Genomic DNA, 72,089 nt, shown 5'->3' on the forward strand with positions numbered 1-72,089 from the left:
TGGCCCAGAAGTTAACTGACAGCATGCCAGGGTGGATTGTAGAGGTCTTGAAAAAGAAGAGTCAACACTGCAAATATTGACTCTTTGCATCAACTTCATGTAATTGTCAATAAAAGCCTTTGACACTTATGAAATGCTTGTAATTATACTTCAGTATTCCATAGTAACATCTGACAAAAATATCCAAAGACACTGAAGCAGAAAACTTTGTGGAAATTAATATTTGTGTCATTCTCAAAACTTTTGGCCACGACTGTAGAGATGAAACAGCCCCACTCACCAGCATGAACTTGAGGCAAAATGGAAGAATCTACTGTATAATTCACTATACATATACACATGTTCATAGTGTCAATATCCTCTCAGAGTGAAATGATGGTGGCGATGAACTACTCTGTGGATTAAGAGGGATAAGTTCCTGTTTATAAATACACTATGGCCCAGTCCTCCTCTGGAGCCTTGTCCTCTGTCTCAACCCTGACTGTTCCCCCGTAGAGGCCCCACTTTACCTCTGTCTGCCCCGGCCATCCGTCAGGCCCGACCCAGACTTTGTCGTTGTAATGGAGAACCAGATGAGCTCAGCGAGGTCACCTGGTGCTCACACTCACTCCTGTTTTTTGGGGGGGGGGGTTGTGTGTGTGTGGAGGGGGTTGTGTGTGTGTGTGTGTGTGTGTGTGTGTGTGTGTGTGTGTGTGTGTGTGTGTGTGTGTGTGTGTGTGTGTGTGTGTGTGTGTGTGTGTGTGTGTGTGTGTGTGTTTGTGTGTGGGGGGAGGGGAGGTTGTCCTGCAGGAAGGGGGGGTCCTGGCTCAGTTCAAGAGTGTGCGTTTGTGTTTTTGTGGGAGTGTCTTTGCTTCTAATGCATGCTGGGAACATATGGACGTTTAATTAGTAGTTTAATTAATAGTCAAATATTGTGTAACACTTGATTTGCAAGGACCTGAAAGCTAGAACTTATAGGTATGAAATCATGTTCACCAGGTCAGTAAAACCTTATAGCGGCCTAACGTCTGAATATCTAAATGTGCTTTTTAAAACAACAGTCCTTCCCTGTAGTATTCATTTGTCTTTTCGTCATGGTGCCTTAGACAATATGCCTAAACAAATCTCACTTCTGTAGCTCTCTGCCTCTCAGTGGTTGCCCAATGACTTGACTGCTTGTGACAGTTGTAGCCAAACAGAGGGGCCGGCTAATCAAAATCATGTGTGCGTTTTGAGGTCCCATTGTGACCTCTGACCTTTAATTTCTCATTAATTTGTGCTGACATACAATATCTCATTTGTCAATGCTTTACCCTATTCAGACTGTTCCGCATGTGCGATTAATTACGTTACACGTTGGTTGCTCATTTAAACCTATGTTCAACCTTTATAAGACTCGGTTATTAGGCTACCAATGTATTTTATTTTCTGTTACATTAACATTAGCATTATATACTATCCAGTGGAGGCTGCTGAGGGGAGGACGGCTCATAATAATGGCTGGAATGGAGTAAATGGAATGGTATCAAACACATGGAAACCACATCATTGATGTTTTTGATACCATTCCATTCACTCCATTCCAGCCATTATTATGAGCCGTCCTCCCCTCAACAGCCTCCACTGATACTATCACAAGTGTTACTACTGAAGGTAAACATTACCCCAGAAAGGGCAGACTATAGGTTTACTTTTATTATCAACAGAGACGTAAAACATTTAAAAGCTTAGAATTGAATTACATACATAGACCTGATAATACCTGAAGTTAATTCGAAACGAAAACGATAGTAAAGATTTAGGGCTAGATATTGTAGTTTTATAGATATTGTAGTTTTATAGATATTGTAGTTTTATAGGCTAATCATGAGCTGCTGAGGACAATTAAATGGGTGGTAAATGTGTCTGAAGGAAGTAGGGTTCCGATGTGCCGGCTACAGTGTGAGAGCCTGTCACATAGACTGGACAACAGTGGAAACTAAGTTGTCAGGTGAATAACCTGGGACGACATCTGTCACTTTGATTGTCAAAGCAGCGTCCAGTGTTGCTAGATCACTGTCCAGCGTGCCTGTGTGACTTCTCCTCTCTCTCACCCTAATCTGAGTGAAGACGCTCATGTCCAAAGATCCTAGACGCAGAAAGACAGGGCTTGAGGGAGAGGCTGGACAGGATGAAAGGAATTCTAGAATATCATCTTAAAATGGAAAGGATTCTGATGTCAACAGACATATACTCTAAATGCAATATAAACATAAACACTTATGACATCAGAGACACTACGCTGTTGTTAGGTAGCAAATCAATGTGTTCTCATCAGAAAATGTGACATTAATAAAATACCAATATTATTCACTTCTGTCCTTTTTCCCAATCCAGTGGAAAACTTAACAGCATGTACTGAATAGCGAAATTAACAGGACATTCAAGTAACCATTGTGATCACTATTCAGTCCCTGTAGTACCATTCTCTCAAATAAAATGGCTGTTGAGAGATTACAGTAGTGTTACAAGCTGTCTTTCCTCTGAAGGGAAAGTGTTTCATTGGAGATATGAGGTCACCATTCACTACAGAATGATATAATAGTATCTCCCTGCTTAGCGCCATGACACATCAAGGTCGATACCAGAGAGAATGTTTAGAAGAGATGACACATCAATCATCCCCATTCACCATCCTATAATAATCCAAGCCAAACTGTCCTATTTCTGTCTTGCTGGCCCCTCTCTCAACTTTGACCCCTGACCTCTGGCATGTATTGCTATAAAACAGATGAGAGTCCTCCTGCTGCCCCACCTGATTTTCCTTATCCCAAATATCCCAAATTGAAACCCCAATCGTTCCCAGACAGGGAATTGAACCGGGGGATGAACATCTATCCATGTTGCAGGGAGTCTCAAAGAAAACCTTCAGAGATTCCGAGAGAGGAGATATACACATATGAGATTGTGTTTGACAAGGTTGATTCAGGGGTCTGTAGCTATTACTCGGGTTGCCTTAACTGGGATCAGCGGGTCGGTGAAATGATCCAGGGGGTGCGGAGTAATTATATGCATCTAACAAAAGGAGGTTTACTACTGGTGTTAGCCAAGTATGATTAGCGCGTGAATGTTGTCATTACTGCTCAAATCAATACGTCAATCAATAAACCATTAATAAATACTGTCATCTATTGAAATATCCTGCCATAAAAATGTGACCTATTTTTAGGGTATTTTAGGTGGATGACAGTGTCTCCAACTTAGAAGAAAAAACAGAACCATCATATTTTTTTGGTCACAAACCAGTTAATTTTATAACCCCTAACCCTGAGCACTGTTTTCTATAGTTTACATGTCACCGCAGTAAACTTGTTGACCCCCTGTGGATAATACCACATTTCCTGCCAGAGGCTAGATTCTTACAGCATCTTCCAGGCTGTAGGACTACCGGTACAGGGCCTGAGCCTGGAGACCTCCCCAGCCTGTTCTGGGTGATGTCAGTCTGTATCTGGGACATGTGTGCCTGGCCTGCTGCCTTGACAGGATGAAGACATGACTGAACAGATGAGTTAGGTGAGTAGGATACGATTTTGTGAAGCAAAACCACCCGCATCACCCTCCAACCATCCCTCCATTCATTGATTGAGGAGAGAGAGAGGGGGACGTGTGCGTGTGTGTTTGGCAAAAAGGGTAATAGAGGGAGCGAGATCCTCAGATTAGAAATTACATTTGGTGATTTGGAATAAAAACATTTAGAGCCATTTCAGAGGGCACAGTCGCTGTAAGAGCATGGCTATAGCGTGCAGAACATGTTGAACAGAGCGTGCACCTACTGTTCGCTGTTCAATGTTGTTCTGCACGTGCAAACTTGTTGGAGAAAACACAGTGAACAGAGAAACATGGTGTTCATTTTCTGAGCGACTGTTTTCCAGATTTTACCATGCATCTATCTTCTCGTAAATCTTTGTCAATGTATCTATATTGTAGAAATTAACTGGACATCTGGCCTATTAGAATTCATTCATTATTTACTTATTTCGGTTGTAGAGGCGCAGGTACTTTCCATTTAGCGGAACAGAAGAGTTGGCAGTATTCCATGCGCCAGAGAATGGATGTGTTCTGAAAATAAGAGTTCTCTCCCACGTGATGCTGCTTTCTGCGGGAGGAATGACCCATATTTCATGTGGATAGGCGCTTGTTTCCGGCACCCTTCAAAACGCATTTATCTACATCGGCGAAGGCTGCATGCGTTTTAGTATGCTCTTTGCTTTTATGTACAGTACATGTGGAAAATGCATGGGGTATCTAGACCTATGCAGAGGATGTATCACAATGGGTTTAGCTTGTATGCCGACTGTAAATTTATATTTCTCTATTTTTCTGTTGTGGTTTTGAACTCATGATCATCTCCAATTTTAATAATGAATGTCTTGGAATATTCAACAGTCCAAACTTTTTGTTGTTGTAGAAGCAGGTTTGGTTTATAAGAATGTAAATAACACGACTATAAAGAAGGCAATTATTGAACTTGTTTTTTTATTTTTATAATTTAATTAGGCCTATATCAAGTTCATTTACAGCTATAAAATTACGAATTAAATAGCCTAACAAATAAATACATTTCCATATCATGGATTAAACCACTAGTCTAAGGCCATTGGTCTGAAATGGTTGTCGTTTTTATACGTCCATTTAATTGACATATACATTTAAATCAATATACGTTATCCATAATGTTTGACTTACAAGCTGCTCTTTTGACTATCAGATTTCATATTTGACAGAAAAAGTATTGCCATCAACTGATCAATGATGGTGCGACGCACGATGTTCGACGCAGGTTTAATGACACCAAAATAATTTCGAGAAAACAAGTTCCCTGTTTTCTTTTTAGGTATTTTTTTTTTCGCATGCAGTTATCAGAGCTAGAATATTGAAATTAATTTGATTTTAAAACGCAAAAAGCTCTTAAATGCAATCCTACATTTAATCTTAGAAAACCAATGGTATCTTTGATTAGTTATCTAAAATATTCACTGATGTGGAGGAATTTCTATTCGGTGAGAGATAAAAATATAGGCTAAATCTAAAAATAGCAACCGTTTCAAAAGGCATGATTATTACAGATTATGCCTCTAATAAGAGAAATATCTAAAAAACTACTGAAATAATTAGATGCCGATCAAATAACACAATAACAATAATAATAATAAGAAGAAGAAGTTAAAGATAAAATATAATACATATATATGAATAAAAATGAATAGGCCTAACTTGTATGCCTAACTCATAATAGCACATTTACCATTTGCCCATGAGTCTCTGCTCTCTTGCTTATGTAATTCTCCTCATCAATACAGCAGCACACAAGATCGGCACACTGGCTGACATTGATAAATGATCCAAGCAGCCCACAGCATTTTTTCTCAGTCCACCTCACACCCTGCAATACAGACAGCAAACTAGTCAAACGAATATATCCTTGAAAAATACAGCAATATCAACGAGTCTCATAATAAATCCATATATGAACGAATGTTTCTCAATCCACGTTTTGTTTTAGGCTACAAGACCCAGCTTCAAATATTTTTTCCCCTTTTTGCCGGAGGAGTGACATCATACCAATTTATTTGAAAATATATTAAATTATCGTTGCTTCCACGGTTATTTTTGTGGCATATGCCTGTTGTTCTTTTTAAATAGTGTCCTGATAAAACGACAGAGTGGCTTTGGAATTCACAGTAGCCTATCTCAGTATGTTTTGAAGCCCGGTAGGTCATCCATCATTCCTGTCAGCCTCAATCAATAAGAAATGGTCGTCTTATATCGTTCTATATCGACCAAAACTGTAACGTGACCTCGTGTGTGAATACGAATTGTTGTTTGTTAATACGAAAAAAAGATATATTTACAGAGACATGCAATATTTAATAAATGTCACGAAGTAGCTAATATGCAAATTTCGCCCAAACAGCAAACCAAAAAAATGAATTCACTACAAATGTTATCCAATTGAATTAGGTCACAGTACCATATTATAGTATTAACTCAAGCTCTAACTTTTCTTTCTCTCCCCAAAAGTTTTTTTCTTTCACAGGAAAAATGGAATATGTGCTGAAAAAAGACTCTGAGGTCAAGTTTTAAAATTAGTTTTTATTTTGGTCTTTAGTGCAGAAACCCTTTCCTTCTTCCTGTGTGCTATAAAACTATTGTAACATGATCTAAATGGAAGTCGTCCAAGATCCACCTTACCAGTATGACGTCAATCCATCAGCTCTTTAGTCTGATTTCAGGACAACACAGACTAATCCAAATCAAAACAGAATAATACAAAATATATGAAATTAATTCAGTGCATGGGCAATAAAAGCAACTGGGCCACATTCAGAATACAAATAAAAAGAGGGCTTGGTTTTTTGTTGGGAGCTGGATGGAGCTGCCGTCTGCAGTATCGGAGACAAGCTCCAGGCTGCAGACTCTGAGGCAATCTCTCTTTCTCTCTTTCTCTCTGTTCCACAGCACATAGGGGTGGGATTAGTGATAAACTCTCACTCCATAAACTAATGATCACAAAGCTCAAACATGAATGAAACAGTCAAATGAAAAAGCACAAGTCTATACACCACAACAGTTATTAAAACTCTTCATAATCTTTTTAGATATTCCACAGTGGTTGTTTTCAAATGGTGTGTTCATAAGATGAAGTGTGTGTATTTGTTTGAGTGTGTGTGTGTGAGAGAGAGAGGGAATGTGTGTTAGTGTGTGTGTGTGCGGGCTGTGTCAATATATCTCGGGCAAAGACTAAAAAGTTCTTGTCCCTATGGTCCACCATTGTAGAAAAATAAATAAATAATTTAAAAAAGAAAACAAAAAATGTGTCAAAATGTTGTTGAGGTCATTTTAACTGCCGTTGTTCATACAGAAGTCTTTTTTTGTTTTGGAAGATTGTTGTTGTCTGCAAATGTTGTTGTTTTTGTTGTTGTTTATTAGTAGATCCTCGTCTTCCTCCAGGCGTGGGGTTATTAAAGGTCAATGTGGGCGGCGTTTGTGCAGATGTGGGTGTGGTCCTCTATGCGAGTGGGGAGGTGAGGTGGGCGTAGTCAGATGACAGGTACAGGTGTGACTGGGGCGGAGTCACGCGCTCATTGGACCAAGCGGCAGGATTTTCCCTGAGCAAACCATGGAGGCCTGTAACACGAAGAAGTAGCCTGGGTCAGTCTCTTATACAAACATACCCTAACACACTGCAAATACAGAACCAAAATCTTATAAGGTAAAGAAAATGCTACACATGACTGAGTCAGACATAGGTTTTACAGCTTGTACATACATTTGGACATTGCTGGTGCAGTGGTGTAATTCTTAAGGGATCTTTTAATAGACAAATGTTATGGCTCTGACTCCAATATGCATGGAATAAGTGCATTTTACTGCAAAACAACCCCACATGGAACCCTGGGTAAATTTACAGCCATCACAATCAGCATATGGTCTTGCCACAGATTAAATTAAGGGAGGAGAGCAGCCTCCTTCCTGTATTACGGCATTACAGTAACCGGTCAATGATCATTCAATGAGAAATGATTGGATGAAATAGTCTCAAAATGATATTATTTTTCAGCTTGAGTGAATAAGATATCTCTATGTGGACTGTATTCTAAATGTTGGCGCTGCACCCTCGCTGCTATCACCCTCGTGCTCTTTGGACTTGATTAGCAAAATCAGGGAAATGTCGGGAAGGGAAAAGGGGCTGTGTTGGCGGAACTGGCACCCGGTGAAGATTGAGGCGAACGCGGGGCTCTCTATTTACATATAAAGAGCTCAATTAATCAAGGTAAGTGTCATTATAGCGTGGCTCATTGAGCAGTGGAGTGTGGGTGTTAAATAAAAACTGGTGAGCTCCAGTGCCTCCGGCAGGCAATACGTCTTGATTTGTGAACTGTCAGCAGGGCCCAGAGAGCTGATAGGGCTGGAGGGGGACCGAGGGAGTCCAGAACCCCACATTCTTAATCAGATTGAGCCCTGGAGAAGGAGAGGAGGATGGAAAGGAAAGAAAAATTGATAAAAAGGAATGGAGAGAGATCGAGGAAAAATGGAGGAGGGGGTGAGAAGGGGAGCAGATGAGGGAGAGAGGGTGAGCAATGTAGAGAGAGAGATGGAGTGATGGAGAGGAATAGAGGAACAATGGAGGAGGGGGGCTTGTGGGTGAAAAATGTAACAGGGGAGTGAGAATGAGGCTGTGCTTACTTCTCCATCTTCTTCTTCAGGCTTGCCTCGGTTGGACAGGGTTTACATGTAGTGCCACTGACCATCCATCCCCATATTCATTCCCATTCCACCCATTGGTCCTGCAGAATGAGTGACAGAGAGGGGAACTAATTACATGGTGCAATCACAGGTTCATATGACAATATACAATAATAACCCATGAATAGATAAACAGATTTTAGGCTACATTGGTAGAAAGGGACAGATAACAGGGTGAGAATAAAGGTTGCTTATTTACCGCCAGGCCGAATCCCCAGGTGTTGCTGTCCGTCGAGTACAAAGCCTCCCATTGGTTGCCCGTCAGGGCTGTATGCCGTCCCCTGGCCCACTGTGGATGTAACATTAACAAGACATGGGTCAGTATACTGTATACTACTAGATTATAATTATATTTCTATGCGTCAGTCTAGAGATATAATACTAGATTATATTTATATTTATATTGGTCCGTATAGAGATATAATACTAGACTGTAATTCTATTTCTATTGGTCAGTATAGAGATATAATACTAGATTGTAATTCTATTTCTACGGGTAAGTATAGAGTTGTAATACTAGATTGTAATTATATTTCTAAGGGTCAGTATAGAGCTATAATACTAGATTGTAATTATATTTCTATTGGTCAGTATAGAGCTATAATACTACATTGTAATTATATTTTTATTGGTCAGTATAGAGCTATAATACTAGATTGTAATTATATTTCTATTGGTCAGTATAGAGCTATAATACTAGATTGTAATTATATTTCTATTGGTCAGTTTAGAGCTACAATACTGGATTGTAATTATATTTCTATTGGTCAGTATAGAGTTATAATACTAGATTATAATTATATTTCTATTGGTCAGTATAGAGCTATAATACTAGATTATAATTTTATTTCTATTGGTCAGTATAGAGCTACAATACTAGATAATAATTATATTTCTACGGGTCAGTATAGAGCTATAATACTGGATTACAATTATATTTCTATTGGTCAGTATAGAGCTACAATACTGGATTGTAATTATATTTCTATTGGTCAGTATAGAGCTACAATACTAGATTATAATTATATTTCTATTGGTCAGTATAGAGCTACAATACTGGATTGTAATTATATTTCTATTGGTCAGTATAGAGCTACAATACTAGATTATAATTATATTTCTATTGGTCAGTATAGAGCTATAATACTAGATTATAATTATATTTCTATTGGTCAGTATAGAGCTACAATACTAGATTGTAATTATATTTCTATTGGTCAGTATAGAGCTATAATACTAGATTATAATTATATTTCTATTGGTCAGTATAGAGCTATAATACTAGATTATAATTATATTTCTATTGGTCAGTATAGAGCTATAATACTAGATTATAATTATATTTCTATTGGTCAGTATGTGTCGAAGCCAAAAGACAGAAGAGATAAAGCATAAGAATAAAAGTGGCGTTCAAAACATCCTCATCTACATTACAAAATCATACAGTATAGTACAATTTTAAACATGACTGAGAAACAAAGCCATTGTATGTTATTGATTTGAACCAATTGAAATGGTGGTTTACCTGATCTGTTAGACTGGTCAATCATAGGCTGTACTATTCTCCTCCTGGCGTTGATGAACCTGGAGAGGAAGAGAGAAGGGAGAGAGAATTCAAACCAACACATGAAGCTTCTCCTTGGCTTTTGATCTCCTTTACATTCATCTTCCTGTTCTGCTTAAAGGAAAACTCCACCCCAAAAACGATCTATTTGTCTTTGTTTCATTAGTCCCACCTGTCCATCATATGATGCATCATATGGGCCAGATTTCTGTATTTTGAAAGTTACATATCTTGAAAACTTCATTGTTGACACGCAAAACATTTTGGGACTATATCAATAATGGAGTAATGAAACAAATAAAAATATACCGTTTTGGGGTGGAGTTCTTTAAGATAATCATACACAATCAAAACATTCAGCAATCAAACAGAATATGACAATTTTCTGCACCAGTAGTATTCCAATGTCTCGTGTCTTCAGGGATTAGGTTTATAATCGGTCTAATTCTTATTGACATGATCTGGGGTATTAGGAGACAGCCACATAGCTTACCAGATCTATTGATTTGGGTTTAGCCCCTTCAGCCTCAGGCTGTAATAAGGCTAAACGTTTGGCCAATTTCGGTCAGAGACGTACCACTGTATCCAACAGGACCCAACAGGTCCCAGCAGGACTGGACAGATAGGTAAGCAAAGCATTCGCCTGCTTTGATAAGTGTATTGAAGTAGATACATTAATACAACTAATAGAATTCTTAACTCCTCGGGATTAGAGGTGCACGTCAATGTAATTAGGTGTGTTGAGAACCCAATATTGATTCTGGGATGGGGGAGGATTAATCGCGAGAAGCCAAAGTCAAATCATTTATTCCAAACCTGACCCTGTGTAAACTCAAAGTAAAGTGATACCTTTTAGATAACACACCAGAAGTGCAATCTCGAAACCAAATCCCAAACCCCCCTGGATCTGTTCCTCTTTCCTCTGTGATCATTACATTGGACCCCGCCCCCCTTCCCAAAATGGGATAAGCCATCTACAAAGGGGCCAGGTTGCCGGGGCTTAAATATGCTTTAATCCATCATGTCATACATGTAAAATGAGGCTGAGGGATTGTAAGGGGACGAGAGGGGGTGTACATCTCCCTGTTAATGTTTCCCAGACAGTGAAGATAGATTGAGTATGCTTAATAACACTTCCATTTTAGTTCCCATAGAATGTGCACGCTTCACCAAAAACATGGCTGTAGCATAAATTTAGATAGGAGCCTATGAGCCAGTCCTGGGAGGAGGTACGAAGGAAAGAAGGAAAGGAATAAAGGAGAGAATGAAGCACAAGGGTTAGGTTTAGGGTTAGGGTTAGGGTTAGGGTTAGCGTTAGCGTTAGCGTTAGCGTTAGGGTTAGCGTTAGCTTTAGGGTTAGCGTTAGCTTTAGGGTTAGCGTTAGCTTTAGGGTTAGCGTTAGGGTTAGCTTTAGGGTTAGCTTTAGGGTTAGCGTTAGGGTTAGGCTTAGTGTGGGGCCTTGGGTGTTAGCTACTCACCAGTTGTTCACTTGCAGGATGGTGAGGCCTGTATCCTGTGCTAGCTGCTTCTTCTGTTCCTCTGAAGGGTAGGGGTGCTGTGGTACACAGAGGACAGAAAAAACTACATCTTCAGTAAAAAAAAGAAAACACCCAGCTTGCATTAATTTACAAACGATCATGTCTAGACAGAAACACACGTCACATACGACCAGGGGTTAGGGTTAGGGTTAGGGTTAAGGTTAGACAGAAACACACCTCGCATACGACCAGGGGCTTTCCATTCACAACCTAAGGGAAAGTCAAACTCAGGAAATGTAATTATGCCCAGTGATAGACTCACATCCACAGTGACCCTTGGCTAATATACACACAAGTCAATCTCTCTAGTTAGCATAAGCACAACCAAGACTGACCACTGATTGGCCCCTGAACACTTTGGGCTCAAAGCGTGTGGCATTGTTTGACATTATTTGACATGATTTGACAAATGATCAAATGCGATACAAAGGAACACAATGGATACCTTTGTTAGGGCCTGAATAGGGCCCCTGTCCCCCTGTCTCCCTGTCTCCCTGTCTCCCTGTCCCCTGCCTCTCTGCTGGCGGTGTGACAGAGGGAGGAGGGCGGCAGATTGCAGACAGAGTTTACCCATTCACAGGGTACAGGGTGGTGGGCGCTGTCAGGGCTGCAGCCACCTCCTGTGGTCACCGGGTGAGGAATGAGCTCGAATCAACTTCATTTTTAAACAGGTCTTTCAGTCACACACACACAGTCACACACACACACACACACACACACACACACACACACACACACACACACACACACACACACACACACACACACACACACACACACACACACACACACAGCGCCCGCACCCACACACACACACACACACACACACAGACACACACAAACACTCTCTCTCTCTCACACACACACACAGTGCCAACCCCCCCCCCCCCCCCACACACACAAACACTCTCTCTCTCACACACACACACACACAGTGCCAACCCCCCCCCCCCCCCCCCCCCCCCCACACACACACACACATAAAGTCTCACACACACACACACACACACACACACACACACACACACACACACACACACACACACACACACACACACACACACACACACACACACACACATATACACACATACAGTCACACACACACACACACACACGCACACGCACACGCGCTCACACACACACACACACACACACACATAAACCGCAATGGTGGTGACAAAAGCCATTGTTGCCACAAGTGATCGTCATGGTGACCTCCCAGCTTGGTGTCTGACAGTCTAGTGACGGATGGCTCAGTGCTCCTCCCTCAACCCAGCAGAACGTCTCTGTCTTCCTAAATAAAACCTTCTGCTAATGTCTCCAGTACAATCTACAGTGTTGTCACATTGGGTCCTCTCTCCAATGTCCTTATCAGGTCCTCTCTCCAAACCCTTATCAGCTATGTTACTTTACTCAGGTCACCTGTCATTGAGCTGTGGTTAAACAAGACTTATTCCTCTGGGCTCCAATAGAGCCTCAAGGTTGAACAAGACTTATTCCTTTGAGCTCCAATAGGGCCTCAAGGTTGAACAAGACTTATTCTTCTGAGCTCCAATAGGGCCTCAAGGTTGAACAAGACTTATTCCTCTGAGTTCCAATAGGGCCTCAAGGTTGAACAAGACTTATTCCTTTGAGCTCCAATAGGGTCTCAAGGTTGAACAAGACTTATTCCTCTGAGCTCCAACAGGGCCTCATGGTGGAACAAAACTTATTCCTTTGAGTTCCAATAGGGCCTCAAGGTTGATCAAGAGCACCCTTTTATAGCTGTGTTTTTGCTAAATGCAATGTATGTTTGTTGTAACTAATTCAATACATTAGCGTTAAAAAGAGAGCTTCACAAAGATCTGTCTCAATCAGCATGTAGGTGGAGGTCTAAAACCAACAGTTACTATATGACCATGCTAATAGGCCAATAATGAATCCTAGAATGAATCTAAATCTTCCATTGCTGCTTTATCTGTACCTTTGTAGAGGAGGATCTTTAGAGCTCCTCATCAGAACAGGAGCACAACAGCTGAAGGCTAAGACTATCTAGAGAAAGACCCTCTCTCCCCTTCTCAGACCCCAGCCTCAACGGTAAAGTCAGGACAAAACATAATCCGTCTCCATCACCCTCTGTGGCCCGATGAATGGCTGATCGCCTGGGTATTGCAATGGGACCATTCAGAGGACATCGAGGGGCCAAAGTCCCCCTTACACCGTGTTTACGAGCCACACCCTTCCATGACAAACACTTGTGCTTAACCAGTGAGGCTGAAAAGAGACAGGGAACAGAGAGGGGATGATTCAATTAGCCTTCCTTTCCTTCTTATTTTTTATCTGTCCAATCTAAAGGTTCTTACTTCCGGTATAGGAGATGTGTGACAGGTTTTCACCCAGAAAACAAATAAGGAGCTTTGAAAACATCTACGAGTGGAGAGGAGAAAAGTAGAAAACCAGAGGAGAAGGAGGAGTCAGAGACTGCGGCGCTGTCTATTGGGTCTGGAGATAAAAGGTGAAACTCTCCTCTCGGGGGATTGGTTGGAAGTCGTTGGAATGTCAGATAGTCCTTCTGAGCCTGAACAGAGGAGTTGCATTCTGGGAAAGTAGTCTATTCTGTTTTTGTAAAACAAAGTCCAGACGCTCAGTATAGTGGCATCATTCCCAACAAGTGTTGTATAATGGAGAGACTGCAGTTAGACAACATACACCACTTGTCTTTTATAGAGCCCACTGTTCTCTTCAGCCACAATTACTGTTTTTTTACAAATAAAAAATCACAAGGAAAATCATTCGGCGAAGCACTACAATGTCACAGACCAATGCCCCTGTGTTGTGACATGACTGAGTGTTGGATGCAGTAACTTGTATTACTATTACCCCAAGGAGTACTTGGCATACCCACATGGGGAACCGGGGAAGATTCAGAAGATGTCTACAAAACATGGGCCTCATGGTTAAATGCATGATAGTCATGACCAGTTGCACAAGAGGGTGTACTTTGGGCAGAACAAGATGTGTTTGGGGTAACAGTAAGCAAAAAAGGTTGAGAACCATCCCAGTAGTGGAATCTGGTTAGGGCTGGAGCTAGGGCCAGGTCGGGCCTGCTGTCTTACCGTGAGGTGCTGGAAGAGCCACGCTCGCATTATATTGGTGGCCACTTTGGGGAAGATACCTCTCTTCTTCTGTCTCTTCTTGTCCAGGTCATCCTCGTCTCCTGTGCCCGGCGACGCCAGACTGTTGTCGAGGCCATCTCCTAAAACAAGAGAAAAAGTAGCCACAAGGGATATGTTAGGAGATGTCTTTAACGTAGACACATCACCTCCATTGGCCAGAAACACACACTGAAAGGGTAGCAGAGGTCTAGGGCAAAGCAACAGCATAGCAACAGAATATTCCACATCTTCCACATTTGCACGACCTCATCCACATTCTGCTACAGTTTTGGATAATGTAGAGGGGCATACACTGTAGTGACACAGCTCAATAAAAAATTATGAGCTATTCATTCAATCTGAGTAGCACGATTGACATGAAGTACTGACTGTTAGAGCCAGGCTGTAAGTTTCACAGGAAGTACTAACTGTTAGAGCCAGGCTGTAAGTTTCACAGGAAGTACTGACTGTTAGACCCAGGCTGTAAGTTTCACATGAAGTAATGACTGTTAGAGCCAGGCTGTAAGTTTCACATGAAGTAATGACTGTTAGAGCCAGGTTGCAGGCTTGACATGAAGTAAGAGCCGTGGCCAGACACAATGCGCAGGCAGCAGCATTTTTATTTATCCACTGGGGAGCCAGGCCCAGCCAATCAGAATACATTTTTCCCCACAAAAGGGCTTTATTGCAGACAGAAATACTCCTCAGTTTCATCAGCTGTCCTAGTGGCTGATCTCAGACAAGAGAGGAAGCCGGATATGGAGGTCCTTGGCTTGCGTGGTTACACATGGTCTGTGGTTGGCAGGCTGGTTGGACGTACTGCCAAATTCTCTAAAACGACGTTGGAGGCGGCTTATGGTAAAAAAAAATGCAATTCTCTGGCAACAGCTCTGGTGGACATACCAGTAGTCAGCATGCCAATTGCACGCTCCCTCAAAACTTGAGACATGTGTCACATTGTGTTGTGTGACAAAACTGCATATTTTAGAGTGGACTTTTATTGTCCACAGCACAAGGTGCACCTGTGTAATGATCATGCTGTTTAATCAGCGTCTTTATATGCCACACCTGTCAGGTGGATGGATTCTCTTGGCAAAGGAGAAATGCTCACTAAGATGGATGTAAACAAATTTATGCACAACATTTGTGAAAAATAAAATTATTGTGCATATGGAAATTTTCTGGGATCTTTTATTTCAGCTCATGAAACACAGGACCAACACTTTAAATATTTTGTTTATATTTTTGCCCAGTATAGATATTCCACCATTTGATAAAGACAAATGGTTTAGTTGTAAAAAAAAAGGAAAAATGTCACAATAACAAAAATAACAATTGTGACCTCATAGTTAAGGTATGACATCACAATAACATAACAAATCCCCTCACCTGTGAAGTTGAAAGCAGGGCGCTCCTTTTGTCTATGTGTGCTAAGGATGTTTGGGGTGGATGGAGGGGGGTGTTATGGGGCTGGGGGGGGTTGTGGTCATTCCCCCTCAAGCCCCCCAAGTGTTCAGTGACCTACCCTACCCCTACCCCTTCCACCCCCCCCCCCCCCCCCCCCCCCCCCCCCCAGTCTGTCTGTGTTGGATTGTCTGATTCACACTGCAACGCACACACACACACACACAGCCATACAACACATACACACAGCCACACAATACACACACACAGCCACACAACACACACACAGCCACACAACACACACACACAGCCACACACAGCCTCTCTCTCCTACTGGCATTATTGTTTCAATGGGAACCTTCTCACGGATCAAGGCTAGAAGGCTCCCTTTTAAACTGAGATTTCCGCGGCTTCCGCCCCTGCCCTCGCTCCCCATTGCTCTCCATCACAGAACCTTCTTTGCACTCTCTCTCCCTCTCTTTCTCTCTCTCTCTGTCTCTTTCCTTCTCCCTCTCCGCCATTAATTGTGCATCAGCCGAGATGATTTTCTTTTAACAGTGGTGGTTATTTTTCTTGCCCTCGGGGCAGAGATGCCTTGAAAGCCTGCCTGCAGGGGATGTGAATAATGCATCTGAGAGACTCCTCCCCGGAGGCGGGACTGGAACCCTACTTTTCATAAGATTTGCCCTGGCATGTCTTTTTGTTTTTGGGGATGCATCAATCAAAGCGGCTTCTATATATGCGCCCATAATCATGCATAAATATTTCAGCTAATGAATATTGACATTAAAAAGGATGACTTGGACTGAGTGGGGTGGGGGGGGAGGGGTGTGTTGGGTTGGGTTGGGGATGGGGGTGGTGGTGTTCTGACGGATGGTGTAGTCCAAGTCAAGGACAGGGCAGGTTGTTTGGCCACTGTCTCCTTTGCTTATGTGATGCTTTACTTTTTGTGTCCTCTATTCCTTATCCTCTCTGTTCATAGATGTTATAACAAGCTTTTATAACAGGTTTCTTTTCTAAGCTTTTGGTCTTATGACTGACAAAAATGAGGAGGTTTGATGTGGGAAGAGAGGTCTTGGAGGATGGTGCTGAAGAGATCTGTCGTTTCAGAGAGGACAGTTAATATCCTGTCTCACAGGCTAGGACAGACATTTTGTTCAGCAATGCCTTGGGTGGTGAAATAATCAATAAAAAACGATACCTATCAATGACTTAACATTTGGGCTGGTGCGGGTGATCAAAATGACAAAAATTCATGTTGGTCATTTTAAATTAGTTATGTATCTGTTTCTGTACCAAATAACTGAAAACAATGGAAGAGAGAATGAGGGAAAGAATGAAAAATAGGAAGTCACCAGCACGGCCTAATTATATCTAAGGAGCGTCAACCCCTCCTGGCCCCCCTCCTCCTCTCCCCCCAGCCCTCTCTTTTTTCCTGCTCCAGAGAGGGACGGCCGCAGGGCAGATCCTCTGCTACGCTAATCGCTTCTGACTGTTCCCTGGCAACTCAGCCAATCTAAGCAGTGTGACAGTGCACTACTCTCAAAATCGTACCCGTGGAACGCTCCTCCCATGGCCTAGCTCCTCGCCTGCCTGCCTACCCCGCTCCCTCCCTGCTTGCCTGCCCCGCTCCCTTCCTCCTTCCCCCCCTGCGTGCCTGCCCCAGTGTCTGCAGTCATGACACGGGGGGGCTGCTGCCGTGGGGAAGGCGGGAGTACTGCCTCGGGCGCTTTAGGGAAAACAGCACCCTAAGATATGAAGAAGAGAGGCATCCTTGGCTGGCTTCCAACCCCCAACACCCTACTCTACGCCCCTCTCAATCTCTCCATCTTCCTCTCTCAGTCTCTCCCTCTCTCTTCCTCTCTCAGTCTCTCCTTCTCTCTCCCTCTCTCTGTCTCTCTCCCTCTCTCTTCCTCTCTCAGTCTCTCCCTCTCTGTTCCTTTCTCAGTCTCTCCATCTTCCTCTCTCAGTCTCTCCCTCTCTCTTCCTCTCTCAGTCTCTCCCTCTCTCTTCCTCTCTCAGTCTCTCCCTCTCTCTTCCTTTCTCAGTCTCTCCATATTACTCTCTCAGTCTCTCCCTCTCTCCCCCTCTGTCTTCCTCTCTCTGTCTCTCCTTCTCTCTCCCTCTCTCTTCCTCTCTCTTCCTCTCTCAGTCTCTCCTTCTCTCTCCCTCTCTCTTCCTCTCTCTGTCTCTCCTTCTCTCTCCCTCTCTCTGTCTCCCTCTCTCTGTCTCTCCTTCTCTCTCCCTCTCTCTCCCCCTCTCTCCCTCTCTCTCCCCCTCTCTTCCTCTCTCTCCCTCTCCTTCTCTCTCCCTCTCTCTTCCTCTCTCAATCTCTCCATCTTCCTCTCTCAGTCTCTCCCTCTCTCTTCCACTCTCAGTCTCTCCCTCTCTCTCCCTCTCTCTGTCTCTCTCCCTCTCTCTTCCTCTCTCAGTCTCTCCCTCTCTCTTCCTTTCTCAGTCTCTCCATCTTCCTCTCTCAGTCTCTCCCTCTCTCTTCCTCTCTCAGTCTCTCCCTCTCTCTCCCTCTCTCTGTCTCTCTCCCTCTCTCTTCCTCTCTCAGTCTCTCCCTCTCTCTTCCTCTCTCAGTCTCTCCCTCTCTCTTCCTTTCTCAGTCTCTCCATATTCCTCTCTCTGTCTCTCCTTCTCTCTCCCTCTCTCTTCCTCTCTCTTCCTCTCTCAGTCTCTCCTTCTCTCTCCCTCTCTCTTCCTCTCTCTGTCTCTCCTTCTCTCTCCCTCTCTCTGTCTCCCTCTCTCTGTCTCCCTCTCTCTGTCTCTCCTTCTCTCTCCCTCTCTCTCCCCCTCTCTTCCTCTCTCCCTCTCCTTCTCTCTCCCTCTATCTTCCTCTCTCAGTCTCTCCTTCTCTCCCCCTCTACCTTCCTCTCTCTGTCTCTCCTTCTCTCTCTCCCTCTCTCTTCCTCTCTGTCTCTCCTCTCTCTCCCTTTCTCTTCCTCTCTCTCATCAACAACATCAGAGACCAGTGCTCCTACAGTTAGGTATAAACTGGGACAACTAGATGAGGCAAGAGAATCCACATGATGACATGTCCATATCCGACAAAGTGCAGGGTTGGCTATTAGCTAACAGAACTGATTGCTGTATTCTGGCCTGCATCAGTGATGGGAACCCAATGCAGCTTGCCTAATGAGCTCACCTGGACCTGATCCATCACCAATGACACTTCTCAGCCCCTCCTGTTATTACCCATGATGCACACTGGTAAATGGGAGCTGTTGTCTGGAAACTTTCCAAGACACTGGGAATCCTATATTGATGTTGATGAATAGATCTAGAATCGTTCCTCCCAGAGGCCTTTATCCTATTGATTTGGAGTGGTGATTGGTAAGGCCTGGATGAAGATGAACACTTTTAGTTCTTGTGCCTCTCTCCCTTGTTATTTGTGAGAGCATCTTGTCACAGGTTATATGGGGACATTAGCCTGGAGTGTCATTGGTATGTCACCACCAGCAGTTCTGGATTCCATTTTCGGTGGTATCCATCCGGAGGAGACAAAAAGATGCACTGACTGCATCCTGTTTCTTCCCGCTCTGCATTCCCCTCTTTGTAAACGCTAGTGTACAGCGGCTTCACAGCAGCTAGTTCCCCTTGGTTTCCTTTCCTTTTTTTATGATGGACATTCCAAGCCCCGCCCCCAAAAAACATTCCTAGGATAGCTCATCCCTTTTAGAACTGTCCCTGTGTCCCATCTATCTGAGAGTCACTCCGGGGGAGATGGAATCAAAGACATTCCCCTCTGCATATCACACAGCTTACAAGAAAACAACCAAAGACTGCATAAGCCAATGGGTTAGCGGTTAGCCACATGGCTAACATAGCCACTAAGCCATAACAACACCACCAACCAACCAACCACATATCAACTACCTGTGGTTGATACCAACCATACTAACCACAATTCTCCCCCATTAGATAAGACTGTAGGTTAACCCTTTTAAGGCTTTTATCATTGGCCCACACAACCATGACTAATGTCCATTAGGACAATAGGAGCTCCCTCATAGTAGGTACTTTGAAGAGCATCAGTAATCTCCTAGCCAGGCCTGCACTACTGACGTAAAGGCCCCGCTTTGGCCCCCAGGTCCCGTCCTATGTTAAAAGTGTTTGCTTTCCTCACCCCCTTGAATGAGAAAAGGGATGGAAACAAGGGATGAAAACAAGGGATGAAAAAATAGCAGAGTCCCCAGGAGGATTATGAGGAGCAGCAGGTAGGCAGGGAAGCATCAGATCCTGCTACCAGTGACTATGACTGGGACTCTGATCATTCTGGGGCTTTTTCTCCCCTTTGTTCCTCCATACATAAAGTGGCTCTGTCCTTCCCAGCTCCACGGCAGGGGTTATTGTGCTTCCCCAGCCTCTATGCATTCTCTACCCAGGTCAAAAGGGCAGGGAGACATGGACTTTGGGTGTCCCCTCGCTTTTGTTTAAAAAAAATAAACAACTCCAGAGGAACCAAGGAAAAAGCCATTCACACCATCCTCTTCCCCTCTCTTTGCTGACAATACAATTCACATAGTCAGTTTTACTGTGTTAGGGCATACAATGATATTAAACATGACATGGATACTAGGCTAAGTGAAATTCGTTGAACATGTTTTTCAGATAGTTAGGATAACTGAAGAAACTGTGGTAAAATCAGGAGGAATAAACTTAATCTTTGTTTCTGACTGTCCTTTCATCCTCTGAATTGCTCTTGTCTTGCAAAACATCCTGCCATTGTTTAGCTCAATGCCCTGCTATTGATGCCTGATGGGCAGAGGGTGGTAAGTTGCTTTAAAGTCTATTCTATTTTTACTGTGGCCATAGGAGAGAAAAACAAAAACAAGTAATAAAACCCTTATAGCCTCCAATGAGCTCATCACAGGCTAAATGAACAGCCGGCACGCGGACAGAAAGCCAAGTAGGCTATTAAACAGCAATATTAAACAGCAATAATTACCCTCATCATATCAGATTCAACTTTTGAACTTTATCATCTGACCTGGATAAGTGATAAAACTACAAAGTCACCATCAAAACCCAACAAACTAGCTGTTGATACAACAACAACCTCTTATCTCAACATTATCTGAATGATAAGGATGGAGAAACAATAACTGCTTATCATTATGATCTCTGGAGAGGCTAAGTTTCATCTACAGCTCACAAGTAGTGAAAACACCACTGCCTTTGTATGAGGTCAGCACTGAGGTTAACCTTTGATATGGTATTGAGTCTAAAGAGAAGCTGTGGTTCTCTTACCGAGTTCGCTGCTGTTGTCCCCACTCTGGGAGACGTGGCCCCCGCTGGAGGGCCCCGGGGTGCCCACGGAGGGCGTGGAGTGGGCGTCATCCAGGTCTCTCCAGGACGCCGGGTTCTGGGGTCCACAGAGAGGGTCATCAACATATCCCCCGTCCCGACCACACAACAGCAGAGGAGGGAGAGAAAGAGAGAGAGAGGGAGAGCGAGAACGAGAGAGAACGAGAGAGAACGAGAGAGAGAGAGAGAGAGAGAGAGAGAGAGAGAGAGAGAGAGAGAGAGAGAGAGAGAGAGAGAGAGAGAGAGAGAGAGAGAGAGAGAGAGAGAGAGAGAGAGAGAGAGAGAGAGAGAGAGAGAGAGAGAGAGAGAGAGATAGATAGATAGATAGATAGATAGATAGATAGATAGATAGATAGATAGATAGATAGATAGATAGATAGATAGATAGATAGATAGAATGAGAGAGAGAATGAGAGAGAGAATGAGAGAGAGAGATCACATTAGAAAACAGTGGATACAGTATGCCGTAACTTTAAATCAATGTAACTCCCTAACACACACTCAAACATACACACTCAAACACACACAAACCCAGCCAATTTACCACAGCGCACAATATGACCATGTCGTCAATAAGAATATAGAACCTGTCCAAAAGATCCATAATCCAATAATCCAACAATCTAAATTACCATTTTCCCTGAGACTGAGACGGCGGCAAAATAAAATATAAAATAAAACGTTAAAGCTGATATTCAGCTACACTAGCTAATACTGTAGAGCCAAAGCAATCAGCACCAGAGCTCCAGCAACACTTCTTCCTTTCCTCTATTCTCCGGTGTCTTGACTGATTCTGAAGCCCAGTGGTCTCTCCGAACACCTATTTATTGGGCCATATATGCACAGGGACCAGGGTACTTAGACAGTCTAAAGCTGAGGGCCAAACAGCAGAGCAACCTCTTCAGCCTCTTGGCGTCAGCTGTTCGCCGGATGGTGCTCAGATGAAGAGCTCAGCCAACGACAAGAATAATCACTGCAACAATGGCAGCGCAGTGTGAATGAGGCCTCTCATCGAGCTTGACGAGCAGACCCCTTTTCCATCCCAACACACAGTAATTAGAAAGCTGTTTGTGTGGCGTCCCCATTCAAAGTGCCATGTGTTTCCACGTTTATCAAGCTAATGAAGGGGTTCTTTACTCACTCACACCCCAGCTGTTAAGATTACATTAATTACACATACAGTGCGGTCTATCCTTCTTTAAAATGTATCTTCCAAACTGAGATCCATAAAGGCAGAGAAGTTAAGATAATACAAATAGATCATAAATTATGACATCATAACTGATTTCAACTGATCTTCAATCACACATTTTTCAAGCCAGTCATCCCTTAACTCAGATGAGTCTTCTTACTCTGCAAGTTTGGGATATCAACACGAATATTGAGCTGCTCTCTCTTGGATATAGGCTGGGTTGTGGACTCCCTCAAACGTTTCCAAAAAAGAGGCAGAGTTGGTGTGCCACAAAGAGAACCAACATACTGTGTAGTACTCTCCCTCATTGTGAGGTTTAGCTGCCTTCCCTGTAGAAATAGAACTGGTAGAGTGAACAGAGTTCTAAACTCCCGAAGATTTGTCATGAACTTCTCACACGTGAACTAAATCAAATCAAATCACATTTTATTTGATCACATACACGCGTTTAGCAGATGTTATTGCAGGTGTAGCAAAATGCGTGTGTTTCTAGCTCCAACAGTGCAGTAATATCTAACAAGTAATATCGAACAATTTCACAACAATACACATGTCACGTTCCTGACCTGTTTTCTGTTGTTTGGTATGTGTTTATTGGTCAGGGCGTGAGTTTTGGGTGGGCAGTCTATGTTTTCTGTTTCTATGTTGGTTTTGGGTTGCCTGGTATGGCTCTCAAGTAGAGGCAGGTGTTTGACGTTTCCTCTGATTGAGAGTCATATTAAGGTAGGTTGTTCTCACTGTTTGTTTGTGGGTGATTGTCGTCCGTGTCTGTGTCTGCGCACCACACGGGACTGTAGCGTTTGTTCGTTCGTTTGTTATAGTCTGTACCTGTTCCTACGTGCTTCGTGTTATATGTAAGTTCTCGTGGTTTAGGTCAGTCTACATTCGTTTTTGTTATTTTATAATCCTTCCAAGTGTTTGTTTTCGTGTTTCGTCGTTTGTTTTAATAAATCATTATGTCATCATACCTCGCTGCACATTGGTCTTCCGATCCCTCTCTCCTCTCCTCATCCGAGGAGGAGGAAGAGCTAGAAAGCCGTTACAGAATCACCCACCAAACCCAGATCAAGCAGCGGGTTAACGGACAGCAACGACAGCAGCAGTGGGTCAAGGAGGATTGGACATGGGAAGAGATTCTGGACGGAGAAGGACCCTGGGCAGAGCCAGAGGAGTGTCGCCGTCCCAAGGCGGAGCTGGAGGCATCTAAAGCGGAGAGGCGACGATATGAGGAGGCAGCACGGAAGCAAGGCTGGAAGCCCGCAAGTACAACCCAAAAATTTCTTGGGGGGGGGGGCTAAAGGGTAGTGTGGCGAAGTCAGGTAGGAGACCTGCGCCAACTTCCCGGGCTTACCGTGGAGAGCGAGAGTACGGGCAGACACCGTGTTACGCAGTAGAGCGCATGGTGTCTCCTGTACGTGTTCATAGCCCGGTGCGGGTTATTCCACCTCCCCGCACTAGCCGGGCTAGAGTGAGCATTGAGCCAAGTGCCATGAAGCCGGCTCAACATATCTGGCCTCCAGTACGTCTCCTCGGGCCGGTGTACATGGCACCAGCCTTACGCATGGTGTCCCCGGTTCGCCAACACAGCCCAGTGCGGGTTATTCCACCTCCCCGCACTGGACGGGCTACGGGGAGCATGCAACCAGGTAAGGTTGGGCAGGCTCAGTGCTCAAGGGAGCCAGTACGCCTGCACGGTCCGGTATATCCGGCGCCACCTTCCCGCCCCAGCTCAGTACCACCAGTGCCTACACCACGCACCAGGCTTCCAGTGCGTCTCCAGAGCCCTGGTCCTCCTCCACGCACTCTCCCTGTGGTGCGTGTCTCAAGCTCAGTGCCTCCAGTTTCGGCACCACGCACCAGGCCTACTGTGCGCCTCAGCAGGTCAGAGTCGGCTGTCTGCCCAACGCCGCCTGCACTGTTAGTCTGCCCAGCACCGTCTGAGCCATCTGTCTGCCCAGCACCGTCTGAGCCATCTGTCTGCCCAGCGCCGTCTGAGCCATCCGTCTGTCCAGCGCCGTCTGAGCCATCTGTCTGCCCAGCGCCGTCTGAGCCATCCGTCTGCCCAACGCCGTCTGAGCCATCCGTCTGCCCAACGCCGTCTGAGCCATCCGTCTGCCCAGCGCCTTCTGAGCCATCCGTCTGCCCCGAGCCATTAGAGCCGCCCGTCTGGCCCGAGCCATTAGAGCCGTCCGTCAGTCAGGAGCCGCTAGAGCCGTCCGTCAGTCAGGAGCTGCCAGAGCCGCCAGCCAGTCAGGAGCTGCCAGAGCCGCCAGCCAGTCAGGAGCTGCCAGAGCCGCCAGCCAGTCAGGAGCTGCCAGAGCCGCCAGCCAGTCAGGAGCTGCCAGAGCCGCCAGCCAGTCAGGAGCTGCCAGAGCCGCCAGCCAGTCAGGAGCTGCCAGAACCGCCAGACAGTCATGAGCTGCCCTACAGTCATGAGCTGCCCTACAGTCATGAGCTGCCCTACAGTCATGAGCTACCCTACAGTCATGAGCTGCCCTCCAGTCATGAGCTGCCACTCAGTCCGGAGCTGCCACTCAGTCATGAGCTGCCACTCAGTCCGGAGCTGCCACTCAGTCCGGAGCTGCCACTCAGTCCGGAGCTGCCACTCAGTCCGGAGCTGCCACTCAGTCCGGAGCTGCCACCCAGTCCGGAGCTGCCACCCAGTCCGGAGCTGCCATTAGTACAGAGTTGTCCCTCTGTCCTAAGCTACCTCTCTGTCCGGAGCTACCTCTCTGTCCGGAGCTACCTCTCTGTCCGGAGCTACCTCTCTGTCCTGAGCTACCTCTCTGTCCTGAGCTACCTCTCTGTCCTGAGCTACCTCTCTGTCCTGAGCTGTCTCCTCTATGTAGGAGGGGCCTTAGTGAAGGTTCCTGGACCATGGTCGGGGGCGAGGGTCGCCACTCAAAGGACGCTAAGGAGGGGGACAAAGTCAGAAGTGGAGTGGTGTCCTCGTCCACCGCCGGAGCCGCCACCGCGGACAGATGCCCACCCAGACCCTCCCCTTGAGTTGTAGGGGTGCGCCCGGAGTTCGCACCTTGAGGGGGGGGTTCTGTCACGTTCCTGACCTGTTTTCTGTTGTTTGGTATGTGTTTATTGGTCAGGGCGTGAGTTTTGGGTGGGCAGTCTATGTTTTCTGTTTCTATGTTGGTTTTGGGTTGCCTGGTATGGCTCTCAAGTAGAGGCAGGTGTTTGACGTTTCCTCTGATTGAGAGTCATATTAAGGTAGGTTGTTCTCACTGTTTGTTTGTGGGTGATTGTCGTCCGTGTCTGTGTCTGCGCACCACACGGGACTGTAGCGTTTGTTCGTTCGTTTGTTATAGTCTGTACCTGTTCCTACGTGCTTCGTGTTATATGTAAGTTCTCGTGGTTTAGGTCAGTCTACATTCGTTTTTGTTATTTTATAATCCTTCCAAGTGTTTGTTTTCGTGTTTCGTCGTTTGTTTTAATAAATCATTATGTCATCATACCTCGCTGCACATTGGTCTTCCGATCCCTCTCTCCTCTCCTCATCCGAGGAGGAGGAAGAGCTAGAAAGCCGTTACAACACACAAATCTAAGTAAAGGAATGGAATTAAGAATATATTTACACTACCGGTCAAAAGTTTTAGAACACATACTCATTCAAGGGTTTTTCTTTATTTTTACTATTTTCTACATTGTAGAATAATAGTGAAGACATCAAAACTATGACATAACACATATGGAATTATCTAGTAACCAAAAAAGTGTTAAACAAATCCAAAAATATTTTACATTTACATTACATTTAAGTCATTTAGCAGACGCTCTTATCCAGAGCGACTTACAAATTGGTGCATTCACCTTATGACATCCAGTGGAACAGCCACTTTACAATAGTGCATCTAAATCTTTTAAGGGGGGGGGGGGTCAGAAGGATTACTTTATCCGGATTACTTTATTTTATATTTGAGATTCTTCAAATAGCCACCTTTTGCCTTGATGACAGCTTTGCACACTCTTGGAATTCTCTCAACCAGCTTAATTTCAATTAACAGGAGTGACTTCTTAAAAGTTAATGTGTGGAATTTCTTTATTTCGAAATGCGTTTGAGCCAATCAGTTGTGTTGTGACAAGGTAGGGGGTTGGTATACAGAAGACAGCTCTATTTGATAAAAGACCAAGCCCATATTATCTCAAGAACAGCTCAAATAAGCAAAAAGAAACGACAGTACATCATTACTTTAAGACATGAAGGTCAGTCAATACGGAACATTTCAAGAACAATGAACGTTTCTTCAAATGCAGTTGCAAAAACCATCAAGCGCTATGATGAAACTGGCTCTCATGAGGACCGCTACAGGAAAGGAAGACCCAGAGTTACCTCTGCTGCAGAGAATAAGTTCATTAGAGTTACCAGCCTCAGAAATTGCAGCTTATTTAGAATTCAAGGCACACTTAACCAGCATGGCTACCACAGCATTCTGCAGCGATATGCCATCCCATCAGGTTTGCGCTTAGTGGGACTATCATTTGTTTTTCAACAGGACAATGACCCAACACACCTCCAGGTTGAGTAAGAGCTATTTTACCAAGAAGGAGAGTGATGGAGTGCTGTATCAGATGACCTGGCCTCCACAATCCCCCGACCTCAACCAAATTGAGATGATTCGGGATGAGTCAGACCGCAGAGTGAAGGAAAAGCAGCCAACAAGTGCTCAACATATGGGAACTCCTATGTGGGAACTCCTTCAAGACTGTTGGAAAAGCATTTCAGGTGAACCTGGTTGAGAGAATGCCAAGAGTGTGCAAAGCTGTTATCAAGGCAATTTGAAGAATCTCAAATATAAAATATATTTTGATTTGGTTAACACTTTTTTGTTTACTACATGATTCCATATGTGTTATTTCATAGTTTTGATGTCTTCACTATTATTCTACAATGTAGAAAATAGTAAAAAAAAAAAAAAAACCCTGAATGAGTAGATGTTCTAAAACTTTTGACCAGTACTGTATATGGACGATGTAACGCTCGCCGTCGTAAAGAAAGGGTGGACCAAAGTGCAGCGTGGAAAGTGTTCATGATCTTTAATGTCAAGAATCACTCAAACAAAAATAACGAATAAAAAAACGAAAGCGAACAGTTCCGTCAGGCACAGATACTAAACGGAAAACAACACCCCACAAAACCCAAATGGATAATGATAACTTATATTTGATCCCCAATCAGAGACAACGATAGACAGCTGCCTCTGATTGGGAACCACACTAGGCAAAAACAACAAAGAAATAGAAAACATAGATTCTCCCACATGAGTCAAACCCTGACCTAACCAAACATAGAGAATAAATAAGGATCTCTAAGGTCAGGGCGTGACTGTACCCCCCCCCCCCCCCCCCCCCCCCCCCCCCCCCACAAAGGTGCGGACTCCGACCGCAAACCTGAACCTATAGGGGAGGGTCCGGGTGGGCATCTACTCTCGGTGGGGGCTCCGGTGCGGGACGCAGACCCCGCCCAGCTTTAGGCTCCCCCCACTTCGGTGGCGCCTCCGGTGCAGGGATCGTCTCCGATGGCTCCGGACTGCGGACCGTCGTTGGAGGCTCCGGACTGGGGACCGTCGTTGGAGGCTCCGGACTGGGGACCGTCGCCAGAGGCTCGGGACTGGGGACCGTCGCCGGAGGCTCGGGACTGGGGACCGTCGCCGAAGGCTCCGGACTGGGAACCCTTGCTGAAGGCTCCGGACTGGGAACCCTCGCTGAAGGCTCTGGACTGGGAACCCTTCGTGCCATGGATCATCACAGGAGGCTTCGTGCCATGGATCATCACTGGAGGCTTCGTGCCATGGATCATCACCGCGGGCTCCGTGCCATGGATCATCACTGCAGGCTCCGTGCCATGGATCATCACTGCAGGCTCCGTGCCATGGATCATCACTGGAGGCTTCGTGCCATGGATCATCACTGGAGGCTTTGGGCCATGAATCATCACTGGAGTCTCCGGGCCATGGATTATCACTAGAGGCTCCGGGCCATGGATTATCACAGGAGGCTTCGTGCCATGGATCATCACTACAGGCTCCGGACAATGGATCATCACTGGAGGCTTCGTACGTGGAGCCGGAACAGGTCTCACCGGACTGAGCAGACGTACTGGAAGCCTGGTGCGGGGAGCTGCCACAACACGTCCTGGCTGGATACCCACTCCAGCTCGGTGAGTGTGGAGAGCATGCACGGGACGCACTGGGCTATGAAGGCGCACTGGAGGCATAGTGCGTAGAGCCGGCGCAGGATATGCTGGGCCGTGGAGGCGCACTGGAGGTCTGGAGCGTAGAGCTGGCACAACGCGTCCTGGCTGAATCCCCTCTGTAGCAAGGCAAGTGCGGGGAGCTGGAACAGGCCGCGCTGGGCTGTGCTGGCGAACTGGGGATACCGTGCGTAGAGCTGGCGCAGGATATCCTGGACCGAAGAGACGCACCGGAGGCCAGGAGCGCTGAGCCAGCACAATCCGTCCTGGCTGAATGCCCACTCTAGCACGGCAACTGCGGGGAGCTGGAACAGAGCGCACCGGGCTATGAATACGTACTGGAGACACTGTGCGCATCACTGCATAACACGGTGCCTGACCAGTCACACGCTCCCCACAGTAAGCATGGTGAGTTGGCTCAGGTCTAAACCCTGACTCTGCCAATCTCCCCGTGTGCCCCCCCCCAAAATTGGGGGCTGCCTCTCGTGCTTGCCTCGATGGTTTAACGCCTCGTAACGTCGCCGTTCTGCTCTCGCTGCTTCTATCTCCTCCTTCGGACAGCGATACTCCCCGGCCTGCCTCCAGGGTCCTTTCCCGTCTAGGATTTCCTCCCAGGTCCAGTCCTCCTGACCACGCTGCTTGGTCCTTTGGTGGTGTTGAGTTCTGTAACGACTCTCTTGGGTTGAAGAAGGAGACCAAGGTGCAGCGTGGTAGGCGTTCATGATTTTTAATTAACTGAACACCGCAACAAAATAACAAAGTAGAAAAAACGAAAGCACACAGTTCTGTCAGGCAACAAAACAGCTAAACAGAAAATAACACCCCACAAAACCCAAACGGAAAATGACAACTTATATATGATCCCCAATCAGAGACAACAATAAACAGCTGCCTCTGATTGGGAACCACACTAGGCAAAAACAACAAAGAAATAGAAAACATAGATTCTCCCACCCGAGTCACACCCTGACCTAACCAAACATAGAGAATAAATAAGGATCTCTAAGGTCAGGGCGTGACAGACGAGCAATGTCAGAGTGGCATAGACTAAGATACAGTAGAATAGAATAGAATACAGTATTTACATATGTAAACATTATTAAAGTGACTAGTGTTCCATTTATTAAATTGGCCAGTCTCACAAGTTAGCCATAAGTAATCTGGACAGGCAGAGAACATCTCAACTCTCCACATACAAGTAGCCTACAACTTTTCTCAGCAGTCTGCACCCTGCATTAGACTAGTTGTTCTGTTTTCCATCCAGCTGTACTCTTCATCATGCAGACCCAATAATCATCATCACCACCATCATCAACACCACCACCACCATCATCATCACCACCACCATCATCATCTTCGTCATCATCCTCATCACCACCATCCTCATCATCCTCATCACCACCATCATCATCATCATCATCACCACCACCATCCTCATCATCACCACCACCACCACCATCCTCATCATCATCATCCTCATTATCATCATCACCACCACCATCATCATCATCATCAACACCATCATCAACATCATCAACCTCATCATCATCGCCATCATCATCATCATCATCATCATCATCATCATCATCATCATCATCATCACCACCATCATCAACATCCTCATCCTCATCCTCCTCATCATCTTCATCATCATCCTCATCATCATCATCATCATCATCACCACCATCATCAACACCATCATCCTCATCATCATTCCACCATCATCACCATCATCATCATCATCACCACCACCATCATCAACACCATCATCCTCATCATCATTCCACCATCATCACCATCATCATCATCACCACCACCATCATCATTATCATCATCTTCATCATCATCATCCTCATCACCACCATCATCACCACCATCATCATCATCATCCTCATCATCATCACCACCATCATCAAAATCATCATCACCATCATCCTCATCATCACCACCATTATCCTCATCATCATCATCACCACCATCATCATCATCCTCATCATCATCCTAATCTTCCTCATCATCATCACCATCATCCTCATCATCATCTTCATCATCATCATCATCACCACCATCATCTTCATCATCATCCTCATCATCATCACCATCATCATCATCACCATCACCATCATCCTCATCACAACCACCATCATCAACATCATCATCCTCATCCTCCTCATCATCTTCATCATCATCCTCATCATCATCATCATCATCATCACCACCATCATCAACACCATCATCCTCATCATCATTCCACCATCATCACCATCATCATCCTCATCACCACCATCATCATCACCACCATCATCAAAATCAAAATCATCATCCTCATCATCATCATCATCATCATCCTCATCATCATCATCACCACCATCCTCAAAATCATCATCCTCATCATCATCGCCATCATCATCCTCATCATCCTCATCATCATCACCATAATCATCATCACCATCATCATCACCATCAACCTATAAAATAGATGATTTATACAATAGAGCTGATAAAGGGGAACAATTCCCTCTCTCATGCCTCCTCTTTTTAAGAAGACATGAGAGCTCTACGAAACTTCCCTCAGTACACATCACCCTTAGCACTCTTTTTTGCAGACATGTAGGTGCATTGAATTACTTTTTTGTTGATAGGTTATTAATACAATAATTGTTTAATAGTAACCAGTAAATTCAATGTGAGACCGTTTATTTTAAAAACTGTCGATTAAATTTGTTATATATTCAACTGACTCACAATTATGCTAAATTGCCCATGATCTTGAAATTATAGGTTTTGTACATTCTGAACACCATGCTATTGGCAGCACCCCTTGCAAAAATTAGCTCCAATATGTAATTTCGAAGCCTAGACACTCACGTGATCTGCTAGATTTGTGGAAGATCCCGTCAGGTCATCTAAGTCCGATTTGCAGCCATCTCGATCGTCTATGACCAAGTCGATGGGCATTTTGCCTTTCAAACAACTGATGTACCGATGGCAGAAGTTGTCGCAGAGCTCGTGCACCTATTCAATGAAAATTGGTGTTAGCAGCACCCTTACAAGATCTCTGTGCCACAGCCATGAGCAGGACTATGTGTGTTAGAGTAAAACATTACACTTCAAGAAGTTAAAGCTATGCTGTTATGAGTGATTGTATAACATTCATACAAAAAAATATATAAAATACAAAAAAGCAAAGAGTTAAAGCATTAAATAAAGGTTAACAATAAAACGTAATTTACCTTCTCTAATTCTAAAAGATGAAATCGTAATACTTGAATAGCTTGGATCATCTGGAAAAAAAGAACATATAAAATGTAGGATTTAGTCATGCTGACATGTTTGCCTCAAATGAACAGTAACTAGGCCTATGTAATAACACCATACATTAATGAATAGTAACTAGGCCTATATAATAACACCATACATTAATGAATAGTAACTAGGCCTATGTAATAACACCATACAATAATGAATAGTAACTAGGCCTATGTAATAACACCATACATTAATGAATAGTAACTAGGCCTATGTAATAACACCATACATTAATGAATAGCAACTAGGCCTATGTAATAACACTATACATTAATGAATAGTAACTAGGCCTATGTAATAACACCATACATTAATGAATAGTAACTAGGCCTATGTAATAACACCATACATTAATGAATAGTAACTAGGCCTATGTAATAACACCATACATTAATGAATAGTAACTAGGCCTATGTAATAACACCATACATTAATGAATAGTAACTAGTCCTATGTAATAACACCATACATTAATGAATAGTAACTAGTCCTATGTAATAACACCATACATTAATGAATAGTAACTAGGCCTATGTAATAACACCATACATTAATGAATAGTAACTAGTCCTATGTAATAACACCATACATTTAATGAATAGTAACTAGGCCTATGTAATACCACCATACAATAATGAACAGTAACTAGGCCTATGTAATAACACCATACATTAATGAATAGTAACTAGTCCTATGTAATAACACCATACAATAATGAATAGTAACTAGGCCTATGTAATAACACCATACATTAATGAATAGTAACTAGGCCTATGTAATAACACCATACATTAATGAATAGTAACTAGGCCTATGTAATAACACCATACATTAATGAACAGTAACTAGGCCTATGTAATAACACCATACATTAATGAATAGTAACTAGTCCTATGTAATAACACCATACAATAATGAATAGTAACTAGGCCTATGTAATAACACCATACATTAATGAACAGTAACTAGGCCTATGTAATAACACCATACATTAATGAATAGTAACTAGTCCTATGTAATAACACCATACAATAATGAATAGTAACTAGGCCTATGTAATAACACCATACATTAATGAATAGTAACTAGGCCTATGTAATAACACCATACATTAATGAATAGTAACTACGCCTATGTAATAACACCATACATTAATGAATAGTAACTAGGCCTATGTAATAACACCATACATTAATGAACAGTAACTAGGCCTATGTAATAACACCATACATTAATGAATAGTAACTAGTCCTATGTAATAACACCATACAATAATGAATAGTAACTAGTCCTATGTAATAACACCATACATTAATGAATAGTAACTAGGCCTATGTAATAACACCATACATTAATGAATAGTAACTAGGCCTATGTAATAACACCATACATTTAATGAATAGTAACTAGGCCTATGTAATAACACCATACATTAATGAATAGTAACTAGTCCTATGTAATAACACCATACATTTAATGAATAGTAACTAGTCCTATGTAATAACACCATACATTAATGAATGCACACTGTAGGCCTATACAGTAAAGTAGCCATATGTTACAGTATGTTACAAGACTTAAAACAATGCATTTTCTTAATCAAATAGATGCTTTAGCAGAGCAATGGTTCCTAGACAGTCCCTGCTTTTGGGATGCCCAAGGCAAGGACCTCCGCGGCTACCCGCTGCAGAGGAGCAAAATAGGCCTTTGACCACGACTCGTCTGCGTTTCCTATTGCTCCTTCAATGGAACGTTCTGAATTTTCGTGTTGTATTTAAACAAAGTGAAACAAGACAATATGACACGATTTATCCAGCTGCGCAATTGAGGAGTAAAAAGTGGACATGTAAGTTAACTGGCTTACCAAATTGTCCACCTCTTGATTCGATGAAAATAACGGTTTTTCTGCACGTATCTATAGAGAAAGCATCATATTAGTCTATTGTCTGCATACCGCAATCAATCAGATAGTCCATCAATCTATCAATCAAACAGGCAAGCAATCAATCAAACAATCCATCCATCCGTCCATCAATTATCAAACATAAAAAAAGGTAAATATTATTAACGTTTAAAAGCACAGATAATGGCTAAAGCAGGCTATACAAACCCCTATTCCTATCGTTATCTATATTTTAGGTCATAAAAAAGGGCTTATCATAAACCACAAGTACCTGTTTTGCAAAGACAGCGATGTCTTCGTTGAAGGAGTCTGAGGAGCAGACATCGCCGCCCGCTACTCCAGGCTCCCTGGGCGTGCAGGTCGCCAACTCACACTTCTCAAACACCAAGGCGAGCAGAGGGAACAACGGGTGACTGCAACAGGATGCAGACAAAACATTAACGTCAATTAGACCCGTAATGTTAAATAAACGTTTCGTTTAAGTGGACTGTATTGTATTTAAGGTTTCATGATCCGTGTCTTGTATTTGTTTTTAGCCTAGCATAGCTGATAAATGTGAAGTGTCTCCACTCAGAATAAGGGCCACAATCTTGAGATACGTGCATACCCGTAAAACACATTATTTGCAAAATGTGGCATTGACATAAACTCGATTTACGCACGTAGCCTATGTCAAGTTAGGATTTGGTTCTAATTTCTCTAAATGTCGATAAATACACTATTCACTTCTAAATGTTATGATAATAGGTCTAACAAGAATAAGAAAACCTAGCAGACACAAATGTGGAATATTTCTGATGCGCACCCATAGATTTGATCTTTGTCTCTTTTTAATGCGTCGTTCACCACGCTGCCCATGCTGGGCATGATGTTGTGGGGTGCGTGGGATCCATAGTGCTGGATTGGATGTGCTGTCGGACCATGGTTCAGGTGGTGGACTTGGGGAAGCGGCCGGGGAGCATGCGGGTCTCCATACATGGACGCCGGGAGTCCAACTCCGTCCATCCCAACACCATAGTGGGACAGTTCATCGTACTGGATGGAGAAAGATAGAGTTACATGTGAGAAACTCGTGGACGGTCTGTTGGTATGCTTCTATCACGGATTTATCTTAGGCTACAGACATCCCCCCAAACACAAGCCTTTACTCATGAGAATGACAGTGAACATTAATTTAATCAAATTTCCCATGGATGGAAAACAGAACAACTAGTCTAATGCAGGGTGCAGACTGCTGAGAAAAGCTCAACTTGTAGGCTACTTGTATGTGGAGAGTTGAGATGTTCTCTGCCTGTCCAGATTACTTATGGCTAAATTAGGTTCGATCAACATGAGGCAGAAGTTTAAAGTCAACTAAGTAATGATACATTGCAACTGCACTAAGGCCTACCCTTTGCGCCATCGACATGCGCCTGTCTTGGAGATAAACAGGTAAGAAACAGGGAATGTGTCAGTCCGCAGAGAAGGTGGTCAGGTACTGTGAGTCCGCAGAGAAGGTGGTGTATCAAGTGGATGCCTTTCACATCCAGTTGAGAATTGTAATCCGCAGTGGCAATAAAGAAGAAACCCGCAGCAAGGTGAAGATGTGTATTTATTCAACAAGAAAACAAATATTGCAATAGTCTAAATGGAAAAATCACCATAACGGATAAGACCAACTAGAACCTTCGATTAAAAGTTTTTTAAGCGCATCAACAACTCGCATGTATCGGTCCTGCTGTCAATCACTGAGACCGGTTGTCAAGGTAATCTAAATACGCTGTACAGAGATTATTAGTTCCAGAAGGCAATCTATTCCTCCAACGCACAGCTTTTGAATGAAATCTAATAAGAAAGACTATATCGATGCGTCGGTCCTCGTGGCCATTTCCTCCGGCTCTGAAACGTGAGGGTGTCAGCGAATGTTAGCAGGTTGGCTGTGAGCGCGCTTATAGGATAGACTGGCTCCACTGATCAGCGGGAGAAGGTGATGACGGAACCCGGAAAGAGGGAGGGTGCAACCAGTCCCATACTGCTAAATAAAGGGGGATTGGAGCAATGCCTGTGACACGCCAGCGAATGTTGTTTGCATTGGATAAAGCAGAGGGTGACGCAAAATAACAGTCACCAAGAAAGGAATTTGGTAGATGGCAATTCAACACTTTAAATATTCCCCTTGAACGTTACCGTCAAGAAAACTACATTTATTTGTTTTTAAATGGCCTAACTTGCCCAACTGTCTGACGCTTTTAACGCAAGGTGCCTGGCGCAAAAGCCTTGAGATGGGAGAAGTGCAGTCTTGAGAATAGATGAGTATGATAACCCTAAGGGTTTGGAGTATGGTAAAAATGACAATTATTTCCCCCTTTCTGTGGTAATGATCCAGGTAAAATCATAGGCGTACACCATGCATGGCATAGGCTATGGATAGGCACAAAACAGGAGTTGAATTTCTGCGCGAATAGCCCTCACTAAGCAGCCTTGACATTGGTCACTCAGTCATATTTTTGATATGGCATACATTTGGCCTATATTAAAAATATTTTGGGCACATATTTTGGTCTATATGACAGATCGGGGTGCCTTGAAGTAGGCCTGTTGGTCGAGCGCATGGTTTGTATAACGATGCAGTTAACATAGTTTACACGAACAGACACTGTGTAGAGTGGTCAGCGTATTGTGTCTGAGAATGTGGGAATGCTGTAGGCGTGTTGGCTCGAATTATCCCAGTCTCTCGGCGTTCACTTCCTTGAAATGGACACCATATACTGTTAGAAAAAATGCTTAATTGGGGCTCTATATATAGAACCTTTAGGGGTTCCGTGTGAAGCAAGCGAAATAACATATTTTGGTTGTATAGAAAATGAAAAAAATGAAAGAGGGTAGCAAAATTATTTTTTTTTCGACCAAAACTTTCCTTCTGGACGGACCAACAACATGCGCATCAAGGAATGTATGGGCCACAATCTTGAGATGCGTGCATACCCGTAAAACACATTATTTGTCTGGTTTACAGAGAGATACTGGACAGAGACAGATAGATTGCCTTATCATTTTGTTGTGAGAAATGTTTGAAATACGTTATGAAACATCCTGATTTGAAGGTAAGGTTTAGTCCAAGTAAAAATTATTTGGACATGGGCAGTTATGGGCAGTTATGAAATGCATCTATACATAATTATAGACTATTATTTACATACTAGGAAGATAGTTCCTTTTATATGGCTAATCATAGGCATATCTCATAATACTTTTTTACCTTGACTGCAGAGAGGAAATAATGAACGTTTTTGAAGAACAGGAAAAGTAATGATAATAGATGTTGATATTGGAAATAGGTTTAAAATTACTGGAAATTAAATGTGCATTTTGTGTTAGTCAATCATTTACTTTAGAATTTTAAAAATGCATGCAAAAACAGTATATACAAACCCAAATAACAAAATATAAATACTCGCTTTATTATTAGATTGCAATAAAGAACAGACCTATATTTTTATTGCAATGAAATTAAAGAAATGACATGTACATAAAGTCCATTGGAGTTAAACAAACTCGACATAATGACATAATATGGCCTAACGCATTTTGTTCCTCCCCTGAAGCTTATGGAGACAGGAATATGTTCGATTCCAATGTTTAAAACAACAGCAGCTTGGCAATGACCACATTTCTTCGAATGTTTGTTTAAAACGGTTCATACGCGGAATACAAAAATAAAACTTCGGATCTTGGTAAATCTGTCCCCTCTCAGCACTCCTGTTCGGGTAAGTATAGCCTACCTAGCCAACCAAAACAATTGGTTCGGGTCAGCAAGAACATTACCTCACTTCGCTGACATGTGATATCAGACCCTCAACTTTAAAAATGTAAGCCTGAGTGCTCATAGCTGTCTGAAGATCTGTAGGTTAGTCCTATGGCTACCAACTCAAGGCCTAGTATGACAGACGAGCTGACTCTTCTGTAGGCTACTCCAATTTCTCTGTGACGTTAGAGAATAATAGGAGTGACATCACTGATATACCTGCCCTAACTACTGAAGATGACACCTTATGAAACCAATTGGATCTGAAATGGTTACGAAGTTACTGAATTCCATTGCCATTTAGCGGCTTGAGGAAATTAGCCTCCCAATCTTTGAGGTTTGAACAATATTTTGTTTTAAAATTGTTAAAAAAAACCGTTTATATAGGTCTATAACGACATGTTATGTGTAATTAATATTATCCATCACCTTATTGAAAAAATACAGACTACCAAGCAAAACATTCTCTTTATATAATTAATCATGCACAATGTTACCTTAACTTTGATTGAAATTGACAAGCTACTTTGAGATAAGCTCATATTAACGGAAATAAAATGAAAAATAAACGACTCACTTTTATCTTCATCATTACAAACACTGTGAGGCGGAACAATAAATTCTCTTAATCAGGTGGTCATTTCTTTTCGGCCAAAAATGCATTTCATTTATTATTTTTTTCTGTGTTAAAAAAATCTTACACACTGACCTTTGATATTCTATGCTGGTGAATTACCAAAGGCATACATTTGAATTATAAATAGCCTAACTATACAGAAATAAGAAAAACATTCACCATGCCTGGGGCTAAATTCTCCCATCTCACGTTATTTCCTACTACTCTCCTCCATTTCCTCTCCTCCCCATTTCTCCTCCTTTGTGTTTACCTTCCCACCTCCCCCTCCCACTCTCTCTCCCGGCCAGTGATCTGAACGCAGGCTGATTCAGGGTGTCATGCCTGTCTTAAATGTAATACATTACCATCTTCCCCGCATCTGAGCATCCTCCAACCTTCCACCATGCAGAAAGCAGGACCAGGACCCACCACCATCCCTGAACCCCTCCCCGGCGCCTCCCCCCATCTTCCCCACTTCCACCCCCCACCCTCAGCCCTGGTCTGCCTGCTTCTGTCACACGTTATCCTGTGCCCCAGTGAGAATCATTAGCAATGTCAGGACTGGACAGGGAAAGGAGGCCAGCAGAGACTGGGGTGGGGTGTGTGTGTGTATGTGTGCAGGCGTGTGTTTTTGCTGACATACATGTGTATGTGTGTGTATGCTTGCATGCAAGTCTGTGTGTATGTGTGCAAGGCAGGGTAGTGGATTGGTAAGCAATGGTCTGTGTAGGGAGATAGCGAGAGATGGAGAGAGGGTGGGTGATGAATGGTAAACAGTATGCATGTGACAGGTCTCAGAGTTTGGCTGAGAGGAGCTGTTAGTGGAGCTGTGTGTGGAGCTGTTTGTGGAGCTGTGGAACTGTGTGTGGAGCTGTTTGTGGAGCTGTGGAACTGTGTGTGGAGCTGTGTATGGAGCTGTGTGTGGAGCTGTGTGTGGAGGTGTGTGGAGCTGTGTGTGGAGCTGTGTGTGGAGGTGTGTGGAACTGTGTGTGGAGCTGTGTGTGGAGCTGTGTGTGGAGGTGTGTGGAGCTGTGTGTGGAGCTGTGTATGGAGCTGTGTGTGGAGCTGTGTGTGGAGGTGTGTGGAGCTGTGTGTGGAGCTGTGTGTGGAGCTGTGGAGCTGTTTGTGGAGCTGTAGAGCTGTGTGTGGAACTGTGGAGCTGTGTGTGGAACTGTGGAGCTGTGTGTGGAACTGTGGAGCTCTGTGTGGAACTGTGGAACTGTGTGTGGAGCTGTTTGTGGAGCTGTGTGTGGAGCTGTAGAGCTGTGTGTGGAGCTGTGGAGCTGTGTGTGGAACTGTGGAACTGTGTGTGGAGCTGTGTGAGGAGCTGTTGAGCTGTGTGTGGAGCTGTGGAGCTGTGTGTGGAACTGTGGAGCTGTGTGTGGAACTGTGGAGCTGTGTGTGGAGCTGTGTGTGGAACTGTGGAGCTGTGTGTGGAGCTGAGTGTGGAGCTGTGTGTGGAGCTGTGTGTGGAGCTGTGTGTGGAGCTGTGTGTGGAACTGTGGAGCTGTGTGTGGAACTGTGGAACTGTGTGTGGAGCTGTAGAACTGTGTGTGGAACTGTGGAGCTGTGTGTGGAGCTGTGTGTGGAGCTGTGTGTGGAGCTGTGTGTGGAGCTGTGTGTGGAACTGTGTGTGGAGCTGTGTATGGAGCTGTGTGTGGAGCTGTGGAGCTGTGTGTGGAACTGTGGAGCTGTGTGTGGAGCTGTGTGTGGAGCTGTGTATGGAGCTGTGTGTGGAGCTGTGTGTGGAGCTGTGTGTGGAGCTGTGTATGGAGCTGTGTGTGGAGCTGTGTGTGGAGCTGTGTGTGGAGCTGTAGAGCTGTGTGTGGAACTGTGGAACTGTGTGTGGAACTGTGGAACTGTGTGTGGAGCTGTGTGTGGAGCTGTGTATGGAGCTGTGTGTGGAGCTGTGTGTGGAGCTGTGTGTGGAACTGTGTGTGGAGCTGTGTGTGGAGCTGTGTGTGGAGCTGTGTGTGGAGCTGTAGAGCTGTGTGTGGAGCTGTAGAGCTGTGTGTGGAACTGTGGAGCTGTGTGTGGAGCTGTTTGTGGAGCTGTGTGTGGAGCTGTGGAGCTGTATGTGGAACTGTGGAGCTGTGTGTGGAACTGTGGAGCTGTGTGTGGAGCTGAGTGTGGAGCTGTGTGTGGAGCTGTGTGTGGAGCTGTGGAGCTGTGTGTGGAGGTGTGGAGCTGTGTGTGGAGCTGTAGAGCTGTGTGTGGAGCTGCGGAACTGTGTGTGGAGCTGTGTGTGGAGCTGTGGAACTGTATGTGGAGCTGTGTGTGGAACTGTGTGTAGAGCTGTGTGTGGAGCTGTGTGTGGAGCTGTAGAGCTGTGTGTGGAACTGTGTGTGGAGCTGTGTGTGGAAGTGTGTGTGGAGCTGTGTAACTGCGTGTGGAGCTGTGTGTGGAACTGTGTGTAGAGCTGTGTGTGGAACTGTGTGTAGAGCTGTGTGTGGAACTGTGTGTAGAGCTGTGTGTGGAAGTGTGTGTGGAGCTGTGTGTGGAAGTGTGTGTAGAGCTGTGTGTGGAAGTGTGTGTAGAGCTGTGTGTGGAACTGTGTGTAGAGCTGTGTGTGGAACTGTGTGTGGAGCTGTGTGTGGAAGTGTGTGTGGAGCTGTGTAACTGCGTGTGGAGCTGTGTGTGGAACTGTGTGTAGAGCTGTGTGTGGAGCTGTGTGTGGAGCTGTTTGTGGAGCTGTGTGTGGAGCTGTAGAGCTGTGTGTGGAGCTGTGGAGCTGTGTGTGGAACTGTGGAACTGTGTGTGGAGCTGTGTGAGGAGCTGTTGAGCTGTGTGTGGAGCTGTGGAGCTGTGTGTGGAACTATGGAGCTGTGTGTGGAACTGTGGAGCTGTGTGTGGAGCTGTGTGTGGAACTGTGGAGCTGTGTGTGGAGCTGAGTGTGGAGCTGTGTGTGGAGCTGTGTGTGGAGCTGTGTGTGGAACTGTGGAGCTGTGTGTGGAACTGTGGAACTGTGTGTGGAGCTGTAGAACTGTGTGTGGAACTGTGGAGCTGTGTGTGGAGCTGTGTGTGGAGCTGTGTGTGGAGCTGTGTGTGGAGCTGTGTGTGGAGCTGTGTATGGAGCTGTGTGTGGAGCTGTGGAGCTGTGTGTGGAACTGTGGAGCTGTGTGTGGAGCTGTGTGTGGAGCTGTGTATGGAGCTGTGTGTGGAGCTGTGTGTGGAGCTGTGTGTGGAGCTGTGTATGGAGCTGTGTGTGGAGCTGTGTGTGGAGCTGTGTGTGGAGCTGTAGAGCTGTGTGTGGAACTGTGGAACTGTGTGTGGAACTGTGGAACTGTGTGTGGAGCTGTGTGTGGAGCTGTGTGTGGAGCTGTGTATGGAGCTGTGTGTGGAGCTGTGTGTGGAGCTGTGTGTGGAACTGTGTGTGGAGCTGTGTGTGGAGCTGTGTGTGGAGCTGTGTGTGGAGCTGTAGAGCTGTGTGTGGAGCTGTAGAGCTGTGTGTGGAACTGTGGAGCTGTGTGTGGAGCTGTTTGTGGAGCTGTGTGTGGAGCTGTGGAGCTGTATGTGGAACTGTGGAGCTGTGTGTGGAACTGTGGAGCTGTGTGTGGAGCTGTTTGTGGAGCTGTGTGTGGAGCTGTGGAGCTGTATGTGGAACTGTGGAGCTGTGTGTGGAACTGTGGAGCTGTGTGTGGAGCTGAGTGTGGAGCTGTGTGTGGAGCTGTGGAGCTGTGTGTGGAGCTGTGGAGCTGTGTGTGGAGCTGTAGAGCTGTGTGTGGAGCTGCGGAACTGTGTGTGGAGCTGTGTGTGGAGCTGTGGAACTGTATGTGGAGCTGTGTGTGGAACTGTGTGTAGAGCTGTGTGTGGAGCTGTGTGTGGAGCTGTAGAGCTGTGTGTGGAACTGTGTGTGGAGCTGTGTGTGGAAGTGTGTGTGGAGCTGTGTAACTGCGTGTGGAGCTGTGTGTGGAACTGTGTGTAGAGCTGTGTGTGGAACTGTGTGTAGAGCTGTGTGTGGAACTGTGTGTAGAGCTGTGTGTGGAAGTGTGTGTGGAGCTGTGTGTGGAAGTGTGTGTAGAGCTGTGTGTGGAAGTGTGTGTAGAGCTGTGTGTGGAACTGTGTGTAGAGCTGTGTGTGGAACTGTGTGTGGAGCTGTGTGTGGAAGTGTGTGTGGAGCTGTGTAACTGCGTGTGGAGCTGTGTGTGGAACTGTGTGTAGAGCTGTGTGTGGAACTGTGTGTGGAGCTGTGTGTGGAAGTGTGTGTGGAGCTGTGTAACTGCGTGTGGAGCTGTGTGTGGAACTGTGTGTAGAGCTGTGTGTGGAACTGTGTGTAGAGCTGTGTGTGGAAGTGTGTGTGGAGCTGTGTGTGGAACTGTATGTGGAGCATTGTGTGGAGCTGTGTGTGGAACTGTATGTGGAGCTGTGTGTGGAACTGTGTGTGGAGCTGTGTGTGGAGCTGTGTGTGGAGCTGTCGGGCTGTGTGTGGAGCTGTGGAACTGTGTGTGGACCTGTGTGTGGAGCTGTGGAACTGTGTGTGGAGCTGTGTGTGGAGCTGTAGGGCTGTGTGTGGAGCTGTGGAGATGTGGAGCTGTCGGGCTGTGTATGGAGCTTTGTGTGGAGCTGTGGAGATGTGGAGCTGTGGGGCTGTGTGTGGAGCTGTGTGTGGAGCTGTGTGTGGAGCTGTGGGGCTGTTTGTGGAGCTGTGTGGAGCTGTGGGCTGTGTGTGGAGCTGTGTGGAGCTGTGGGCTGTGTGTGGAGCTATGTATGGAGCTGTGTGTGGAGCTGTTTGTGGAGCTGTAGGGCTGTGTGTGGAGCTGTGTGTGGAGGTGTGTATGGAGGTTTGTGTGGAGAGGATAGATGCTGCTGTGTGTATATTTGGATGTGTTAACGACCTCAATGTTAAAGCATACTGAACATATAAAGTAGTCACGTATGAAGACTGGAAAGAATAAAACCACATTGTTTGTTTTGGGTTTCTTTAATATGAATTTATATGCATTGATACACAAATATTAGTAGCCTAACCATACAGCAGATTTTTTGTACATTTAATAATATGCTATCAAAGGCGAAGAGTTGCTTATAAATCACCAAACAGATTGTGAACAGTCAGCATGTGTTCTCCTATAATACCACCCACCAATAAATCCAGCAATCTAAGGGGTTAACACATCATCAGATTATCAATGAGCACTCTGTGGGACTGAAAATATAACCTATTGCTTTGTGTCACGACTTCTACCGAAGGTAACTCCTCTCCCTGTTCGGGCGGCCGCCCGATCCCTTTTTCCTTTTCGGTTTGTTTTGTCTGTGATTCTTTTCACACCTGGTTTCAATTGCGTTTATTTCTGTGTGTATATAGGGTACCTGTTGCCTGCCTTAGTTCGTGCGCGATTAGTCTTGTGTGTATTGCGCTCGATTGTATTTTGATGTTTGTTGTGTTCACGATTTACGCACGTTTATGTAAAGTGTCGGAACTGTGTTTGTTTCTCCGTGCGTTTGCAGGAGTTGCTTAGTATCGTGAGCGTAGTTTTGGGATTTTCGTCTGTGCCATTTTTTGTATTGGTGGACTATATGATTAAACACGCTTCTCAGACATCCCTGCTCTCCTGCGCCTGACTCCTACACCTCTCACCGACGCACGTTATCTACTTTGCTTCAGTCTGTTACGACACATCATTCCACGCAGTGCATATCTTTTACAGTGTCTGCATGTGTATAAGAGACACATAGGTGAGTGAGCTCAGAGTGAAGGTAGAGTTCTCACTAACCAGAAATCCAGACCATAAGTATTATTCAGTGCCTTGTAAAAGTATTTTTATTTATTTATTTATTTATTTCACCTTTTATTTAACCAGGTAGGCCAGTTGAGAACAAGTTTACAACTGCGACCTGGCCAAGATAAAGCAAAGCAGTGCAACAAAAACAACAACACAGTTACACATGGGATAAACAATTGTACAGTCAATAACACAATATAAAAATCTGTCTACAGTGTGTGCAAATGAAGTAAGGAGGTAAGGCAATAAATAAGCCAATAGTGGCGAAGTAAATGACAATTTAGCAATTTACACAGGAGTGATATATGTGCAGATGAGTATGCGCAAGTAGAAATACTGGTGTGCAAAAGAGCAGAAAAACAAACACACATATGGGGATGAGGTAGGTAGTTGGTTGTTTGGATGGATGGGCTATTTACAGATGGGATCTGTACAGCTGCAGCGATCGGTAAGCTGCTCTGACAGCTGACGCTTAAAGTTAGGGAGGGAGATATAAGTCTCCAACTTCAGTGATTTTTTGCAATTCGTTCCAGTCATTGGCTGCTGAGAACTGGAAGGAAAGTCGGCCAAAGGAGGTGTTGGGTTTGGCGATGACCAGTGAAATATACCTGCTGGAGCACATGCTACGGGTGGGTGTTGACCAGTGAGTTGAGATAAGGCGGAGCTTTACCTAGCAACGACTTATAGATGACCTGGAGCCAGTGGGTTTGGCGATGAATATGTAGCGAGGGCCAGCCAACAAGAGCATACAGGTCGCAGTGGTGGGTAGTATATGGAACTTTGGTGACAAAACGGATGGCACTGTGATAGCAAATTGGATGCAGTCTGAGTAGAGTGTTGGAGGCTATTTTGTAAATGACATCGCCGAAGTCAAGGATCTGTAGTATAGTCAGTTTTACGAGGGTATGTTTGGCAGCATGAGTGAAGGAGGCTTTGTTGCGAAATAGGAAGCCGATTCTAGATTTAACTTTGGATTGGAGATGCTTAATGTGAGTCTAGAAGGAGAGTTTACAGTCTAGCCAGACACCTAGGTGTTTATAGTTGTCCACATATTCTAAGTTGGAACCGTCCAGAGTAGTGATGCTGGTCAGGCGGGCAGGTGCGAGCAGTGATTGGTTGAAAAGCATGCATTTCGTTTTACTAGCATTTAAGAGCAGTTGGAGGCCACAGAAGGAGTGTTGTATGGCGTTGAAGCTCATTTGGAGGTTTGTTAACACAGTGTCCAAAGAAGGGCCAGATGTATACAGAATAGTGTCGTCTGCGTAGAGGTGGATGAAAGAATCCCCCGCAACAAGAGCGACATCATTGATATATACAGAGAAACTGTATTGAATTGAACCCTGTGGAACCCCCATAGAGACTGCCAGAGGTCCGGACAACAGGCCCTCCGATTTGATACACTGAACTCTATCTGAGAAGTAGTCAATGAACCAGGCGGGCAGTCATTAGAGAAACCAAGGCTGTTGAGTCTGCCGATAAGAATACGGTGATTGACAGTGTCGAAAGCCTTGGCCAGGTTGATGAAGAAGGACGAACAGTACTGTCTTTAATCGATGGCGGTTATGATATTGTTTAGGACCTTGAGCGTGGCTGAGGTGCACCCGAGAATACACCTCCACCGCTAGAGGAGATGGGAGACTCCACCTCCACTTCTAGAGGAGATGAGATACTCCACCTCTTCCTCCACAGGAGATGGGAGACTCCAACTCCACCTCTAGAGGAGATGGGAGACTCCACCTCTAGAGAAGATGAGTGACTCCACCTCCACTTCCACCACTAGAGCAGATGGGAGACTCCACCTCCAACTCGAGAGGAGATGAGAGACTCCACATCCACCTCTAGAATAGATGGGAGACTACCTCCACCTCTAGAATAGATTAGAGACTCCACCTCCAACACTAGAGATGGGAGACTCCACCTCCACCGCTAGAGGATATGGGAGATTCCACCTCCACCACTAGAGGAGATGGGAGACTCCACCTCCACCTCTAGAGGAGATGAGAGACTCCACCTCCACCACTAGAGGAGATAGGAGACTCCACCTCCACCACTAGAGGAGATAGGAGACTCCACCTCCACATCTAGAGGAGATGGGAGACTCCACGTTCACCACTAGAGGAGATGGGAGACTCCACCTCCACCTCTAGAGGAGATAGGAGACTCCACCTCCACCACTAGAGGAGATGAGAGACTCTACCTCCACCACGAGAAGAGATGGGAGACTCCACCTCTAGAGGAGATGGGAGACTCTACCTCCACCACTAGAGGAGATGAGAGACTCTACCTCCACCACGAGAAGAGATGGGAGACTAGACCTCCAGCTCCACCGCTAGAGGATATGGGAGATTCCACCTCCACCACTAGAGGAGATGGGAGACTCCACGTCCACCTCTAGAGGAGATGGGAGACTCCACGTCCACCTCTAGAGGAGATGGGAGACTCCACCTCCACCTCTGGAGGAGATAGAAGACTAAACGTCCACCACGAGAAGAGATGGGAGACTCCACCTCTAGAGGAGATGGGAGACTGCACCTCCACCGCTAGAGGACATGGGAGACTCCACCTCCACCTCTAGAGGAGATTAGAGACTCCACTTCCACCTCCAACGGAGATGAGAGACTCCACCTCCAACACTAGAGGAGATGGGAGACTACACCTCCACCTCCATTTCTATAGGAGACGGGAGACTCCACCTCCACCTCAAGAGGAGATGAGCGACTCCACCTCCTCCTCTAGAGGAGATGAGGGACTCCACCTCCACCTCTTGAGGAGATGAGACTCCACCTCAGCCTCCAGCTCTAGAGGAGTTGGGATACTCCACCTCCACCTCTATAGGAGATGAGCGACTCCACCTCCACCTCTAGAGGTCATGAGAGACTCAACCTCCACCTCTAGAGGAGATGAGAGACTCCACCTCCACCTATAGAGGAGATGAGAAACTCCACCTTTAGAGGAGATGAGAGACTCCACGTCCACATCCACCTCTAGAGGAGATGGGAGACTACACCTCTACCTCCACCTCTACCTCTTGTGGTGTCTCAGAGAGATATTACTGGCTAAATGAAGGAATGAGGGGTTGTTTTGTATCAGAGAGATATTACTGGCTGAATGAAGGGATGAGGGGTTGTGGTGTCTCAGAGAGATATATCTGGCTAAATGAAGAGATGAGGGGTTGTGGTGTCTCAGAGAGATATTACTGGCTAAATGAAGGGATGAGGGGTTGTGGTGTCTCAGAGAGATATATCTGGCTAAATGAAGAGATGAGGGGTTGTGGTGTCTCAGAGAGATATTACTGGCTAAATGAAGGGATGAGGGGTTGTGGTGTCTCAGAGAGATATTACTGGCTAAATGAAGGGATGAAGGGTTGTGGTGTCTCAGAGATTATACTGGCCATATTATTACATAGAGGTCATTATATTATTATGTAGAGGTCATTATATTATTATGTAGAGGTCATTATATTATTATGTAGAGGTCATTATATTATTATATAGAGGTCATTATATTATTATATAGAGGTCATTATATTATTATATAGAGGTCATTATATTATTATATAGAGGTCATTATATTATTATGTAGAGGTCATTATATTATTACATAGAGGTCATTATATTATTATATAGAGGTAATTTTATTATTATATAGAGGTAATTTTATTATTATATAGAGGTCATTATATTATTATATAGAGGTCATTATATTATTATATAGAGGTCATTATATTATTACATAGAGGCCATTATATTATTACATAGAGGTCATTATATTATTATATTGAGGTCATTATATTATTATATAGAGGTCATTATATTATTACATAGAGGTCATTATATTATTATATAGAGGTTAATATATTATTATATAGAGGTAATTTTATTATTATATAGAGGTCATTATATTATTATATATAGAGGTCATTATATTATTATATAGAGGTCATTATATTATTACATAGAGGTCATTATATTATTACATAGAGGTCATTATATTATTACATAGAGGTCATTATATTATTATATAGAGGTCATTATATTATTATATATAGAGGTCATTATATTATTATATAGAGGTCATTATATTATTACATAGAGGTCATTATATTATTACATAGAGGTCATTATATTATTACATAGAGGTCATTATATTATTACATAGAGGTTATATATTATTACATAGAGGTTATATATTAGAAGCCATTATATTATTATAGAGGTCATTATATTATTACGTAGTCATAGTCATTATATTATTACATAGAGGTCATTATATTATTACATAGAGGTCATTATATTATTACATAGAGGTCATTATATTATTACATAGAGGTTATATATTAGAAGCCATTATATTATTATAGAGGTCATTATATTATTACATAGAGGTTAATATATTAGAAGCCATTATATTATCATAGAGGTAATTTTATTATTATATATAGGTCATTATATTATTATTTAGAGTTAATTTACTCTATCATTCAGATATTAGGATTTCTTTGTCTTTACAATGTGGGTCACTGTGTGATGACCACATCGATGTATTAATCGAGAGGAGAGACACACACTAAGACCCTCAGTGTCAGCTTGTTATCATTAGCCTGTCATTGTTCTGAGTGGTGTGCCAGGATGGTCGAGTGTGTGTGTGTGTTTGTATGTGATATAATTGAAATTTGAACACAAACACATACACACACACGCACACACACACACACAGACGACACACGCACGACACACACACACGACACTCACACGACACACGACACACCAGACGTGTGTGTATTCTCCCTTTGTCTGGGTGTCAGTATTAATGAGCCCAGATTTCATTTACGATGTGCGATTATTTGACTGTTCATTTGGCAAAGATTTATGACGGGCCCCATATCTGTAGCCTGCAGCACTGGTCTTTAATAATAGGAAATGAACACATTAATCACCCTGTAGCAGTCACCCACCACGGAAAGAGCCAAGCACAGGATCCAATCTGCAGTCCAAGAAAATCACCTTCTATTCATTCAGAAACCTTAGAAAGCTTATCTCACACCGAGCCAGGAAAAATTAACTGTCTAATCGAATATAATTTAATATCCGAAAAAATGTGAACAAGTGCCGTCTACAACAATGGCTATCAGGACCACATGTCTTAAAGTAGCAGTGAGATCAAAGCTAGCTCTTATCCACACTCACAGTTGTGTTGTGCTTGGTCAATTATCACCCCCACAGCTACGACAGTAAAAACAGTGGTAAGTAACCACAACAAATCCACAAGATTTGCCCAGGGAGGTAGAGTGAAAGAAACTAAGGTGGAGTCCATTCAAAAACAAAAACCACATGAGTCACACTGCCACCTATCTGTAGACCACGCCCTGCAGAGGGCGAGAGGCATGAAGTCAGACTTCCCAGCCACTGCCTTTATCGAAAGATCACAGTAAGTACACAGGAAAGGAGAACTTTCAAATACAGGTGTTTCCTTTTAGTGCTGGCAAGCCATAAGACACCTATCAGGAGCAGGAAGAAAAAATACATAATCAGCTGAATATTGGTGGGATAATGGTGAGTTCAATCAGAGTGAGATTACATTAAGTGAGGACGGGTGAGTTGTGCACCTAAACGGCTAGGTGTAGCAAGGAAACCTCAATCAGTAGATTTTCAGAGGTGAGGTAAGTCTCTTGCTAGGAGCAAACAGCGTTAGAAATAAAGCTAAAGCCAAATCACTTCTGAAAGGTTCCCTGAATGATACAAATGACAATACTACTTACCTCACCACATTACCATACACTTATAAAGGTCTTTCATATTTCATGAAAATCCCACTATAATCCAAAAAGCTGCAAATGTACAAGTATTACAGGGAGTTTGACATTATTATGCATTGCTCTACATTGTGTTATGTAGAGTATGTGTTATGTACAGTATGAGTTATGTACAGCATGTGTTATGTACAGTATGCGTTATGTACAGTATGTGTTATGTACAGTATGTGTTATGTACAGCATGTGTTATGTACAGTATGTGTTATGTACAGTATGTGTTATGTACAGTATGTGTTATGTACAGCATGTGTTATGTACAGTATGTGTTATGTACAGTGTGAGTTATGTACAGTGTGAGTTATGTACAGTGTGAGTTATGTACAGTATGTGTTATGTACAGTATGCGTTATGTACAGTATGTGTTATGTACAGTATGTGTTATGTACAGTATGAGTTATGTACAGCATGTGTTATGTACAGTATGCGTTATGTACAGTATGTGTTATGTACAGTATGTGTTATGTACAGCATGTGTTATGTACAGTATGTGTTATGTACAGTATGTGTTATGTAAAATATGTGTTATGTACAGCATGTGTTATATACAGCATGTGTTATGTACAGTATGTGTTATGTACAGTATGTGTTATGAATGTACACTTTAAACACCAAAACAGGAGAACCAGATATTCCCATATTGTCCCAATAACAAATCCTACCTCCAAATAGCAATTTCTAGTTTTTCCTTACACCTTTTAATGAATTGCTAAATATTTGGCAACAATGTTTATCCCAAATGCTACAAAACATTAGTGCTGTAAGTCCATATGATTACGTGTCTGCCTATGCTTTCTACTATCAGTAAGGATCTGGTTGGTCATCAACCATTCAATGTGCTGGGGTGTATTTTCTCCTCCCTTGGGGAATTTTGGGCTCGAAGCCAGCTAGCTCATTAAGGGTCCTTTGGAGCATTTGAATTGTTAATCCTAAACAAAGACTGTTGGTCTCTGTGGCCACTTCTGTTGTGGGCCACATCTCAACTTTTCATGTGCGTGTGCGTGTGTGTGTGTGTGAGTGTGTCGCTCTGCACCACCTCACACCTCTTCAATAAGGATCTGACGTGGAAGTGGAGGGACTGATAGCATTATCCAAAGTCCACTCATTTAGAGGAAGTCTGTGTGGTGTATAGAGTATTATAAACTGGGTGGTTCGAGCCCTGAATGCTGATTGGTTGACAGCCGTGGTATACCAGACCGCATACCACGGGTACGATAAAACATTTATTTTTACTGCTCTAATTACGTTGGTAACCAGTTTATAATAGCAACAAGGCACCTCGGGGCTTTGTGGTACGCGTTGCGTCCAGCATAAGAACAGCCCTTAGCCGTGGTATTTTGGCCATATACTACACCTCCTCGGGCCTTATTGCTTATTGCTGTTAAAGAACTGTGCAAAACAATGTAGCTAGATGTACTCTCATTAATTGCTGTGTGGATCTGTATATTTTAAGGCTTTAATAATAGCAGAAGTAGGGTTTGCAGTGTCCACCTACCTAACTAGGCATAGCTTTAGGGAAGAGCTCATAGGCCTATTAAAATCCTTATTCATTCATTTCATTTTACAACATAGCATACATTCACAACTTTAAATAGATTGTTAAACCACGTGACGATTGTTATAAAACTGTGTTATAAAACTGTCTTAACCTCAACAGTTCACCTTTCACACAATCAAACATGTTTAGCACTGCGTGATAATAAAAGACTTGGCAAAATATTTGACTTGAGGATGTTTCATCGTAATGTTGTAGTTGGGAGCTATTAACACGGTGCATTTAAGAGATATACTTAAAAGGTCATGATGGTTTTCTACCTCTGGCATGTTCATCATTGGCATAAATTCTGGTACATGAAAACTACGCTAGTGTTTTTCACCTCAGTAGCCTGAATGTTGTTGGAGCCTCCTGCTGGATATGTTGAGGCAGCACGATCTACTGTCCAGCAGCTAGACACCACCACCTATTGGCCATATGACAGTATTACTTAACAATGACATCTAATGGTGTTGTACTATAGCGGAAAAATAACTAAATAAAAGCACCAAGGTTTGTATTTGTATTTATTATGGATCCCTAGTAGTTCCTGCCAAGGCAGCAGCTACTCTTCTTGGGGTCTGGCAAAATTAAGACACTTAAACAATTTTTTAAACATTACAATACATTCACAACAGATTTCACAACACACTGTGTGCCTTCAGGCCTCTACTCCAGTACCACATATCTACAATTCAAAATACATGTGTACATGTGTGTATAGTACGTACATGTTATCGTATGTGTGTATGCATGTGTCTGTGCCTATGTTTGTAATGCTTCTCTTAGGAAGGTATCTCAATCCCACTGCCTACATGCTGCCGTTTCTTTACAGTCTAGCGACTCCAGACCCATATTTGTTCACATTTCACAGTGCTTGCTGCCTTTATTCAGGCGTCAGAATGAAGTGGCACTCTGATTATGTTGCCCTGCTGACACCAGTGAGAGCCAATCAAATGCTTAAACCCCAGTGCCAGTCTCTCTTCAGGGCCAGAGGGCAAAGATGCTGCTTGGCTCACTGGCCATGTCAGTGGCACATGCCCTAATTAGGTAAATGGGGAGCACAATGTCACTGTCCTGCCATGTTGGGTCTGTTTGAGTGAGCGTAAATTTGAGTGAGCGTAAGTTAATAGCATAGGGTTGGGACTGTGAGGATTGTCGTTTTGTGTCAGAGTCTTGTTCGAAGGTTGTAATATTTTAATTGCTGCTTTCCACAACATGTATGGTTGATAAGTGCATTGCTGAGTGTGAATTTGAACTGGGTTCAATGTAGAAATTATTTGACAAATTGGGGACAGGGGTAAGTTTATCCATTTTGACATTCAGCATCACTCCATCAAGGGAAATATAGTATTCTTCTAACAAAGATTTCTACATATAAACTCAGCAAAAGAGAAAAGTCCCTTTTTCAGGACCCTCTCAAAGATAATTCATAAAAATCCAAATAACTTCACAGATTTTCATTGTAAAGGGTTTAAACACTGTTTCGCATGCTGGTTGAATGAACCATAAACAATTAATGAACATGCACCTGTGGAACGGTTGTTAAGACAACGTTAGACGGTAGGCAATTAAGGTCACAGTTAAGAAAACTTAGGACACTAAAGAGGCCTTTCTACTGACTCTGAAAAAAGAAAGATGCCCAGGGTCTGCTCATCTGCGTGAACGTGCCTTAGGCATGCTGCAAGGAGGCATGAGGATTGCAGATGTGGCCAGGGCAATACATTTCAATGTCCGTACTGTGAGACGCCTAAGATAGCGCTACAGGGAGACAGGATGGACAGCTGATCGTGCTCGCAGTGGCAGACCACGTGTATCAATATCTGCACAGGATCGGTACATCTGAACATCAGGAACGCACAATCCCTCCATCAGGGCTCAGACTGTCCACAATAGGCTGAGAGAGGCTGGACTGAGGGCTTGTAGGCCTGTTGTAAGGCAAGTCCTCACCAGACATCACCGGCAACAATGTTGCCTATGGGCACAAACCCACAATATCAACGCTGTGCGTTACAGGGAAGATATCCTCCTCCCTCATGTGGTACCCTTCCTGACATGACCCTCCAGCATGACAATGCCACCAGCCATACTGCTTGTTCTGTGCGTGATTTCCTATAAGACAGGAATGCCAGCGAAGAGCCCGGATCTCAATCCCATTGACACATCTGGGACCTGTTGGATCGGAGGGTGAGTGCTAGGGCCATTCCCCCCAGAAATGTCCGGGAACTTGCAGGTGCCTTGGTGGAAGAGTGGGGTAACATCTCACAGCAAGAACTGGCAAATCTGGTGCAGTCCATGAGGAGGAGATGCACTGCAGTACTTAATGCAGCTGGTGGCCACACCAGATACTGACTGTTACTTTTGATTTTGTTCAGGGACACATTATTCCATTTCTGTTAGTCACATGTCTGTGGAACTTGTTCAGTTCATGTCTCAGTTGTTGAATCTTGTTATGTTCATGCAAATATTTACACATGTTAAGTTTGCTGAAAATAAACGCAGTTGACAGTGAGAGGACATTCATTTTTTTGCTGAGTTTGTTTCAGGATGTTGTGTATCCGTTGAAATAATCAGAATTCATGTAAACATAACAGTGTTGAAAACATAGCTTGTCCAAAAAAAGTGGTCTCTTGGCACAACTTCCCCCGAGTATGGGGTAAATTTAGCCACGGAACAGAGCAAGTTAAGCTGCCTACTGAATGAAATATTACCACTACCTTTTTAAAACCATGTTTATCTTTATTTCCCAAACAGTCTTTTAATAATATTAAACATATTTTAACACAGGCTTAACACCTAACAAACACTTTGTATTTGTAATATAGGCCTGACCCTGTTGTTACCTTATATGCCATCGATAATGACTTACATTACGCCTGGGAAGAAAACACTTGCTCAACTTGCCATTGACTCAACCATTTGCTTAACTTACCCCAAGGCAAAAAAGTTTGACTATACTTCATGCTAGGTTTAGGACCTCATATTGAAGCTTATAGAGACCCCAACTGATGTATATAACAATCTTAATAGTGGTGTGTGTGAGCTCAACGTTTTCCAATTCTCAAAAACTCTACATTACGCTGATTTTGCATCAGTCTATACTACGACATGTGTCCATATTGGTTTCTTACTTTATCTCGGTCAGTTCTCGTAGGCATAACTCTTGGAGGGAGACCATCATTCACATTCAGACCATTCTATTGTGTATCTCTCAGGATGGCCAGAAGATGGCGTGCTCACCTGCTCTCCTTTCCCACTGGAAGACATTGTCATGGCATGGACTTGGAGATGGTTCCTGCACTCTCTTTCTGAGAGCATTCCCAAGTTTGTCATCAATCAACAACACCACCTCTCAATGTCAGCCAATGAACATGACTACAACTCTACAGGACAAAACAAAAGCACCTTACTGCAGGTGTATGATCAGTACAGTCATGGAAGTAAATCAGAACTGGACTTCATGAGAATGTAATCCATGAATCATGACACATTAACAGTGGTGGAAAAAGTACTCAATTATCATACTTGAGTAAAAGTAAAGATACCTTAATGGAAAATGACTCAAGTAAAAGTGAAAGTCACCCAGCAAAATACTCCCTGAGTAAAAATAAAAAATTATTTGGTTGTAAATACACTTGAGTATCAAAAGTTAAAGTATAAATAATTCAAAATTCCTTATATTAAGCAAACCAAATGGGACAATTTTATTTTTATTTATTTATTTACGGATAGCTGGGGGCACACTCAAACATAATTTACAAACCAAGCATTTGTGTTTAGTGAGTCCACCAGATCAGAGGCAGTAGGGATGACCAGGGATGTTCTCTTGATAAATGTTGATGAGTACTTTTGGGTGTCAAGAAAAATGTATGGAGTAAAAAGTACATGATTTTCTTTAGGAATGTAGTGAAGTAAAAGTAAAAGTTGGCAAAAATATGAATATTAATGTAAAGTACAGATACCCCAAAAAACTACTTAAGTAGTACTTTAAAGTATTTTTACCTAAGTACTTTCCAACACTGCACAATAATCTCAGGTAAGTGTACACCTCTTGGAATTATTTATCATAACGGTATAGCTTTGTCTGAAATTCAGAGGTTATTTTTGATCACAACAGATTCATTCAAACATTATTGAGCTGAGTTGAATAAATCTTACATTGATAGATGCACCTGCTGGGCAGAACTTTGCACTTTGACCACAAGGAATCTATTTTCTTCTCATCATCATCATCATCATCATCATCACCACTATCATCATCACCATCATCCTCATCATCATCACCATAATCATCATGACCATCATCATCACCATCGCCATGACCATCATCATCATCATCATAGTCATCATCATTATCATCATCATCACCATCATCATGACCATCAGCATCATCATCACCATCATCATGATCATCATCATCATCATCACCACCATCATCATCATCACTATCATCATGACCATCAGCATCATCATCATCATCATCATCACCACCATCATCATCATCATCACCATCGTCATGACCATCATCATCATCATCACATTCACCCCCAGTCATTATGTGTACTTTCCCCACTGTGATTGGCATTATGCAAGCTTAGTTTACTCACTGAACATTTGGATTTGAGGTATTCGGAAGTCTGATAAGCTTTTTAATGAAAGTCCATTATTCTGTGTAGTGTGTGTGTGTTCATGTAGAATGCGAGAGAAAGGTGTAAAGGATGGATCCACCCCAGCACACCATTCTCCCAACATAGGAGGAGCTGTCCATGGTGCTGAAATAACTTGACGCATATCCAGTTCAAAGGGTGCTCATATTCGCTGTTCTGCTACGCTCACGCCACTATACATCCATGTAGTTACAGTTACAATATTACAGTACGTTTTTAAGTCATAAATTCATTGTCCATATTGGTTTCCTACTTTATCTCGGTCAGTTCTTGTAGGCATAACTCTTGGAGGGAGACCATCATTCACATTCAGACCATTCTATTGTGTATCTCTCAGGATGGCCAGAAGATGGCGTGCTCACCTGCTCTCCTCTCCCACTGGAAGACATTGTCATGGCATGGACTTGGAGATGGTTCCTGTACTCTCTTTCTGAGAGCATTCCCAAAGTTTGTCATCAATCAACAACACCACCTCTCAATGTCAGCCAATGAACATGACTACAACTCTACAGGACAAAACAAAAGCACCTTACTGCAGGTGTATGATCAGTACAGTCATGGAAGTAAATCAGAACTGGACTTCATGAGAATGTAATCCATGAATCATGACACATTAATCTCAGGTAAGTGTACACCTCTTGTAATTATTTATCATAACGGTATAGCATTACCTGAAATTCAGAGGTTATTTTTGATCACCACAGATTCATTCAAACATTATTGAGCTGAGTTGAATAAATCATACATTGATAGATGCACCTGCTGGGCAGAACTTTGCACTTTGACCACAAGGAATCTATTTTCTTCTCATCATCATCATCACCATCATCATCATCATCAATACCATCATCATCATCATCATGACCATCATCATCATCATCATCACCATCATCATCACCATGATCATCATCACCATCATCATCATCATCACCATGATCATCATCATCATTATCATCAGCATCATCATCCTCATTACCGTCACCATCATCATCATCATCATCACCATGATCATCATCATGATCATCATCATCATCCTCATTACCGTCATCATCATCATCACCATCATCATCCTCATTATCAGCATCATCATCATCCTCACCATCATCATCACCATGATCATCATCATGATCATCATCATCATTATCATCCTCATTACCGTCATCATCACCATCATCATCCTCATTATCAGCATCATCGTCCTCATTACCGTCATCATCATCACCATCATCAGCATCATCATCACCATCATGATCATCATCATCATTATCATCAGCATCATCATCCTCATTACCGTCACCATCATCATCATCACCATCATCAGCATCACCATCATGATCATCATCATCATCATTATCATCAGCATCATCATCCTCATTACCGTCACCATCATCAGCATAATCATCCTCATTATCAGCATCATCGTCCTCATTACCGTCATCACCATCATCATCAACATCATCCTCATTACCATCATCATCATCATTATTATGGCGGCATATCCTGTTCAAAGGGTGCTCATATTCGCTGTTCTGCTATGCTTACGTCAGTATACATTCATGTAGTTAGTTACAATATTACAGTACGTTTTTAAGTCATAAATACATTGACATTGTGAGTAGACTATGAACGATGGCAAATAGCCTACGCTATTAGGCCAATAATCCAACAATATGTAACTTTGGTTATGCTTTTGCTGCCTCCACTACACATCAACTATACAAAACGTCGTTTTAGGCACATTGAAAAACAAAATAGTAGCCTATTTTTGGATAAAAATATATCTCCAATTGACTTCCTAATCTTTGCACCATGGAAATATGACTCATGCCAATGCTTTGTCTGACCCAAAATACTGTACGTTGTACGCCAAAATTATTTATGTAACAACTCAAAATGAGAAGTGGAAGAAGTGGGCAGAGATACCCATTGGTGATTGATTTCTTCTGCATGTTTGGATACTGTAATGATGTGTACAGAAACACAGGGAGTTATGATAAAGCTTTGCCGCAGGGACCACTATATCCACTATCTGCTACCACCACCTGGTATATTCAATACCTGAGGGCTGCCGCATTCAACCTCATTCATAAGGGGAGCTTTTGTCCGTGAGCTCCATGCTCTACACAGCCTATACAAGCGTCAGGTTTTTTGGAAAGGTTGGCTAACAAGACAAGCTGTATTAATCAATGCCTTGCCCATCTAAAATGCAAGCAAACCTGACTTCTCCATGTTGAACTTGGATGGCATATGCCTCCCCGGGTTGGAGTGCTGCCGTAAGAACACGCCACCTCTTGGCGCACTAGCATTAAAAAGAGCGGGAGAGAGACGCACGCGCCATCACCTAATTAGCCTACTCCTTTGCTGAAGTCTACATTTGTTACAGCGGTAGAGACAGCAATTCTTGAACATGTAATCGTGAAGTTCGTCAACGCTGTAGGAGCCCGGTCTCTTCCTACGTGTTGTAGTTGTTTACAATACAAAAGGACTGGCGTGGAATGTGGTGCAACGAGCAATATCGAGTGAGCATCACGCTGGTGTTCCTTGAGTAGAGGCTGCTGCGGGGAGAGGGGAGCTTGTAATTAGCTTTTTACCCGGGTGTACACCTCGTTCTCACTGACGAGCAAAATAATACACGGATGATGTGTTTTTACTCTCTACCGTTCTCCATTCTCTCTCGGTTAAAAACAAAGGATTCAATAGAAAGGGCGTTGAAAGATTTCACATAAAGACAAGGTTTTTTGTTGTTGTTTCCAGTCAGTTGTTTTCGCCAAGGGTTCGGTCCATTGTGGCAAACTGAAAGTCAAGATGAAATTTCCCACAGAGAACCCAAGAAAACCAGGGCACCCCAACCCTTCGCCAGGTTTGTATTGGAACGTTTGTTGGTAATCAATAAAAGCAGATCGATTGAGTTTAAAGCATCCAAGATTACCATAAGTCTACTATAGGCTATTTTGTTTAATTAAACATACTTGAAATAGCCTAACCTTTATATAATTGGACTATATGTGAAACTTTAATTGTATTGGTAACCATAAAACTGCTGTTATTGACATAAGTCAATTTATGACAGCAGTGAATGTGTACACCACGTACAGGAGGAGCATGTGTTGCATGACCACTATCCAACGAGGAATGGCGCATAGACTACCACAATTGTGTTACTTATTATGGATACATTTCATCTAGGCCTGGCACCAGGATGACATGCCTGAGGGGGCATTTTAAATCAGCTAGTATTGCTTTAGTCCTAATAAAACAAGGTAGTGTTCCTACTACTGTTCGAATGTACAAGAATGTATTTGAAATGTAGCCACCACAACCGTTGTTTTATATAATAACGCACGACATATATGCGCCCCATTAAGACACACGTTTATCCGAAATGCAGCCTTAGCTGCCATAGGCCAACACACAATTTGCACCTACCAACAAGCACAGAACAGCTCGACACGATGAGCACCACTAACTTATGAAAGATTCTTACAGGCTTCATAGCTTAAACTTCAATCATTAGAACTACAGGTTACATTTCTGTCGAATTTGTTTCACTACGCAATGAACGTAACCTAAAGTAAGCCAAGTCGCCACTTCTCCAGGTGCGCATTATTTTCTGTGGGAGAGTTTCAGATAAGCTAACTAATTCAAACCAAGTCATTATTCTATATCCATATCTGATGTTAAATGCCCAACATGACAGTAGCCACTTTGAATCTGTCGCAAATTAAAGTAAATTCCCATTCAGAGAGCAACACACACACGTTTGTTTTAATATCCTTCTGGGGACCACTAAAGGTATTACCATTCAAAATCCTCACCCTTAAATTTTGACCCTCAACCTAACCATAAAACTAACCCTAACCCCTAATTATAACCTGAACCCTAAACCTAAAACCTAAGCATAAAATGGCCCTTTTCCAAGTGGGGACCGTCAAAAGTCCCCACTTGTGCAAATCGTCATTTTCTGACTTCTGGAACCTACAAGGATAGTAAAGCCAAACCGCACACACGCATAGCAAGAGAGCAGGGAGGGAGGCAAAAAGAAAATGTGCTATGGGTCTTTTCATGGTATTGACATCAGTTTTACAGTAGCCTATCACACAACGACTGTGTAATGCAAATGAATGATAACCGATTGAACATTTTGACTACTTATTTTAGTAGGCTACACATTGTATTGGTCCTCTAGTACTGCGACATAAAAATGTAGGTCTATCTGAAATGCTGCCACATACACAACTGTAATTTTGTACATAAGAATGCATGCCATTTTGAAGAGAAGCCACATGAAGACTGGTAGCCCAAGATGTGCTCATTATAACAGCACCATCGATTGGACATGAAGAATCACGGATAAATCTAGTATGCATTGAAGTAAAAAGCATAGGACTAACGTAACTAAACATTACATCAAAAAATTGGAATGAATAATTCTGTCATGGCGGCCAGGGCCATAAATGTTGTAACTTACCATTTAGAAGAGTATACTGTTCAATTGCACTTCAACCCCAAAAAAGTCCTAATTTTCATCAATTTCTGCATTTGAGATCATTTCCACACTGCCATGTAGTGCTGCACAATATGGGCAAGTAATCTGGGCCTTATTTTTAACCAAATGTTGCAATTTGACTTGCGATTTAGAGCAAGTTAACTTGGGTTAACTGTTGGAATCATGGAAATAGAATGTCTATTCTAATTATAGAACGTGTGTTCACTTTTGGTTAGACCTTGTTCACATCCAAAAAGTTTGGGCTCTCGGGATCCATGGTACAGAGCTTCCACCAGTTGACTATTTCCTTCACTAAATCGTGATGACATTTCCCCCAGCACAGGACATTTACACTTACTCTTGCTTCCATCATCATGCTTACCCACTTTGCTTTCAACTCCATATTCCTGCAGAGTTTTACTCATGAGTCTCCGTCGTTTGCTTGGATCTGGTGTGCTCGTGCCCTACTGGCATGCCTCGCTGAGCTTTTCGAATCCAGAACTACATTGCAGTTTTTCAACACACCCGTATGAACTGCGGAAAAGTTTGACACTGGTGTGCAGATACCGTAGCTTCTGACTGCAGTAACTTGTTAGAAGGGTTGAGGAGTTATGTTAGCAATAAACTTAAAGCTTGAATTACATCTGTGCCATATGCGCGAGTATATTTGATTTCACTGAGCATCTCTGTGATGTTCACTTGATTTCAGAATGACTGACACCGTGGCAAGGTGGCCAGTCTATCTCTGATCAATAATTATTTTCAGTTTTTCCTCAGTGTACTGTGCAGCCACTGTGGGTTTCCTGAAGAAAGTGTACAGGGAGCAACACACGTTGAAAATGTTCTAGGTTCCTCCACCTCTGCTAGCAGGTTGCTCAGTGAGCTCGGCATTGGTCTCGACATGATGGTCCTCAGTTCTTTTCTAATTCTATGCCTGGCCCCTCCACCCCATAGAGTAGGCCCTGGTTTCATCCCACACGGAGCCACATGTTGGCAATGGCTCTGATCCCAACTCCAAAATGATGAGGTGACGTGAATCCAACATGTTCATTATAAACTTGAACCAAAGTTTGAAACACTAGGCCTATATGTGTTGTCTATTGAAACAATAGCTGTTGATAACTTCGCAATTTCTATATAGGTCTAAATAGCCTCATTGACGATGTATGGTTGCATTTAATTTGCCCTGTTAAACATGCCCTTTCGAAGGACTTCGATAGCATCAGGGAGTCTAGTTAGTGATTTAAGAGACCTCTCAATCGTCATTCTCACAATAGCACATTGGTAATTGTCAGTGAAAAATATCAAAGCTAAGGATGGCCGGGTTTGGTTAAAATCCTGGATGGGAGTCCAAATGCATAGTTGTAGGTAAATCAACTCTCCAGTAGGATGTGCTGTCCAGTTCTTGTTTTTTCTGATAGTGGATATAACGTTGCAGATCTGACATTGTTTCAAATGTACAAATTCAACATAGCCAAACCTTGTGTAAAATATGTTGAAAATTGGTTACCATGATGACATAATTCTATGTTGAAATTTCACCCTTTATAAACAGTTTACGTTTATTACTTTTTACAAATCCAATGTATTTTCCATGTAGATTCCACGTCACAATATGTTGACAAATTACATTGAAACAATGTTGATTCAACCAGTTTGTGCCCAGTCGGAAGAGGGAACCGTGTTTCCTATTGGCCTTTTATGTATAAATATATGTGAACATAATTTAGTCACTCACCAAGGTCTATGCCCTATTTGAGGGGAATTGAAAATGGCCACGCTCTAGTAAGTTAAGGTGAAGGCTAAATGGCTAATATAATGCCATTAAAGATACCTTGGTGTGTTACAGTTGCTGCATTATAGGGCTCCATTGAGAGATGGGATAAAACACATGACCTCATCGGATTTAGAGCTCGAGCTCTGCATGGGTAGTTCCCGCCAATCCTGCATGTATGGCACGTCCATGCGGCTGCCCTTTTCTCGTGCATGGTCACATGTTTACCCAGCCGCCTCTCCAATCACCAGTGTAGCAAGTGATTTACCTGTTTAGCTGTTATCATCAGTATGACCTTCTGGGAGAAATGTCAGCCTTGTTTTATGGACTACATGCAGCCAAGTGTTGCACATACAATTATTCTCCTTTTTGTGGCAGGCAGTGTTTAGCGTTGCTCATCAAAATTAATTGAACCTGCAAGACCACTGTAGTGAATGTTTTTCCTTACAGTGACATTATTAAATGGTTACATAAATCACCAGCACTAATTCCATTGGTTTTCATCACCAAAATCAAGGCTTCTTTGTATAGTTTGTACACATGAGATGTGCCAGAACGGTGATGACTTTCAAACATAATCTTACATAATGTGATGATGAAAACGAGCATCTTGAAGGTATGACTGAGGTTCATGAAAAAGAAGCAATGCGGCTGGACAAAATATTTCAATGCTATGGCTATGAATTGTGAATGTTTATAACTACAAATCCATATCACAAGGGGACAAACGGAAAATCAACTCCCAGTTTTCTTTTCAAATAATATTCAGACAGTACAGCATTAGAACATCATCTACCAGCCCATAATTTTTTCATATAGAAAGCTCACTTTTGAATCCATAATAACATAGCATTCTCAGCCTGCTTGAGGCTACGAGCCATACCAGTCCAGATCCTGTGAATCCACTGGCTGAAATAGCGCTGCCTGCTTTTACCCATAATGGGGTTTCTGAAAGCCCACAGAACACTTTGAGATTCGCTCTCTATGTCTCTCTGTCTCTCTCACTCTCTACCATCTCAAAGCATCAAGACACACAACACTACTGTTTCATTGTCATACTCCTGGGACTGATAGACTGAAGCGCAAACTGCCCAGGATATCAAGCCCCGTTCCATATGGTATTCTTACAAGGTTATTTACCTATTCCTGACATGCATATGGTAGTGTATTCCACCCCTTCCTTTCATAGATTTTTGGATTGTCCAGTGTGTGATGACAAATTTAACTTTACCCATAGTGCAGCTCCTAACAACAGTGTTTCATCATTTTATTCTCTGCAGTGGCAGCCCAGACCAATCTGTTCCCCCAAAAGAAGGTCCAGCCAGGCATGATGAGTTCCAGCCTGGTGCAGGCCAGTGTGGCCACCATGCAGAACCCCATGGGCTGCACTGTTCCCCGACTCTCTCCGTCAAGGCCCGCCAGCATGGTGGCCAGTATGGAGGCGGTGGGCGAGGACGGCTCGCCCCTGTTTACCGTCATGAAGTGGAAGACGGTGGTGGCGGTATTCGTGGTTGTGGTGGCATATCTGGTCGGGGGAGGTCTGGTGTTCCGGGCCCTGGAACAGCCCTTCGAGAGCAACCAGAAGGTGACCATCACTGCGGAGAAGGCAGCGTTCCTGCAGAAACACCCCTGTGTCTCACCGACGGAGCTGGAGGCACTCATCAAGGTAAGGAAAGACGGCAGCAGTCACTAGGCCAGTCTGCAGTCAATACTGGAGCTCTCCTGTCTCCAGTTGTCTGGGGTCCCTAGTGGGGACTCAGGTCTCCTGAAACCTGAACTCTGTATCGATCCAATGCTAGCCAAGCCCCACACAAACACTATACACTAACACCGCCAGCCATCCTGGAATAAGATAGGAACCACACTAAACAGGCTAGTGTAATAACATAACTATAGAGTCTAGCTGTGTCACACTGAATTCAAAGCGACCACTGACCACCATACTGTGGGCGTGACTCTGCATTATGATTGATAAATGCCGTATGTGTGTGCTATTTTGGCCAATATGCCCAGAAGCCTGCGTGCCAGCATGTGGAGTAATTCAGACCTTGGCTGCCACCGCCAGACTCTCCTCACTGTGATGCCTAATGACACTCGTTATTGCTAGTGCCTCACGGGGAACGTGGTTGGCATAATAACTGCTCAGAGACACGACTGAGGAGAAGTGGTAGAATAGTAATCAGAATGACAAACTGACAATTACTACATCTAGGTGGATGTGTAACGGCGGTGGTTCGCTGAACCACGAATGATTGATAAGAATTGTAAGTCTGAATCCTAAAGATTTGTGTTAGCTCCCCAAGCTAATGCCTAAGCTTTAGTTTAGCAGGCTAACACAGTCTTGTGGCGCACCGGAGACTCAGGTTTGAATCCCGGTCCGTCACAGATGTATGGCATTATTTAATCTGTATCATAGGATAGCTATGATAGATGTCCATACAACCAGGAATACATTATGTAATTGTCAGCAGCAATACTGACTTCCTTTTCTTTCATCAGGTCTATCTATAGCTAATAAGAAAGTTGGCAGATACCCCTATCATGCATTTGTATGCTTTTTACATTACGTCATTCTATAGATTTCCTCTTTTAGATTCATCTTGATCCATTTGACTTGAAAGGGTATGCCTGCCTGTTCTTAGTCCTACTTCCTTTTAGTTGATAGAATCATATAATAATAATAATAATAATAATAATATAAGCCAGTTAGCAGACACTTTTATCCAAAGCGTGTCACGCGTGCATATGTATGGGTGGGCCCGGGAATCAAACTCGCTATTCTGTAATTTACAAGCACCATGCCCTACCAACTGAGCTACGAAGGTCCACAGGACATTTAGACAAACCTCTCGGATCCAGCTCACGACAGCTTCCAGAAAACAACAGCTTCTTCAATCTAATGTTTCACCTCCTGGAAAATGAAAACTGTGAAGAAGTGAATCTGGTGAGGAGAAGCCTAATAAACAGAGCTTTATTTGACTTATACTGCAGCGCTCTCACTTCTGCAAGCGCCAGCAGGGTTTTCAGGGCTGAACGCTTCCAGCTCCTTGTAAAACAGTGTTTGAATCAGCCAGATATTGACCCCTCAGCTGTGAAACACTGGATAATACAGGACAGGATAATGCAGGACAATGCAGGCCATAGTCCCACTGGTGTAGGGAAACAAATTGCCAGGTAGGGAGCCAAGCGGAGTTTATCCTGGCCGGTTCACTAATTCACAGTGAAACACAGATGCCAGTGTGAACTGTAATCATTAATGACTTGGATACTCTTCGCTCGCTATTACTCAAGGATCTCGGGTTTGGGCAACGATTGGAAGTGAGAGCATTTGTAATTGTTTTTGTTTGAACTGTTTAACTGTGAAATGAGGTGGATGTTTATCTTAGTTACAGTAGAACTCAGATGCAGTAGGGAAACGGGCTAAAGCAGAGGGCCGTCACATTTCGGATTAATTCCTCTCTGGAAAATGGTGCTAGGGGATGGAGGGATGCCAATGCAGTTGCCATGCCTCACTGCATGCTCTGGCCCTGTATTGCTTAGAATGCAGAATGGATATTTTACTGCAGAGTTTAAATAGGCAACTCGGCACTAATTGACATGTTTCAGTGTATATAGAGCATCTGCAACCCAAAATACGTTGTCCCTTTAAAAATATACACTACCGGTCAAAATAGTTTTTCTTTATTTTTACGATTTTCTACATTGTAGAATAATAGTGAAGACATCAAAACTATGACATAACACATGGAATCATGTAGTAATCAAAAAAGTGTTAAATCAACAAACAAAAAACGTTTTTAGATTCTTCAAATAGCCACCCTTTGCCTTGATGACAGCTTTGCACACTCTTGGCATTCTCTTAACCAGCTTCATGAGGTAGTCACCTGGAATGCATTTCAATTAACAGGTGTGCTGCCTTAAGTTAATTTGTGGAATGTCTTTCCCCCTTAATGCGTATGAGCCAATAAGTTGTGTTGTGTCATGGTAGGGGTGGTATACAGAAGATAGCCCTATTTGGTAAAAGAGTCCATATTATGGCTAGAACAGCTCAAATAATCAAAGAGAAATGACAGTCCATCATTACTTTAAGACATGAAGGTCAGTCAATACGGAACATTTCAAGAACTTTAAAAGATTCTTCAAGTGCAGTCGCAAAAACCATCAAGCGCTATGATGAAACTGGCTCATGAGTTCGCCACAGAATGGAAGACCCAGATTTACCTCTGCTGCAGAGGATAAGTTCATTAGAGTTACCAGCCTCAGAAATTGCAGCCCAAATAAATGCTTCATGGAGTTCAAGTAACAGACCCATCTCAACATCAACTGTTCAGAGGGGACTATGTGAATCAGGCCTTCATGATTTAATTACTGCAAAGAAACCTCTACTAAAGGACACCAATAAGAAGATGAGACTTGCTTGGACCAAGAAACACGAGCAATGGACATTAGACCAGTGGAAAGTTTTCCTTTTGGTCTGGAGTCCGAATTGGAGATTTTTGGTTCCAACCTCCATGTCTTTGTGAGACGCGGTGTGGGTTAACAGATGATCTCCGCATTTGCATTTCCCACTGTAAAGCATGGAGGAGATGGTGTGGGGGTGCTTTACTGGTGAGACAGTGATTTATTTTGAATTCAAGGCACACTTATCCAGCATGGCTACCACAGCATTCTGCAGCGATACGGCATCCCATCGGGTTTTGGCTTAGTGGGACTATCATTTGTTTTTCAACAGGACAATGACCCAACACACCTCAAGGCTTTGTAAGGGCTATTTGACCAAGAAGGAGAATGATGGAGTGCTGCATCAGATGACCTGGTCTCCACAATCCCCCGACCTTAACCAAATTGAGATGGTTTGGGATGAGTCGGACCACACAGAGGAGGAAAAGCAGCCAACAAGACTGTTGGAAAAACATTTCAGGTGAAGCTGGTTGAGAGAATGCCAAGACTGTGCAAAGGGATGGCTATTTGAAGAATCTCAAATATAAAATATATTTTGATATGTTTAACACTTTTTTGTTTACTACATGATTCCATATGTGTTATTTCATAGTTTTGATGTCTTCACTATTATTCTACAATGTAGAAAATCGTAAAACATTATGAAAAACCCTTGAATGAGTAGGTGTTCTAAAACTTTTGACCGGTAGTGTATATTTTTACATTTCTACACTGACATTAGCTGACATAGGAGTGTTAGACATATATATATATACTTTGTTTCCTGAGTGGATTTTTGTGACTCGTATGTGGCAGCATGCAAGATATTTTGTAATCTAAAAGCTAAAATGGGATTTCAAATTGAACCATCATCTTTGGAGTGCTTAACATTTAAAAGGTGTCTTCAGGCATGTTCTTCGTTGGTAAAAGCAACAGTGTCCCCTCTAATATATGCAGAGATAATTGCCTACATTTTCAGCCCAGGGAGGTTAAATTATGCCGCAAGTCTTAAAAGCATCTGCTGTGGAATGAATTATTCATTAGGGGCTATTGTCCTGGAGGACCCAGGATGTATGGAAGTGGGCTGGGAGAATGTCAACTGTTTCTCCGGGTCTCTGCTCTGGTGGGTTTACTGCTGCTTGGGATTGAACAGATTACTCATTACAGTATTTTATCCCTCAAAGTCCAGTAATGTGTCACATCATGTTATAAGTGTAGCTTGATTTACTACAGTACCCACAATACTCTGGTGACTAGGTCTTTCCATCACACTGAATCTAGAGGATCATTAGACCTTCATATTTTCTGAAGCCATTGGGTTACTTTGCCTTTTTATTCTGACTCATTGTTTGGGTACTGTACATTGCCAGATCATATTGTAGTCAACAACTGAGCCAGCATTGTCAAACATGAGGCAGGGTGTGGTGTGTATGGTGTGTCATTCGACCCCTTCCATCCCACGGAGGTCCTACCCTGGCGTGTCACTCCATCCCACGGAGGTCCTACCCTGGCATGTCACTCCATCCCACGGAGGTCCTACCCTGGTGCCTTTATTAATTACCCAACACTCTGGCTGTGATTGTATCACCCACCGCTCTTCGTCTATGCACACAGCATCGTAAACATCCTCCTCCAATCCAACGTGAAAGGTGATTTCTCTGGCGGAGAAAAGGGCAGATGATAAGCAGTGCTGGGACGTGTGCCAGGCTGCTTCTCTAGTTTCTTAGGCCAGAGGTAGAGCCTACAGGACAGGCAGCGCATGGCAGGGCCGGGAAGAGCAGGGTTTGGGCCAGACTACTGGGGGGAGATGTATATCTCCTCTGTACTCTGTGTCAGTTCTGTGGCAAACACAGTGACAACCTTCTCCTGTGGAAACTCTACAGCACTTTTTCTCTCACTGTTTATGGGGGTAGGGAGTGACTTTGAGCTTACATCCACTATAGTATCTAGTCCCCCTATATCAACTCATGACTAGTACTAGTCTCTTGCTGCCATGCACAAGTGACAATAACTTGGTTATATTGTTACATTTTGTTATCCTGGCAAGTTTCACACATTACTGCATGTGGTGTCTGCATCCTGACAAAAAGATAAATGCATGTGGCATGTATTGGTTAACTGAGAAGGAAGCTCAACAAACAGACATGGTTCAGCAGAAGAATGTCTACGCAAGCACATTAGGAGAGAATGAGTGTTATTTGCCCTAATTTTAAAAAAATAAACCCCTACCAAAAATGTTAATTAATTATAATCCACATAGTAATTCACATTTCCTGTTGCTGCATGATTATATTGCTGTTATAGCAAACTGGCTCAAATTAAGATCCTACATCTGTATGAATAGGAAGTTACAGAAGCAATGCAGACCACGTCGTTGAACAGAGGCTGAAGAAGGACCTCACAACCCACTCTGCCTTAACACAGATCTTTCAGGCATGTTTTACTCCTATCAGATCCTACATACGTTATGTTTTAAATGCATACAGATATAGGATCTTAATTCAACCAGTTTCTCACTGCAGCAACAGGAAATGTGGATTATAATTAATGGAGATTTTTGTAGAGGTTGATACATTTTTAGTTAGGGCAAATCAAGTCTGACATTTTTAAAGTGGAAATTACAAACTTTAGAAACCTTTTCAAACCTTGAATACACTAAGTTGCATTTCCTGGTGTGCAGGATTAAGATCCTGTATCTGTATTTCAGAGTGCAGATCCCTGATGGCGTTGGCTGCTTCTAAAGGAGATGACATTGATCTCTTTGGAACTCATTCAAGGTGTCCTGATGCAAAACCCATTCTGATAGAAACGCTGAGTCACCTTTCATTATCCAGGCATGCTGCTGCTCTGCCCAGTGCCAGGTCTTCACCAGTCCTCTGATACAGGCAGGGGTTTCATTTAGATGTCATTAATAATCTGTGGAAAGGATGGGGCTCAGGGAAAGGATCACAGCTGCTATTCTTGCTTTCCAACCAAGGTGCATGAATTGAGGAGCAAACTGAAGTGAACAGGAAATTCAGCAACTTTTGGAGGACAGTGGAAGTTGATAAAAAAAAAAAAAATGCTTATGTATTGTTAAAATCAACAATATATAATCATTTTTATCTTCCAAGACTTGCTGAATTTCCTCCTCACTTCAAATAGGATGGGGCTTTTTTGTATTCATTATTTTACTAGATAAGTTGATTGAGAAACCATTCTCATGCAAAGCAACAACCTGTTACATGGGAGAGGATAGGCATTGAATGAATAGTAGTCTTATCACAGGAAATTAAAAGGGATTTTGTGCTTCAAAGTTTAGCGTGTCCAAAAATCTTAGTCAGATTTGTTTCATTATATAGTGATGATACAAACAAAGCCTGGGGCAGATGTACAGTAACTGCTCATCAAACATAAGCTATGTATAGACTGTCAGTTTGGAAAGAGGAGCTGATTGCATGTGTAACCAACCAGAGTTCAAAACCAGGTCTCCTGCGCATCACAATACTGTTAGCCCGCTGTAGCTACAGTAACAAAATTCTTCAGGTCTCAGGCAAGGTTAGTCATCACTCAAGCATGGTTTGAAAATCCACCTCTATTACACAAGCAGCTATCAGCATGGTCAGTGATGATCAGATACAATCAGGTCCCTCTGTCCTCTCCCATTGTCCTCTTTCTGTCCCCTACCCTTTTCCCCTACCTATGTCCCCCTACCTCTGGACTGTCATGGTGTCTCCTGCTCTGCTCTTGTTTACTTGGCCTTCAACCATTTCCACCTATCCCACCATCCCTCACACCCTGAGCTACTTCCTGTTGCGCGACACGCCGATGTTCCATCTGGCATGCCGGCTTCCTGATGAGTAGACTGGAAGACTGGCACAGTGTGAGGGTTGCTCAGAACATCGTGGGCATCATGTGCCCCGCCCTCTCTCTCTCTCTCTCTCTCTCTCTCTCTCTCTCTCTCTCTGTGTGTGGCACTGTCCTGATGATTCACCGTGCAGAGGCGTCGTCAGTGCTAAGCTACACAGCAGTCATATGTTACGCAACTGGCTCCTTTAGGAAATCACATGGGAAGGTTTGATAGATCCTTATGCGAAAGCCCCCCTGAGAATTCAGCTATTCAACATGCAAATTATGTTATGGTTTAGCAATCAACACATGCTTTTACAGCTGTAGGATAACTGAAAGAGAAACTCTCAAGAGACTCTGTACCACCAAACAATGCTGCCATTTTGAACATAATACCATCATCTTTATCCACATGAAGTTGTCTAATTCCTATTAAACTGGTGAATGTCTTTTGCATTTGTGTGTCCAGCACTCTGTAGATGCTGTGAATGCTGGGGTCAGCCCGATAGGAGACACATCCTATAACTCAAGTCACTGGGACCTGGGCAGTGCCTTCTTCTTCGCCGGAACAGTCATCACAACCATAGGTAATAGCATCAAATCAAATGTTATTGGTCGCATACACATATTTAGCGAAATGCTCATCTTGTTGCACACACACCTGCTCTGTTTATTTCCATTGAGGCCTATGTGATCAATCACATCTGTAGTTACATTACCTGTTATTCTTGACCATTCAACCTGTTTAATTATGGCCCTCTCAGAAAAAGGCAATAGATTGTTCTGGATCAAACAGTGGTTATAGTGGTGGCCTATAGTATCCCCTTATTCACACTGAGGACGTTGTTCATTGACCAATGTTCCTTTTTTTAAAGTTCAAGTTTTCTTGTGGGATAGGAAGTGAAGTGCTCTGTTGAAAACAATGCAGAAAATAATGTAGGAAGTCATCTGTAGATTAAAGCCTTGGTAACACTTTATTTGGATAGTTCAAATCAAAGTTTATTTGTCACGTGCGCCGAATACAACAGGTGTAGACCTTACAGTGAAATGCTTACTTACAGGCTCTAACCAATAGTGCAAAAAAGGTATTCTGTGTCACTTCTCTTTCGTAAGTAACGAAATAAAAACAACAGTAAAAAGACAATGGAAACAGTAGCGAGGCTATAAAAGTAGCGAGGCTACATACAGACTAGAGGTCGACCGATTAATCGGATTGGCCGATTTTATTAGGGCCGATTTAAAGTTTTCATAACAATCGGAAATCGGTATTTTTGGACGCCGATTTAAAAAAAATATATAATTTTTTTTTTTTTAAATCGGCGTCCAAAAATACCGATTTCCGATTGTTATGAAAACTTTAAATCGGCCCTAATAAAATATTTTTTTTACACCTTTATTTAACTAGGCAAGTCAGTTAAGAACACATTCTTATTTTCAATGACGGCCTAGGAACGGTGGGTTAACTGCCTTGTTCAGGGGCAGAACGACAGATTTTTACCTTGTCAGCTTGGGGATTCAATCTTGCAACCTTACGGTTAACTAGTCCAACGCTCTAACCACCTGATTACATTGCACTCCACGAGGAGACTGCCTGTTACGCA

The 72,089-nt window shown here is 43.3% G+C and overlaps 2 protein-coding genes across 5 annotated transcripts in view; one reads left to right on the forward strand and one right to left on the reverse strand.

The window, feature by feature from the left end:
* Window positions 1-8,247: 8,247 nt before the first annotated feature.
* LOC120019542 (homeobox protein Meis2-like) lies at window positions 8,248-35,235 on the reverse strand. 4 transcript variants are annotated; one of them, XM_038962843.1, is made up of 14 exons: window positions 35,218-35,229; window positions 34,633-34,862; window positions 34,099-34,240; window positions 33,789-33,839; window positions 31,849-31,899; window positions 31,484-31,630; window positions 26,835-26,842; window positions 25,741-25,746; window positions 21,165-21,262; window positions 14,466-14,605; window positions 11,308-11,384; window positions 9,791-9,849; window positions 8,465-8,554; window positions 8,248-8,306 (listed from the first exon to the last, which is right to left on the reverse strand). In XM_038962843.1, exons 1-14 carry the CDS (start codon window positions 35,227-35,229, stop codon window positions 8,248-8,250), a joined length of 1,170 nt encoding a protein of 389 aa, XP_038818771.1. The 4 variants fall into 4 exon arrangements, with proteins under 4 accessions (XP_038818771.1, XP_038818769.1, XP_038818772.1 ...); XM_038962841.1 differs by lacking the exons at window positions 25,741-25,746; window positions 26,835-26,842 and having other exon boundaries at window positions 21,165-21,279; window positions 35,218-35,235; XM_038962844.1 differs by lacking the exons at window positions 25,741-25,746; window positions 26,835-26,842 and having other exon boundaries at window positions 21,165-21,279; window positions 31,493-31,630.
* Window positions 35,236-58,765: 23,530 nt separating this feature from the next.
* Window positions 58,766-72,089, forward strand: part of LOC120019247 (potassium channel subfamily K member 10-like) — a 21,889-nt gene continuing 8,565 nt past the window's right edge. The window contains exons 1-3 of the mRNA XM_038962566.1: window positions 58,766-58,820; window positions 63,501-63,886; window positions 70,958-71,075. Of these exons, the coding sequence (XP_038818494.1) occupies window positions 58,766-58,820; window positions 63,501-63,886; window positions 70,958-71,075 (559 nt within the window). The remainder of the gene's footprint in view (window positions 58,821-63,500; window positions 63,887-70,957; window positions 71,076-72,089) is intronic.

Source organism: Salvelinus namaycush, chromosome 24, assembly GCF_016432855.1.
Source record: "Salvelinus namaycush isolate Seneca chromosome 24, SaNama_1.0, whole genome shotgun sequence".
NCBI lineage: Eukaryota > Metazoa > Chordata > Actinopteri > Salmoniformes > Salmonidae > Salvelinus > Salvelinus namaycush.

Excerpts from the sequence above, each read along its gene's own strand:
- LOC120019542 (XM_038962840.1), bottom strand. Across the intron at positions 34,241-34,632 it reads GACAAAGATCAAATCTATGG|TCACCCGTTGTTCCCTCTGC; the intron begins GTGCGCATCAGA and ends ATCCTGTTGCAG. Across the intron at positions 33,840-34,098 it reads TCGCTGTCTTTGCAAAACAG|ATACGTGCAGAAAAACCGTT; the intron begins GTACTTGTGGTT and ends CTTTCTCTATAG.